Source organism: Triticum aestivum, chromosome 1D, assembly GCF_018294505.1.
Source record: "Triticum aestivum cultivar Chinese Spring chromosome 1D, IWGSC CS RefSeq v2.1, whole genome shotgun sequence".
NCBI classification, from domain to species: Eukaryota; Viridiplantae; Streptophyta; class Magnoliopsida; order Poales; family Poaceae; genus Triticum; species Triticum aestivum.
In genome coordinates, this window is record NC_057796.1 from 84,309,379 (window position 1) to 84,381,467 (window position 72,089).

General features: G+C 47.7%; 2 protein-coding genes across 6 annotated transcripts; one reads left to right on the top strand and one right to left on the bottom strand.

Moving 5' to 3' along the window:
- Positions 1-2,192: 2,192 nt before the first annotated feature.
- LOC123165889 (pectinesterase inhibitor 8-like) lies at positions 2,193-3,150 on the bottom strand. The gene has a single exon (XM_044583634.1). The coding sequence runs from the start codon at positions 3,133-3,135 to the stop codon at positions 2,527-2,529; it is 609 nt and encodes a 202-aa protein (XP_044439569.1). The 5' UTR covers positions 3,136-3,150; the 3' UTR covers positions 2,193-2,526.
- Positions 3,151-19,915: 16,765 nt separating this feature from the next.
- On the top strand, positions 19,916-29,520 carry LOC123180477 (F-box protein At5g07610). 5 transcript variants are annotated; one of them, XM_044592537.1, is made up of 5 exons: positions 19,959-20,164; positions 20,339-22,152; positions 24,127-24,240; positions 25,787-25,988; positions 28,033-29,520. In XM_044592537.1, exons 4-5 carry the CDS (start codon positions 25,965-25,967, stop codon positions 29,140-29,142), a joined length of 1,134 nt encoding a protein of 377 aa, XP_044448472.1. In that variant the 5' UTR covers positions 19,959-20,164; positions 20,339-22,152; positions 24,127-24,240; positions 25,787-25,964; the 3' UTR covers positions 29,143-29,520. The 5 variants fall into 5 exon arrangements, with proteins under 5 accessions (XP_044448469.1, XP_044448472.1, XP_044448473.1 ...); XM_044592538.1 differs by lacking the exons at positions 24,127-24,240; positions 25,787-25,988; XM_044592535.1 differs by lacking the exons at positions 19,959-20,164; positions 20,339-22,152 and having other exon boundaries at positions 22,223-26,489; positions 28,033-28,233; positions 28,360-29,520.
- The last annotated feature ends 42,569 nt before the right edge of the window (positions 29,521-72,089 follow it).

A 72,089-nucleotide genomic window follows, 5' to 3' on the forward strand; every position in this document is an offset into this window, starting at 1 on the left:
ATTGCCGGCTCATCTTCATTACACAGCACCGAATAGACCAAATTAATACAAGTTCATACACCACTTATTCTCATAAAACAAACATATAAATAACTCTCTAGCTAAAGCATTTAAATGCAACAACAAATGCGATCAAGATCGCAACTAAGGTAACAATTGATCCAACAGCATAATGGTACCAAGCCTCACTATCAATGGCATATTTTCTAAACTTTCTACTCTTCAAGCGCATTTTCTCCATCTTGATCTTGTGATCATCGACGACATCGGCAACATGCAACTCCAATTCCATCTTCTCCCCCTCAATTCTTTTCAATTTTTCTTTCAAATACTCGTTTTCTCTTTCAACTAAATTTAACCTCTCGACAATAGGGTCGGTTGGAATTTCCGGTTCACATACCTCCTAGATAAAAATATCTATGTCAACTTGATGGGCATCATTTGTCATAAACACGAAATGCAACAAATAGTTATAAAAGAAAATATATCACATCCGAATCATAACCCGAACGAGGGCCGACGGGGACGGATATCAAAACCATGGCACTATGAATAACAAACAACGTACGGGTAAGATAATTATACAAGTAACTATATATCTAAATCACACAAACATGATTTTTTTTTTATATAAAAAAGATAAGAACAAGAGGCTCACCACAAGGTGGTGCCGGCGACGGGACGATTGACGGTGGTTAGAACGGAGACGGGAAGGCACTAAGTAAACCACACCTACATATGCAAACTAAGAGTTATTTTGAGCTCAAATTGCATATAAATCAAATAAACTACCATGTATAATTCCTCCCAAATTACTAAAACCCACAAATTAATCACTATATAAAGCATTGCAAGAGCTAATCTAGCAATGATAGATGAAAGGACAAAGTTGCTTACCTTTGTGATCACTTGAATGGATGGGGGCATTCAAATCTTGACAAAATTTGGACAAAATGTGTGATGAGCTCGAGGAAGAGGGGAAGAACAGAGAGGAGAGGGAAAAGGGAAAAAACAGAGCGAGCTCGATCGCGGGTGGAGGGAGGGTTTATATAGGACGACCTTTAGTACCGGTTCGTGGCACGAACCGATACTAAAGGTGTTGGAGGGGACCCAGACTGACAATATCCTGCCATCACTCTCTTTAGCACCGGTTCGTGGCACGAACCGGTGCTAAAGGTTCGCAACGAACCGGTACTAATGAGAGCGGCCCGCCTTGCCATTGGAACTGGCACTAATGGTCACATTAGTGCCGGCTCAAATACAAACCGGAACTAATGAGCTGAACATTAGGCCCTTTTTCTACTAGTGATAGACTAGAAACTCTCGTTTTCCTCCTCTAACCCTAGGCGGCTAGGGCAAATTCTTCCCTTCAAACTTGACCAGCGAGCCCATGGATTCGTCTCCCCTCCGCCCGCCGCTCCGGCAGCCGATGGCGGGAAGAGGAATCCCAGTGTCTTCGCTTCGATTAGTAGTTTAGGTTAGCGTTTTTTAGTTCTCGTAGGTGCGACGCTCGAGCAGATGGCGGCGCTTGTTCTTAGAGTTTGTCTTCCAGTTCTAATCCTCATCGAGTTCGTCTGTCTGGACGTAGTTGATGGAGCTCCGGGTAGGTTCTTGCCATCTTGGGGCAGTGAGGTTAGAGTTTCTCATGATGTGGTAAGATTTGGCGTCAGGTACTTCATATCTATGCAAGCGTTCAGCAGCGACGACTGCGGCTCCAGGACGTTGGTCCTTAAGGGCACATACATTAACCCGATCAAGCTGGCTCCGGAAGGGGAACGGCGATATCAGCACGTCGATGGCTCGTTCTAGCGGCACTAGTGATTGTTTAGTAGTCTCGTAATCTCAGTGTAACTTTTATTATATTTGAGATACTTTGTACTTCCGATGATCACAAGAAGTGCAATCTAGGTGTCCATGTCAGACGGTATATATACCATCGATTAAGGGAATGATTGGAAACATTGTCGAAGCATCAGCGAGATTTATCGTCAGTTGTATTATATCCGATTCTTAGTGCACTAGAGGTGCATCTAACCCAAAAGGGTTCCAAAGTTTTTAGAGAAGAGGCGCTTGTCTGGTTTTAGCGAACTGAAACCCTTAAGAGTTTACAACAATAACAAAAGCGGAATGGCTCACACACACTTAGTTCGATACACACCCATCACTGACCGTTCCCAAAGTTGTAGATATCACTAAACTACTGTACATCATCAAAACATGTTTCTTGCCATTTTCTACTTTCTGCTCGGTTTGAACACTAAACTTCCAACAGACTCGTATCTCGGGTGACCCTCAAAGCTGTATAAAGCAGTTTAAGATCTACGATGATTTCGAAAACAATCAGTTTACGAGTGCAAAATTGGCAGTCTAAGGCTCTAACCAAGCACACGAATTGCGCCTTTTTATTAGGTTTTCAGTGGAAAAAAAGACAGTCCGGGAGAGGAGAATAGAGAAAGAGTTCTAGACTATACAGCACTGGAGCCTTCTCACACGCGAAGAACCACAGGTGTTCGACGCATGCATGCATCACTTGACGAGGTTTGTTATGGCGATGCCAATGATGGTCGTCTGCAGGCAGTCGGCGCTGTACCTGGGCAGCGGCGACGGGAGCCCGACCTTGACGAGCCCGCCGTCGCACCGCTGCAGGAGCGGCGCGACGCTCGCCATCTCCTCCTTGGCCGCCGCGTACCGGCGCGCTCTGAGCTCGTCGGAGGCCTCCGCGAAGGCCAGGCCCACCTTGTCGTACGCCTTCACGCACGCGTCCATGGCCGCCTCGGCCTTCTTGTCCTTGGGCTCTGGGAGGATCTTCCCGTGGGTGAGGTCGAAGATGGCGTCGTCGGCGAGGTTGATGCCGATGAGCACGGCCGTCTTTGCCAGGCCCCACGTATCCGCCTCCGCCGCGCCCTCGTACGCCAAGAACTGGCGCACGCAGAACGCGACGTCCACGCGCCGGTCGCCCGCCCCTGCGTCCCTGCACGTGGTCTCGATCGTCGCGTCCGCGCCCCACGCCGACACGACGACGAGCACGGCCGCGGCCGCGGCCAAGGGCGAGGAGGTGAGCGGCTTGATCATCTGTACTCTTCGAAGATCCACTCCGAAATCCTTACCAGTGTGAAAATCGGAAGCGAAGCGCATGTGGGTTTTATATAGGGGAGAACTTTTCAAGAGAGACGTATAGAGTGGAGATGTGTGGGTCAGTTTGCATGGAACAGGGAGAGGCAAACAAGTGTCCGGTTTAGTTACCCCCCGCAGCTGACTGAGATTTGGCCTTGGCATTAGCCGTGTAATAATTCAACTCGACTGCTCCCTATAAAAGAAACTTGGCTGCAAGAACACAACAAAATAGCATTGGTCATTTCCTTGGAATGATTTCACACAACAAGTGAAAACATTTCGGTTTTGCTAAACACCAGGCACCTCAAAATTTCTTACGCGCAATAGATTTCTAGGAAGCACCGAGGCGAAGACATCGACGCTGCGGCGAGCGAAGCAAGGCAATGGAATGCCGGCAAGGCCTCGGACAGTAGAGTCCGAGAGTTGACAAGTTCGGGTGTGTGGGGAAGGGGGCTGCCGGCGCGGCAGAAGAGGTGGGAAGGTTAGAGGGATGCCCTGAGCGATGGCAGCACGCAGCACGACAATGGGTAGCGGTTAGGCATTTAGAACAAATTTCATTGGGGTGGGGGGGAGGGGGCTAGATCTAGACTACATCAGCGTTCATCATCCAAGTCCTTGTTGTTCCCTTCTGGCGATCGCGTCCCCCATCCACCATCTCCATAACAGTGGCAATAAGATCTGTGAAGTGAAGGTGCGGTCACCAGCGAGAAAGAGTGGAACATGGGAGACGGACCGGCCCACATGAGACACAAGGCTCCCTATCGCCCCTCCCATGCCCTACTCATCCTCGGCGGAGTCTGTGACCTGTCCCTCGCCTGTGGAGGTGAGGTCCATGATGAAAATGGAGGGTACGACACGCTCGTTGTCCCACCGACGCAGCCAAACACTGTTTGGAGGCGCGTAGGACGCGCAGCTGGCGGAGTTCTCGTCTGCGATTGCCTGTGCAGCTAGTGCTGCCTCCGCGTCCAGCTATGCATTGTGAGCCGCGGTTTGAGCTCAGGTGGCCCTACGGGCATGGCTAATTTTAAGATTCATGAGCCGGATATCCGAAACTAGGGGCCTCGTGGGTTGCTCTGGCGGCTCATGAGGCGACCACCGCCGCCCCGCCCAACCACCCCATCCTCCGCGCTCCTCCCCTCGCCGCCGCCGCCGCCGGCCTCCGGCCGGCCCGCGACGGCGGCGGGGCACTCCCTCCCCCTCTCGCTCATCTCCCTACCCTCCAGGCTCCGTCTTCCTCAGCCACCGGCGAGATCCGATCTGGCCCCTACGTCTTTCTTCTGTCCCGGCCGGGCGTGGCCTGCCTGGTGGCGGCATGTGTTGGGGATCGTAGCAGAATTTTAAAATTTCCTACGCATCACCAAGATCCATCTATGGAGTATACTAGCAACGAGGGGAAAGGAGTGCATCTACATACCCTTGTAGATCGCGAGCAGAAGCGTTCCAATGAACGGGGTTGATGGAGTCGTACTCGCCGTGATCCAAATCACCGATGACTGAGTGCCGAACGGACGGCACCTCCGCGTTCAACACACGTACGGAGCAGCGACGTCTCCTCCTTCTTGATCCAGCAAGGGGGAAGGAGAGGTTGATGGAGATCCAGTAGCACGACGGCGTGGTGGTGGATGTAGCGGGATCTCGGCAGGGCTTCGCCAAGCTTCTGCGAGAGGGAGAGGTGTTGCAGGGGAGGAGGGAGGCGCCAAAGGCTGTTGTATTGCTGCCCTCCCTCCCCCCCTTTATATAGGCCCCCTGGGAGGGGGGCGCCGGCCTGGAACCCATCTGCATGGGGGGGCGGCGGCCAGGGGGGAGACTTGCCCCCCAAGGCAAGTGGGGCGCCCCCCACCCTAGGGTTTCCAACCCTAGGCGCAGGGGGGAGGCCCATGGGGGGCGCCCCAGCCCACTAAGGGCTGGTTCCCTTCCCACTTCAGCCCATGGGGCCCTCCGGGATAGGTGGCCCCACCCGGTGGACCCCCGGGACCCTTCCGGTGGTCCCGGTACAATACCGGTGACCCCCGAAACTTTCCCGGTGGCCGAAACTTGACTTCCTATATATAATTCTTCACCTCCGGACCATTCTGGAACTCCTCGTGACGTCCGGGATCTCATCCGGGACTCCGAACAACTTTCGGGTTTCCGCATACTCATATCTCTACAACCCTAGCGTCACCGAACCTTAAGTGTGTAGACCCTACGGGTTCGGGAGACATGCAGACATGACCGAGACGCCTCTCCGGTCAATAACCAACAGCGGGATCTGGATACCCATGTTGTCTCCCACATGTTCCACGATGATCTCATCGGATGAACCACGATGTCGAGGATTCAATCAATCCCGTATACAATTCCCTTTGTCAATCGGTATGTTACTTGCCCGAGATTCGATCGTCGGTATCCCAATACCTTGTTCAATCTCGTTACCGGCAAGTCTCTTTACTCGTACCGTAATGCATGATCCCGTGGCTAACTCCTTAGTCACATTGAGCTCATTATGATGATGCATTACCAAGTGGGCCCAGAGATACCTCTCCATCATACGGAGTGACAAATCCCAGTCTCGATCCGTGCCAACCCAACAGACACTTTCGGAGATACCCGTAGTGCACCTTTATAGTCACCCAGTTACGTTGTGACGTTTGGTACACCCAAAGCACTCCTACGGTATCCGGGAGTTGCACGATCTCATGGTCTAAGGAAAAGATACTTGACATTGGAAAAAGCTCTAGCAAACGAACTACACGATCTTTGAGCTATGCTTAGGATTGGGTCTTGTCCATCACATCATTCTCCTAATGATGTGATCCCATTATCAATGACATCCAATGTCCATAGTCAGGAAACCATGATTATCTATTGATCAACGAGCTAGTCAACTAGAGGCTTACTAGGGACACGTTGTGGTCTATATATTCACACATGTATTACGATTTCCGGATAACACAATTATAGCATGAACAATAGACAATTATCATGAACAAAGAAATATAATAATAACCATTTATTATTGCCTCTAGGGCATATTTCCAACAGCATGGTCCTCGGCGCGCGGGCCGCCACCGTTGGGGTCGTGGTGGGGTGGCTCCTCGTTGTTGGCCGGCGGCCACGGATGGCGCTCCCGCCGCAGCCGGTGCTGGATCCACCACTCAGGTGTGCTCCTTCCGATCTGTTGGACTCCGTGGGCAAGGCCCTCTCTTGTTGATGGCCCTCGTGGCTGCAGATTTTGGGGTGCCCGGCGGCCCAGGTCTGGGTTTCGTCTTCGTGCGGTTGAAAGGAGCGAGCTTTGGCGGCATGGGTGCCAGGGTTGCGCTAGTGCGGTAGCAGGGGCGGGCGGCTGCGCGCTTGCGGCCCGCCGGCATGTGTGTGTGGTGGGTGAGGCTGGGTCTCTTCGGTCACCGCAGCGGCAGCTCCGGACAGTGGGCACAACTGCATCGTTCCGACGGGTGTCGCTGTGCGGGTGCTTGTGTGTTATCTCGGCCGTGTGCGCGGCGAGGTGGCTCACTCCGGGAGTGTCCGGCATGCGGGTGTGTTCGTTGCTGCCACTCCGTCTGTTTCGGGCGTCGTTTGCATCTCTCTTTGGTTGGCCATGGCTGAGGACCTGGTTGGTGGGGGTCTAGTCCCGAGCGAAAGCTCTGCCTGACCACGTCGGTGCCGGTGATGGCGATGCTCGTGTGCGCCTTTTTCCTCCTTGCACGTGTCATCGTGGGTGGCCCCATTCACCATCGGCTCTAGGTGAAAACCCTTTGTATGGCAGGTTTCGTATCCTTTTTGGAAGCTCCGTCAAGTGAGCAAGGACCTCTGCTACTAGTCACCAGGGCGAGCTCTGTAGATGGCGGCTTCTTCTCGTCGTGTGTCGAGTCCATGCATCGACAGCGGTGCTCTCGTGAGGAGTGTGGTTTGGCGAGGCGGTTGTGCTCGAAGACCTCCCTTTGGTGCTCCGGCGCCAGTCTTCATTCGCGCTCTAGGGTGGTGAGCATTCCATCGTCCGAAGGTGCTGCCGCCCTTCGAGCTGGGGGCTCCTTCTAACGATGGAACAGGATGGCGCTGGTTTGCTGGGCACCCAGATGATGGCAGTGCCATAGCCCCTCTCTCGGCTGATCCCCTTTCGAGCTGGCTCCATTCGTAGCATTGGTGCTTCGGGCATGTATGAGGGCTCCAGTGTCTCATTTTATTACCTGTTTGAGCTGTGTTGCTGCTCCTAGGCATCCATATACCTTGTCGGAGCTTTTATTTCGTTTCTCTTTGTTGCGTTGGGTTGTATCGTTGTTTGGACTTTTTGTCCTTGGCTGCGTCATTAATTTAACGCCGAGCCGTAGGCCTCTTATCTAAAAAAACTAGGGGAAAGTTTTGGGGCGCTGGTTAACTAGGCCGGCACATTGGCCCCTCTAGCGCAGAAGAAATACTGCTCGAGTGTAGTCAAGCACAATCATAAATCCTATTTGACACATGTAAGCCTTTCTGTACGTGGCTCACACCACCCCTCGAGCGTCTTTAGTAAGGATCTATGATGCATTGTATTTCGTTTTATCATATGGAAAGCTTCTATAAGCTTTTGATTCAGTTCTAGAAAGCTTCTAGAAGCTTTAGCTAGGTTTCTCCCTATGTTTTCTTGGTTTTTCTTTGTTTATTCTATTCTGTTTCGATTTTTCTTGTTTTCATTTTTTCTCAAACATGACCTTTTCCAAAAATTCATGAACATATTTTGAAATTTGCAATTGTTTCCCATAATCCATGAAGATTTTTCAAATTCATCATATTTTTTCCTAATTTATGAAAGTTTTCTAAATTTGTGAACATTTTTCAAATTCATGATTGATTTTACATTTTTCCGATGTATGAAACTTTTGTCGGGGAACGTAGCAGAAATTCAAAATTTTCTACGCATCACCAAGATCAATCTATGGAGTAATCTAGCAACGAGGGGAAGGGGAGTGCATCTACATACCATTGTAGATCGCGATGCGGAAGCGTTGCAAGAACGCGGATGAAGGAGTCATACTCGTAGCGATTCAGATCGCGGTTGATTCCGATCTAAGCACCGAAGAATGGTGCCTCCACGTTCAACACACGTGCAGCCCGGTGACGTCTCCCACGCCTTGATCCAGCAAGGAGAGAGGGAGAGGTTGGGGAAGACTCCATCCAGCAGCAGCACGACAGCGTGGTGGTGGTGGAGGAGCGTGGCAATCCCGCAGGGCTTCGCCAAACACCGCGGGAGAGGAGGAGGAGGGAGAGGGGTAGGGCTGCGCCGAAAGAGAGACGTTCTCCTGTCTTGGGCAGCCCCAAAACCCCAATATATATAGGGGAGGGGGAGGGCTGCGCCCCCATCTAGGGTTCCCCCCCCCAAGGGGTGCGGCCAGCCCTAGATGGGGCTTGGGGGGCGGCCAAAGGGGGGGAGAGAGGGGGCGCCCCACTAGATGGGCCTTAGGCCCATCTGAGCCTAGGGTTTCCCCCTTTCCTGCGCCCTGGGCCTCTTGTGGGGGGGCGCACCAGCCCACCTGGGGCTGGTCCCCTCCCACACTTGGCCCATGCAGCCCTCTGGGGCCGGTGGCCCCACTTGGTGGACCCCCGGGACCCTCCCGGTGGTCCCGGTACATTACCGATATCACCCGAAACTTTTCCGGTGACCAAAACAGGACTTCCCATATATAAATCTTTACCTCCGGACCATTCCGGAACTCCTCGTGACATCCGGGATCTCATCCGGGACTCCGAACAACATTCGGTAACCACGTATATCTATTCCCTATAACCCTAGCGCCATCGAACCTTAAGTGTGTAGACCCTACGGGTTCGGGAACCATGCAGACATGACCGAGACGTTCTCCGGTCAATAACCAACAGCGGGATCTGGATACCCATGTTGGCTCCCACATGTTCCACGATGATCTCATCGGATGAACCACGATGTCGGGGATTCAATCAATCCCGTATACAATTCCCTTTGTCTACCGATATATTACTTGCCCGAGATTCGATCGTCGGTATCCCTATACCTTGTTCAATCTCGTTACCAGCAAGTCTCTTTACTCGTTCCGTAACTCACATCATCCCGTGATCAAATCCTTGGTCACATTGTGCACATTATGATGATGTCCTACCGAGTGGGCCCAGAGATACCTCTCCGTTTACACGGAGTGACAAATCCCAGTCTCGATTCGTGCCATCCCAACAGACACTTTCGGAGATACCTGTAGTGCACCTTTATAGCCACCCAGTTACGTTGTGACGTTTGGTACACCCAAAGCATTCCTACGGTATCCGGGAGTTGCACAATCTCATGGTCTAAGGAAATGATACTTGACATTAGAAAAAGCTCTGAGCAAACGAACTACACGATCTTGTGTCAGGCTTAGGATTGGGTCTTGTCCACCACATCATTCTCCTAATGATGTGATCCCGTTATCAACGACATCCAATGTCCATGGTCAGGAAACCGTAACCATCTATTGATCAACGAGCTAGTCAACTAGAGGCTTACTAGGGACATGGTGTTGTCTATGTATCCACACATGTATCTGAGTTTCCTATCAATACAATTCTAGCATGGATAATAAACGATTATCATGAACAAGGAAATATAATAATAACCTATTTATTATTGCCTCTAGGGCATATTTCCAACAGTCTCCCACTTGCACTAGAGTCAATAATCTAGTCCACATCACTATGTGATTAACACTCATAGGTCACATCACCATGTGACCAACATCCAAAGAGTTCTGGTTTGATCATGTTATGCTTGTGAGAGAGGTTATTAGTCAAGGGGTCTGAACCTTTCAGATCCGTGTGCTTTACGAATATCTATGTCATCTTGTGGATGCTACCACGCGCTATTTGGAGCCATTTCAAATAATTGCTCTACTATACGAATCCGGTTTACTACTTAGAGTCATCCGGATTAGTGTCAAGGTTCGCATCGACGTAACCCTTTACGACGAACTCCCTTTCACCTCCATAATCGAGAAAATCCTTAGTTCACTAGATACTAAGGATAAGTTCGACTGCTGTCATGTGATCCATTCCCGGATCACTATTGTACCCCTTGACCAACTCATGGCAAGGCACACTTCATGTGCGGTACACAGCATAGCATACTGTAGAGCCTACGTCTGAAGCATAGGGGACGACCTTCGTCCTTTCTCTCTCTTCTGCTGTGGTCAGGTCTTGAGTCTTAGTCAATACTCACACCTTGTAACACAGCCAAGAACTCCTTCTTTGCTGATCTATTTTGAACTCTTTCAAAATCATGTCAAGGTGTGCGTTCTTTGAAAGTATCATCAGGCGTCTTGATCTATCTCTATAGATCTTGATGCCCAATATGTAAGCAGCTTTATCCAGGTCTTCCTTTGAAAAACTCCTTTCAAACAACCCTTTATGCTTTCCAGAAATATTACATCATTTCGGATCAACAATATGTCATTCACATATACTTATCAGAAATGTTGTAGCGCTCCCACTCACTTTATTGTAAATACAAGTTTCTAACAAACTTTGTATAAACCCAAAAACTTTGATCACTCCATCAAAGCGTATATTCTGACTCCGAGATGCTTGCTCTAGTCCATGGAAGGATCGCTGGAGCTAGCATACCTTTTAGCATCCTTAGGATCGACAAAACCTTTCTGATTGTATCACATACAACCTTTCCTTACGAAAACTGGTAAGGAAACTTGTTTTGACATCCATCTGCCAGATTTCATAAATGCAGCTAATGCTAACATGATTCCGACGGACTTAAGCATCGCTACGGATGAGAAAAATCTCATCGTAGTCAACTCCTTGAACTTGTGGAAATACTCTTAGCCACAAGTCGAGCTTCCTAGACGGTAACATTACCGTCCACGTCCGTCTTCTTCTTAAAGATCCATTTATCTCGGATTTCATGGCTTCTAACCATTTGTCGGAATATGGGCCCACCATCGCTTCTCCATAGCTCGTAGGTTCAGTATTGTCCAACAACATGATATCTCAGACAGGATTACGTACCACTCTGAAGTAGCACGCATCCTCGTCGTCCTACGAGGTTTGGTGGTGACTTGATCCGAAGTTTCATGATCACTATCATAAGCTTCCACTTCAATTGGTGTAGGTGCCACAGGAACAACTTCCTGTGCCCTGCTACACGCTAGTTGAAGTGACGGTTCAATAACCTTATCAAGTCTCCACCATCCTCCCACTCAATTCTTTCGAGAGAAACTTTTCCTCGAGAAAGGACCCGTTTCTAGAAGCAATTACTTTTGCTTCCAGATCTGAAATAGGAGGTATACCCAACTGTTTTGGGTTTTCTATGAAGATGCATTTATCCGCTTTGGGTTCGAGCTTATCAGCCTGAAACTTTTTCACATAAGCATCGCAGCCCCAAACTTTTAAGAAACGACAACTCAGGTTTCTCTAAACGGTGTCGTCTCAACGGAATTGCGTGGTGCCCTATTTAAAGTGAATGCGGTTGTCCCTAATGCCTAACCCATAGACGATAGTGGTAATTCGATAAGAGACATCATGGCATGCACCATATCCAATAGGGTGCAGTTATGATGTTCGGACACACCATCACACTATGGTGTTCCAGGCGGTATTAATTGTGAAACACTTTCCACAATGTCTTAATTGTGTGCCAAACTCGTAACTCAGATACTCATCTCTATGATCATATCACAGACATTTTATCCTCTTGTCACGACGATCTTCAACTTCACTCTGAAATTACTTGAACCTTTCAATAATTCAGACTTGTGTTTCATCAAGTAAATACACTTAGCATCTACTCAAATCATCTGTGAAGTAAGAACATAACGATATCCACTGCATGCCTCAGCACTCATTGGACTACACACATCAAAATGTATTACACCAATAAGTTGCTCTCTTGTTCCATCTCACTGAAAACGAGGCCTTTCAGTCATCTTGCCCATGTGGTATGATTTGCATGTCTCAAGTGATTCAAAATCAAGTGAGTCCAAACGATCCATCTGCATGGAGTTTCTTCATGCATATATACCAATAGACATGGTTCGCATGTCTCGATCTTTTCAAAAACGACTGAGTCCAAAAATCCATCTACATGGAGCTTCTTCATGCGTTCTATACCAATATGACTCAAATGACAGTGCCACAAGTATGTGGTACTATCATTACTATTTTATATCTTTTGGCGCGAACATGTGTATCACTGCGATCGAGATTCATTTTAGGTGCAAGACCATTGAAGGTATTATTCAAATAAACAGAGTAACCATTATTCTCCTTAAATGAATACCCGTACTGCGATAAACATAATCCAATCATGTTTATGCTCAACGTAAACACCAAATAACAATTATTTAGGTTTAACACCAATCTCGATGGTAGAGGGAGCATGCGATGCTTGATCACATCAACCTTGGAAACACTTCCAACACATATCGTCATCTCACCTTTAGCTAGTCTCCGTTTATTCCACAGCTTTTATTTCGAGTTACCAACACTTAGCAACCGAACCGGTATCTAATACCCTGGTGCTGCTAGGAGTACTAGTAAAGTACACATTCATATAATGTATATCCAATATACTTTTGTCGACCTTGCCCGCCTTCTCATCTACCAAGTATCTAGGGTAGTTCCGCTTTAGTGACCGTTCCCCTCATTACAGAAGCACTTAGTCTCGGGTTTGGGTTCAACCTTGGGATTCTTCACTAGAGCAGCAAACGACTTACTGTTTCATGAAGTATCCCTTTTGCCCTTGCCCTTCTAGAAACTAGTGGTTTTACTAACCATCAACAATTGATGCTCCTTCTTGATTTCTACTTTCGCGGTGTCAAACATCACGAATAGCTCAAGGATCATCATAACTATCCCTGATATGTTATAGTTCATCACGAAGCTCTACTAGCTTGGTGGCAGTGACTATGGAGAGCTATCACTATCTCATCTGGGAGATTAACTCCCACTCGATTCAAGCGATTGTGGTACTCAGACAATCTGAGCACATGCTCAACGATTGAGCTTTTCTCCCTTTAGTTTGCAGGCTTAAGAAACTTGTCAGAGGTCTCATACCTCTTGACGTGGGCACTAGTCTGAAATCCCAATTTCAGTTTTCTGAACATCTCATATGTTCTGCGACGTTTCAAAAACGTCTTTGGTGCCACAATTCTAAACCGTTAGCATTACGCACTGAACTATCACGTAGTCATCAAAACGTGTATGTCAGATGTTCCGCAACATCTACAGACGACGCTGAGGTTCAGCACACCGAGCGGTGCATTAAGGACATAAGCCTTCTGTGCAGCAATGAGGACAATCCTCAGTTTACGGACCCAGTCCGCATAATTGCTACTACCAGCTTTCAACTAAATTTTCTCTAGGAACGTATTTTAAATAGTAGAACTAAAGCGTATGACATAATTCGCAAAGACCTTTTGACTATGTTCATGATAATTGAGTTCATCTGATTAATGAACTTCCACTCAGATAGACATCCCTCTAGTCATCTAAGTGATACATGATCCGAGTCAAACTAGGCCGTGTCCGATCATCACGTGAGACGGACTAGTCATCATCGGTGAACATCTCCATGTTGATCGTATCTACTATACGACTCATGTTCGACCTTTCAGTCTCTTGTGTTCCGAGGCCATGTCTGTACATGCTAGGCTCGTCAAGTCAACCTAAGTGTTTTGCATGTGTTCCGAGGCCATGTCTGTACATGCTAGGCTCGTCAACACCCGTTGTATTCGAACGTTAGAATCTATCACACCCGATCATCACGTGGTGCTTCGAAACAACGAACCTTCGCAACGGTGCACAGTTAGGGGGAACACGTCTCTTGAAATTTTAGTGAGGGATCATCTTACTTACTACCGTCGTTCTAAGCAAATAAGATGCATAACATGATAAACATCTCATGCAATCAAATAGTGACATGATATGGCCAATATCATTTTGCTCCTTTGATCTCCATCTTCGGGGCACCATGATCATCTTCGTCATCGGCATGACACCATGATCTTCATCATTGTGTCTTCATGAAGTTGTCACGCCAACGATTACTTCTACTTCTATGGCTAACGCGCTTAGCAATAAAGTAAAGTAATTTACATGGCGTTATTCAATGACACGCAGGTCATACAAAAAATAAAGACAACTCCTATGGCTCCTGCCGGTTGTCATACTCATCGACATGCAAGTCGTGATTCCTATTACAAGAATATGATCAATCTCATACATCACATATATCATTCATCACATCTTCTGGCCATATCACATCACATAGCACATGCTGCAAAAACAAGTTAGACGTCCTCTAATTGTTGTTGCAAGTTTTTACGTGGCTTGTATAGGTTTCTAGCAAGAACGTTTCTTACCTACGTAAAACCACAACGTGATATGCCAATTTCTATTTACCCTTCATAAGGACCCTTTTCAACGAATCCGTTCCGACTAAAGTGGGAGAGACAGACACCCGCTAGCCACCTTATGCAACTAGTGCATGTCAGTCGGTGGAACCTGTCTCACGTAAGCGTACGTGTAAGGTCGGTCCGGGCCGCTTCATCCCACAATGCCACCGAAACAAGATAAGACTAGTAACGGCAAGAAGAATTGGCAACATCGACGCCCACAACTACTTTGTGTTCTACTCGTCCATAGAAACTACGCATAGACCTAGCTCATGATGCCACTGTCGGGGAACGTAGCAGAAATTCAAAATTTTCTACGCATCACCAAGATCAATCTATGGAGTAATCTAGCAACGAGGGGAAGGGGAGTGCATCTACATACCATTGTAGATCGCGATGCGGAAGCGTTGCAAGAACGCGGATGAAGGAGTCATACTCGTAGCGATTCAGATCGCGGTTGATTCCGATCTAAGCACCGAAGAACGGTGCCTCCGCGTTCAACACACGTGCAGCCCGGTGACGTCTCCCACGCCTTGATCCAGCAAGGAGAGAGGGAGAGGTTGGGGAAGACTCCATCCAGCAGCAGCACGACGGCGTGGTGGTGGTGGAGGAGCGTGGCAATCCCGCAGGGCTTCGCCAAACACCGCGGGAGAGGAGGAGGAGGGAGAGGGGTAGGGCTGCGCCGAAAGAGAGACGTTCTCCTGTCTTGGGCAGCCCCAAAACCCCAATATATATAGGGGAGGGGGAGGGCTGCGCCCCCATCTAGGGTTTCCCCCCCCCCCAAGGGGTGCGGCCAGCCCTAGATGGGGCTTGGGGGGCGGCCAAAGGGGGGGAGAGAGGGGGCGCCCCACTAGATGGGCCTTAGGCCCATCTGAGCCTAGGGTTCCCCCTTTCCTGCGCCCTGGGCCTCTTGTGGGGGGGCGCACCAGCCCACCTGGGGCTGGTCCCCTCCCACACTTGGCCCATGCAGCCCTCTGGGGCCGGTGGCCCCACTTGGTGGACCCCCGGGACCCTCCCGGTGGTCCCGGTACATTACCGATATCACCCGAAACTTTTCCGGTGACCAAAACAGGACTTCCCATATATAAATCTTTACCTCCGGACCATTCCGGAACTCCTCGTGACATCCGGGATCTCATCCGGGACTCCGAACAACATTCGGTAACCACGTATATCTATTCCCTATAACCCTAGCGTCATCGAACCTTAAGTGTGTAGACCCTACGGGTTCGGGAACCATGCAGACATGACCGAGACGTTCTCCGGTCAATAACCAACAGCGGGATCTGGATACCCATGTTGGCTCCCACATGTTCCACGATGATCTCATCGGATGAACCACGATGTCGGGGATTCAATCAATCCCGTATACAATTCCCTTTGTCTACCGGTATATTACTTGCCCGAGATTCGATCGTCGGTATCCCTATACCTTGTTCAATCTCGTTACCGGCAAGTCTCTTTACTCGTTCCGTAACTCACATCATCCCGTGATCAACTCCTTGGTCACATTGTGCACATTATGATGATGTCCTACCGAGTGGGACCAGAGATACCTCTCCGTTTACACGGAGTGACAAATCCCAGTCTCGATTCGTGCCAACCCAACAGACACTTTCGGAGATACCTGTAGTGCACCTTTATAGCCACCCAGTTACGTTGTGACGTTTGGTACACCCAAAGCATTCCTACGGTATCCGGGAATTGCACAATCTCATGGTCTAAGGAAATGATACTTGACATTAGAAAAAGCTCTGAGCAAACGAACTACACGATCTTGTGTCAGGCTTAGGATTGGGTCTTGTCCACCACATCATTCTCCTAATGATGTGATCCCGTTATCAACGACATCCAATGTCCATGGTCAGGAAACCGTAACCATCTATTGATCAACGAGCTAGTCAACTAGAGGCTTACTAGGGACATGGTGTTGTCTATGTATCCACACATGTATCTGAGTTTCCTATCAATACAATTCTAGCATGGATAATAAACGATTATCATGAACAAGGAAATATAATAATAACCTATTTATTATTGCCTCTAGGGCATATTTCCAACAACTTTTATTATCTACTCCCTTCTTTCACAAGTATAAGATGTTCTAAATTTTGAATCATATGCATATATACATGTTTTAGTGTTTTTTTAAGTCATTTAAGTCTGTATATAGTCCATATTGAGATAACCAAGACATATTATATTTGTGGGAGTAGATAAATAGGTGGCTCTTTTATGGCGGGTAGGTCGCTGGCTTGAGACGTAGCGCGTACCCCCCCCCCCCCTCACGCGGGGGTGTACGTATGGGCGGGCCCATTTCTCAACTTTTTCTTTTGGTTTTTTCTTCCTTTTCTTTTCTTTTCCACTTTTTTCCTTTTTTCTTTTTTCTTCTTTACTTTTTCATTTTTTTGTTCATCGATTTAAAAAAATATTCAACAATGTACAAAAATGTTCATTGAATTCTAATTTTGTTCATTGGATTTTAAAACTTTTCATCGAATTCAAAATTTTGTTTTCTTTTTATTTTTGTTTTCAATTCTGAAAACAACGTTCAAATTTGTGAACATTTTTTCAAATTGTGAACAGTTTTTGAAATCATGTACATGTTTTTGAAATTTTATTCATCTAATTTAAAAAATGTTCATCAAATTCCAAATTTGTTCATTAATTTTAAGAAAATATTCATCAAATTCATATTTTTTTCTTGAATTCAAAATTTGTTCATCCATTATTTTAAAAATATTCTTGAATACAAATTTTGTTCATCAAGTTCAAAATATGTTCAATGATTTAAAAATTTGTTCATCAAATACAAAAAATGTTCATCGTTATTAGAAAATTTTCATAAAAAAATGTTCATCAACATAAAAAATGTTCACTAAAATTTAGAAATGCTTTTCAAATCGTAATCATTTTTTGAATTCGGTGGACATTTTCTGAAACCATGAGCATTTATCATTTCATGATTTTTTTAAATCATGAACAATTTTTGAATTCACAAACATTTCACAATTTACAACTTTTTTTAAATCGTGAATTATTTTTAAAAATAAAAAAGTTAAAATAGAAATAAGCAAAATAAAAAATAAGGTGCTTCTTGCTTTTCCTGCCGCGCACATAAGCCGGCCCATGAGGGTGTGGGAGGAGGGGGTGTGTGCACTCGCTGTTCCTGACGTGCTGTACGCGTCAAATAGGAGCTCATGAAAAATAACCCTTTTGTGGTTTTGCTTATTCGTGTGAACCGCAAGTGCTAACAACGTCTAACGAAATCACTAGTTAAGGAGCACTCTTTGAAAAGTTCACTTTCACCATCGCATGTTGCGACAAGTATTACATTGTATGAAAGTTAACCAAACGAAAACAACCAGAAGAGAATGCATTGGATGATGCGGTGGAAGATGTGTGTACCAAAAGATCATGGAGGAAGGGGTTTTCGAGATATTCACTGTTTCAACTTGGCTCTGTTAGCCAAACAAGCATGGCGTCTGCTCGATAGCCCTGAATCCCTATGTGCCACCATATTAAGAGCTAAGTATTTCCTGGATGGTGACTTAATGAATGCGAGTCAAAAAAAAGGGTCTTCCTTTACTTGGCAAAGCATTATGGCGGGAGTGGATTCTCTAAGATATGGATATATTCGGAGAGTTGAAAATGAACAAAATATTGATATTTGAAAATATGCTTGGATCCCACACGGGGCAAATAGGAAAATTATTACCCCTAGAAGAGGGCAACTTATATCAAAAGTCGTTGATCTTATCGATCCAATCACCAATTTATGGGATGAAGACTTAGTGAGACAAACTTTGTGGCCAATCGATGCTCAAAGGGTGCTTGCCATCCCCCTCCCTATGCATAACATGTCGGACTTCATTGCTTGGAGTTTTACAAAGAACGGATGTTTCACAGTTCGCTCGGTTTATTTGGACGAATGGAACAAACAATATGGGAGAAAATTGCAACACAGAAATGGCATGGGTAGAACAAATGTCAATACTATCTGAAGTAAGATTTGGAAGTTATCTTGTCCAGCAAAGATGAAGACTTTTTTTGGCATACTTTACACGGAACCCTTCCATGTCGTGTCGTGTTACACTTACAAATAGACATACGAAAGTTTCGCCCATATATATGCCCATCATGTTCTAACAGGCTTGAAGATACAAAACATAAGTTATTTTTATGTCAAAAGGCCAACGAGGTTTGGGAAAGATTGGGTTTGCACGAGGCCATTAAGAAAGCTTGTGCAATCGACCATGCGGGAGAGGCAGTCTTTGAGTTCCTTCTTCTTATGCTAGACCATGAGCTATCTATATTGGGCACCCAGAATGTATGTGAATTGATGTAACCGTTATTGTTCCTTCTCCTTACTGGCGATGTAACCGTTATTTGCGCCACTTGTCGCAACCTACGAGTTTTTTTAGATTCCTTTATTTAAAATGTTTTATCTCTCAAAACTCGTGTTCAAATCTTGAACCGTTTCATCTTTGGATTCATCATATCGAGATCTTTAAAACTACATCCATGTTTATAGATTTTGACAAACTTTTTTATGAAAAAATCCAGCCAAAAGCACATTTTTTTCCTTTCCGAGAGGCATGACCGTGCCCCTCGCGAAAGCAAATCTGTGCCTCTACAAAAAGCAAATTCGTGCCTCTAGTAGAAAAAAAACACAATTTTTTTCCTTTTCGGAGAGGCACGGTCGTACGTCTTGCGAAGCAAACTCCGTGCCTCCATGTGAAGCAAATCCATACCTCTCGCGGAAGAGAAGAAACACACTTTCCCCCTTTCTGAGGAGCACCACCGTGCCTCTCACGAAAGCAAATCCGTACCTCTTGTGAAAGAAAAAAAGAAAACACGTTTTTTCCCTTTTTGAAGAGGCACACACAAAAGCAAGTCCGTGCATTCAAGAGGTGAATCCGCGCCTCTCACGGAAGGAAAAAAAACGTGTTTTCCTTTTGCGAGAGGCACGACCGTGTCTCTCACGTAAGAAAAAAAACACGTTTTTAGCTTAGTTTTTATTCATTTTTTGTTTTTCAAATCTTAGGAAAAACATGGGGGAAACCGGAAAACCCCGGAAAGAATCATCTAAAAGCCAAAACACGTACATTTTTTTTCAAAGGGAGCATTTAAAGCGTGACGTGTGGCGGATGCTGAGAGCGAGCCACGGCCCATCCAAAGTGATCTTCCCAACTTTTTTGCGGGTTGCCGCTGGAGATGCCCTAAGGGCATCGAGAAAGAGAGTGAAGGCATTCGCGGCGGCTCGCAATTTTCACGAACGGAAAAAAGCACCGGTGTGTTGCTATTTTTGCCGCTTTAAGATTCGTGCAAAAAATCAAGTGGTTCGGAAGACGTTCGGGCTGAAATCCAATAAATCTCCCCGCAAAAAATAAAATAAATCCAATAAATCTGAAGTTCGGACTTTAGTATTTCCGAAAATATAAGAGCGAGACGGCGGGCGACTCCAATGCGGTCGCACGGTGGCGGGCGAGGCGACGTGACGCGGTCGCACGGTGGGGGGACGAGGCGAGGCCATGTGCAGCGAGGCGAAGGGCGGGCGACGCGGCCGTAGGGTCCCATCGAGCGCGCGACGGCGCGAGAGGCTCCGCGACGCGGCGCTGCGCCTGCGGCTGTCCCATGAAGCTGATCCGCCGAAATGCGCCACTCGCCGCCGGCGATCAGTGGAGGTATACGTTTCGGTTTCCCCACACTTTAGCTGCTTCGTCCCATGATGCCTTCCCGTCGTCCTCTTTACTCCGGGAGCAGCACCTCCAGCAGCAATTGCTCTTGGCTAGGTTAATTAATTCTGCCTGTTCATCCTGGCTGGGGTCTATTAATTCGGGCATTTGTGTTTGTTTCAGTTGATTAGGAATAACGCAGCTTCCGAATCAATTGTAGCCTCCGTCAGTGGCCACGTCGAGGGATAGATCCCATTCTGTTCTCATTCTCAGCAGAAGATAAATTATATCTGTTTCTGGTGAGAAAATTTTCCAGTATGATGCAAGTTCACCTCTTCTGCACCTTGACGGCTGGGTGCTTTTGTGACTCATTGCTCCAGATTATCTTTCCATGTAGAATTTGTGGACTCATTGACCCTCATCAACACATATGAACCGACCTACCGACCTGTTGCTAACTCTACTTGATCATGTATGCCCCTGTATCACAGGATTTATTCATCTCTATCCACATGTGCCCATGTTCTTATTTGTGAGCAGTTCCACTTCTACATACAGTCCCATATGAGAACACAACACATGGTCATGTCTTTTCTTAAATAGTCAAGTTACTTGGAACTTTTACATGCGAAAACCATATGAAATTAACCTGTCAAAACTGTCCAGGAGTGCTCCGAAAGAAAAATCTTCCATCCTGAGCTACCGGAATTTCGGTATGTCTTGGCTTGCTTCTTCTGTATGACTCCTCTAGATGAACTATAGTCCAAATCAATTTATAGATACATTACAGCTATCATTATGTCACTCTGTTTCTTCTACCTTATTGATACTTTTCTTACGTGCCAACTTTCTATTTGTATCTCTATATTCAGGGCTGTGATGTGTTACCATAAAAGGCTTTAGCCCCCGCTTTATATATAAAGCAACGATCATCAACACCTGGTACAAACACATGCCATCACAACACATGCACACACCCAAGGCAGGATACATAGGCGCTGTGCGCAACAACACCACCCCGAGCACTACAAGAGCAGCCGGGGCTCTCGACCGTGAACACGCCACCACAAAGAGATGAAGCCACATACGACGAACCGTGGGCTTCAAGGCGGCGCCTTCAGGAAGGATACGACACTGGAGCGTCGGCACCGCCCGACCCGAGGGTCGGAGTTTCCCCTGGAGTGACACGATGGGCAATGTGAGCCACGACGACGCCTTCAAGAAGGGAACGAGCTTCGCCGCCGCCGGTCCGTCCGAAGATAGAACAGGTTTTCACCCCGCCAACAGTCACCGCCATCGAACGCCACACCCCCGCAACCACGCCACCCACACGGCCATGGTCACCGGGCAGCACCGAGCCATGGGCTCTACCCCTGAGCACCGCGCTACCATCCCCAGGGCCACCGCCCCGGCATCCAAGACCTTGACACCACCTCATCCGAGGCATGCCGCTACCCCAACCAACTTGAGCGGCTCCCAACTCCGAGACCTAATAGGCCGGCCAAAATGGCCTCCATCGACCCGTCCTGCGGCACCGGGTGCAAGACGAGCTCAGTCCTGCTGCCGGGTGCGAGATGAGCTCAGTCCTGCAGCACCGGGCGCGAGACGAACGATGGACTGCAGCTTGGAAAGAGCCAACCCTTCGACGAAGGTAGCGCCCGGACGATGAGGACAGAGATCGAAGGCCAACCCAGGCCGCTTACCGACGGGCCGCCGCCGGAGATGACCAGCCGCCGCCGTGAAATGATCCAGACCACCGCCATGAGCCACCACCATGCCGTGGCAGCCCACATCCATGCCGGGACCATGATCTGGCTGGCAACCACCGCCGCCCCCACCCGGAGCCCCGACCATGATGAGCCCCTTCCCTCGTCCCGCGCCACCGGCCGGGCCCCCAGCGACAGATCCGGCCGGATCTGGCCGGAATCCAGCTCGCCCGCAACCACCTGCACCTCCGCCACGTCAGATCCACCGCCACCATGAGTGCGTCGACCACGGTAAGGCCCTCCACGACACCACCACAAACCAGCAGCCCCGTCGCCGGACCGTGTAGCCATGCCACCCCCCCCCCCCCCCCCGCCCGAGCAAGGAGAGATGAATCCCCGCCACCGCCAGCACCAAACGGGCTACGCCCGACGGTGCGAACGGGCAGCGGCGAGGGAGGAGATGGAGGGAGGGGTCCCCGGCCGGCGGCGCCCTAGGGTTTCCCCTCGGTCGCCCGCGGGGACGACACGGGAGGAGGAGGGGAGTCTGTGTTGTGTTCTCTCTCTTTCTCTCTCTCTCTCTCTCTCTCTCTCTTGCAATACTACACTAGGGTACCATACTTGAGTTCAGATATGCTACATGGCAGAAACGGTTGTTTTTCAATTTTCTGTAGTATTTATCGTGATGAAACATGCCATGTTTGTTCTCTTATATTTGGCACAAAATCAACTGTGGACAGCCTAAGCTCATAATTATCACGTACCATGCTAGGAAGGATCCAATCCAGTTGGCATATAAAACTCCAGTAAAATGCAAGATAAAGGAAATTTCGTTAGTTTTGATCACCTGGGAGGTTGTTTTATTCTAGGGTGAAAAAAGATTCATGATTTTTTTTTCTGAACCAAGTAGCATATCAGGTAGGAAGGTGAATGCTCTATTGAATATTGATAACAATACGGGAAAACATTACTATGGATTGGTTTCGGGAAAAAGAATCTGTCTCTATGGATTGTTAGGCTTGGATCAATATGCCATGCACGACTTGATTTGTCTTAACATCTCTTTAGAAGAAACATTATCAGATAAAGAGAGTCCATTGGTTGTCATTTCATAATCATAAGAGTCCATTAAATTTGTGGCCAACACCTTTTTTTTTGGAATTTTCTATTTAGATGAATGTGGAGATTTTGTAATACTATACGAGTGTAGCAAGTCTTGAGTACATATATGCTAAATGGCATAACATACATTTTCAGTTTTCTGTAGTAATTTGGCTCAGTGTGGAACGGAATCAACGGATTATACTCATAATTATCATCTACCATTGTCATATCCTTACTGAGGATTTCTCGCTCAGATTTCGGATCGAGAAGGGGATACTTGGGGAAGAAGAAGAAACCAGAGAGATAGGAGGTAGGAGGTGATGTGAGCTATTTCATTTAGTCGCTGCCAAATCCAGCCAACGGTCTAGCTTATATATAGCTCGTACATTTTCACACACTCAGCCCACCAGGCCCTCACACTTACATGGCTGAAAGCCCAAATGAACAAGACACTCTCAGATGGCCCACTTGTTATTCAAACATTTCCCTTGGTGCCGCTCTCGGCCTCCTTTAGCTTCCTATTCCCTGGTTCTGCAGCTGTCAGGGTGTAATCAAATTGTTATATGTGCTCCCATAAAAAGCAAGAGACGTGGAAAATTGGTAGTTTTGATCACCTTGCAGGTTGTTTTGTTAAGGTGGAAAAATTGTATCGGGTTCCTACCTGCACGGCATGTTGAATGCTAAATAGAATCATGTGCATGCATTAGTTTCCGCAAAATAACTCAACTTATATGCATTGGTAGTTTGGACTTTGGACCAATATGGAACTGTGGCCATGATATTGTCTTGAGAATTAGGCAAATAGTAAATCCATTATGTGTCGAATGTAGTGCAGCTGTAGCTCTTTTATTCTCATATAGAAGTTCACCCTGACGATCGTCAAAATTACTATGAATTCAATTTTTCTGTGAAGAGACTTATCATTTTCACTATCTATTCCTGATCTGTTTCTATGTATTTCCGTAAAATGGTTCACAAGGTATCAGAATGAAAGTGAAGGGACTAATTAGTGAAGTTGTAACTAACCACTAGATTTTACTCCCTCCGTCCCAAAATAAGCATCTCAATTTTGTACTAACTTTAGTACAAAGTTGCACTGAAGTTAAGACACTTATTTTGGGATGGAGGGAGTACTTATTTCACATTCTCTCTCTTTGCATACAGATGGCCATGGGGCTCAAATTTTCTAAATTTGTTGGTTCCTGCGGTTATGCCTCAAGGATATTAATTTCAGATGGCTGAAGTGTTTTGTTTGACAGAGAATGTGCTTCAGTATTAGTGAGTGTCTACCTCTTTCCCAGTTAACCCTCTTCTTTTCATAGGATTTCATGAAAGTTAATACCTTGCTGTAAAAATTGTAGAATGATCATATTTTTTATTTGTATCCAGGGACTAATTTAGGATCTCTCATGTCTTATGTTAGTTGATTAATACGGTGATTTTTATGAAAAAACTAGCATCTTAGGCACCTTAATTTGTGTTCTTCCTCAGCTTTCGAGAAGTTTCTGGGCCCGTCACTGTTTGCATCCCTATGATTTATTTTTTTAGAGACTCCCTAGAAAATTTAATGGTTATCGAATAAAAAGAAAAAGATCTAACCATCTATCTGGTGGACGCAAGTTTTAACGGCTTGAATTTAATCTGGACTACTAATCTACAACAAAATAAGAGGCGTATGTAAAATAAGGAGATTGATATAATTTGGTGTGTGATGCCAGAATAAAGTTACTAAATTTATATAATTTGGTACGTTCTGACATTTTTTTACTAAATTATAGTATTTGTTCTCAGAAGTGCACTGTTGTTCTTTAGGCTCAGACACTATTGACAGAATAAAGTTCATTTTGTTTGATTTATATTGCAATTAAGAAGGATGTTGGGTTTGCCAACCAATGTTGCTGGTATGTAGATTTATGTTTTACCACCATATGGTCCATTTTATGGTATATAAAGATTTTTAGTTGTCTAGATTTCTTAAGTGTATTTTATGTTGGCTTAATAAGGTTTGTTACAGCAAATGTGATTCTTTTGTATTATCAGTATGCAATTTTTTCTATTTAAATTTTCCATTGTATAAGCATACCTACTCATTTAGTTTACATCAGACATTTCTACCCTGACTATGGGCTGCTTAAACTAACATGAGTTTCCTTTCTACAAATATTTATATATTTAAGTGTGTTTAGCACATTGTTTGTTTATAATAACTGTGGGCATGTACTAGGGAGAATTTGCATAGGATAACAACATATATTGATACTGATATTGTTATGACCGGCATATTAGGGGCTTAGCCCAGTTAGTTGTGGCCCAGTTTATCTTATTGTTATTAGGGGCTTAGCCCAATTATCTTATTAGCAGGATTATATAAACTCGTGTAAGGACCCGTTTTGGGAGCCGGGAGACCTAACCCCTGCGCTCTCTCTCTCTCGCGCGCGCGCACGCAATGACGGCGCCCCAGCGCCGGCGGCCACGCCTTTCTCAACGCCATCCCTCCTTCCACCCTACAACCTGAGACCATGCCCTGGTAGGGATCCGGTTCCTACCAGATATACTCCCTCCGTTCATAATTATAAGACCTTTTAGAGATTTCAACATGAACTACATACGGAGCAAAACGAGTGAATCTATACTCTAAAATATGTCTGTATACGTCCGTATTGAAATCTCTAAAAGGTCTTATATTTAGAAACGGAGGGAGTAGAATTTACTTAGCTTCTATCCATTTCCCTTTATTCAGCCACCCGTATCACATTCTTATGAGTAAGCATGGTTTGTAAATACAAGTGTTCACAAAAATATTAATGATCGTGTCGTTTTTCAGGAATTGCAATGGACCAAATTGTTGTCCAAGGCCTGGATTCAAAACATGTAGCTGTAATGCTAATCAATCATCATCATTGCTTATCAGTCGTAATCAATTCCTACTTTTTTTAACTTTCTCCTTTTTGGAAAAAGCGGAAGCATTATCAGTCAACTGAAAAGAGTATGTTATAAGTACAATGAAATCTGGGAAAAGAACTATGGTAATTCTTTCTCTTCTATTTGACCGTCATACAATCTAACTCGCAACAAATTGGAGGAAAGTAATTTATTTTTCCCTACATTTATTTCTATAAGCAAGAATTTCACGCACTTTTCCCCTTCCCAAACCCTCAGTGGCGGAGCCAGGAATATAGTATGAGGAGGGCCAAGTGTAGTAAATCCCTGCAAGGGAGGGCCAGCTCATAAGAATACATCATTTTTGCAACCATTGTACATCTATTAGCATGCATATTAGGCTTAATACAACAATCTTAGGGGGGGGGGGGGCCAGGGCCCCTGCTGGTCCCCCTGTCTCCGCCACTGCAAACCCTAGAGTTCGGGACACTGATCCCCAAGCCAAGGAGTCGATGCCGCCAGGAGGAGGAGGAGGTGAGCATGGCTGCACGGAGCAGGACCATCCATTGGCGACCGGTCGCCGTGACGAGGGCGCTCCGTCCTATCCTATGCCGCCGCCTCCCCTCATTGTTCTGGTAGCTTCTGAGGTTTGCTCTACCGCCTATTTCTTGTTCCAATCTTTGATTCATGAAAGGGAACCCGCTCAGGCGACTCGGACGGAGCCCCAAATCCGGCAGGATCGCCATACCTCCTATCCTCCCCTTTTGTCGCCGCTCGAGGAAGCCGCCGGGTGAAGCCCTGTCGGCTGATTGGGTGGTGCGGGCACCCAAGGGCGCGGGGGCACATCCCTCGGATGTAGGTCACGGCGGAGTGAGGCGGTGGTGTGGTGGTGGGTGGATGCGGCGGAGCTGCAGGGGCGCTGTGGGAGGGTTGGTGGTGCGGCTGTGCTGGTGTCGCGCAGGGCCCAGCGGGGGCCGGGTGGTTCCAGATCGGGGGGTGGGCGCCTTCGTGGTCTCCGGTCAGATCCTCTCGGATCTGGCCCCTAGGCGTCGGTGTGCGGCGCGGGGTGTTGGCAGCAGCCATGTTGGCAACTGCGTGGGTGTAGGCTGCAATGACGTGGTGGCAGTCCATGGTGGTGGTGCGGGTCGGTTCGCGGCGGCTGCAGGACATGCTCCGGCATCTGGCCGTTGGCGAGCTACTCTTGTGGAGGTCCCTGGGTCCTCTTGCGGCAACAGGGTGTGGCGGTTCGGGCACCTCACGTCGCTGGGCGTGTGGCCGGTCCCTGCCAGATGCAGATCTAGGCCGGGAGTCGAGGTTGGGTGTCGTAGGAGGGTGACGTCTGGGAGAGGTGGTGGGAGTGGTGGGTGGCGCCGATGCGGTCGGGCCACCCGTCACCGACAGGGGTGCCGGTCATCGACATGGTCCGCTCCCGCTTCACCTCTTCTTCGATCTGGTGGCTCCCTGATAGATCTGGTTGTTCTAGTCGCTGGCGGCTTTGTCGGCGGTCGGAGATTGCCAATCGGCACATTGTCATTGTTCACAGCCATGGAGGGCCTATGGGGTGTCTTGTTCCCCGGGCGGCGGCCCGGGTGGTGGGAGCTGCGGTGCTGGTGGGCTGAGCTCGCGGCTTAGGTGCAGGCGACTAGCGTCCATGGCCGCGTGGGCGGCGTGGTGGTTGGTGTTTTGACGTTCTGTGGCGGTGTAGGTGGAGTATGCTTGCCAGGGTGAAAACCATGTCTGGCTTTGGCTAGGCCGATGGAGGCGGCACACATGGACGTCGTCATCTTCCTGAAGTCTCCCTTGTGGTTACTCCTTTCCCTTCGTCGTGCTCCGGATGAAAATCTGGATCACTGGATTGGGTGGTGGCGGCGCTTCGGTGGGCACCGTCTTGGAGCTCACGGTTCGTCGACATTCAACTTCACCTCTTTAAGGTTTCTCCGGGAAGGACTCCGGCGGCTCCTTAGTGATGCGCACTGTCGATCTGTAGTCTACTTCGAGTTGTGTGGGGTGTTGTTGTTGAAGGTCTTTGGCACCTATGTATCTGGCCTTGGGTGAGTGTGGGTGTGGGTATGTTGTGTTGTGGTTTGTATCGATTGGTATGTTGGTTGTTGCTATATATATAAAGCAGGGCGAAAGCCTTTTTCTGTAAAGGGAATCAGGAATGTAAACGTCCTTCTCTATTATTTGTAGAAGAAGAAGAAGAAGAAGAAGAAGCACGAGCAGGAGCAGGAGCACGAGAAACACCCTGCTGGGAGCCTTCCTGAGGGCCCCCTTGTCGAGATCCTGTCCCGGGTGCCCTACAAGTCACTGTGCTGCTTCAAGTGTGTGTCCAAGCCGTGGCTTGCCCTCTGCTCTGACCCCGACATCCGCAAGAGGTCACCCAAGACCATGGTAGATTTCTTCCTCCGCAACTATGGCATCGGCCCCTGTTTCATTAACTTGTCTGGAAGAGGCCAGCCCCTGGTCGACCCTTCTCTCTCTTTCTTGCGTGAGAGCTTTACACTTCTCATCCCCCAGCAGTGCTGCGGTGGCCTTGTTCTCTGCAAATACTGGGAATCACGTTATGTTGAGGAATTTGAGTACAATCTTGTCGTGTGCAATCCTGCGACCAAGAAGTGGGCCGAGCTGCCTCCTAATCCTATACAATTGCAAGACGAAGACGAAGAAGAAGTCGAAGAATATTTGTGTTTCGATCCAGCTGTCCCCTCCCGTTTCGTGGTACTCACACACACTTGGGATTTCACAGAAGTGGCAATCTACTCATCAGACACTGGACGATGGACTACGGTGGAGACTGGTTGGACTGATGAGGCTCCTGTTGGTCTTCCTGTCTTCCTGAATGGTACTTTGCATTTGATGACCACTGAATATTCAATAGTCACAGTAGACACAGAGGGGAAGGTTTGGGGGCAAATTGATATTCCAGGCAACATGCGAGACAGCTCTGATTATCCGTTCATTGGACAGTCTCAGGGACGATTGTATGCTTGGTCTATAAATGATAATATTGATGTTTGCCAACTTTCAGTTTGGGCTCTTGAGGATTATGGTGGTGCAAAGTGGGCCTTGAAGTATACTGTTAACATTTCAGAACTGTTTGGAAGGAATTGTTGCAAATATGTGGAGCCCTTAGCAATTCATCCAGATTGTGATTTGATTTTCCTTGCTGACCGGAGGGGGAAGGCTATCTCATATGATATGGACAGCAAGAAAGTGCATGTTATTGGCACTTACCAAACATTCAATGGTGCTGTACCTTATGTTCCATGTTTTGCGGAATGGCCGTCAGATGGTCACTGACCTTGCTGGAACTATATTGTCTTCATAAATTTAGCCATGGAGAATATGCAACACCTAGCAACAGCTTCCAGTGGCTAATGCTTACTTGTATGAATGAGTCTAGGTATTTGATGTATCGGCTGCATCTAGTGCTAATCATTATGGTCACCTGTTAGCTCTGGGTGTGGGGTAACTGTGAGGGTATATTATCTATGTTTGAAATTGGTTGGACTTTCACCTCTTTATTTTTCGTTTAAGACTGGAGATGCTTATCTCTTGTTGCAAGTACATTTATCTTTTATGGACAACTTGTTATCCATCAGTTCGGAATATTGATATCGCCTTGTTCTTATATATGCACATGTTAAAGACTGGAGATGCCTATCTCTTGTACGTTTATTATTCTTCCATTTTATTTCACTTCATTAGGGGAAGAGGATTTTTTGAGGGGAGGAGAATAACATGACCCTCCAGTGTATTTTTAGTTCTTGTTTCGACTGAGCTCTGTGTGACCATTCTCCTACTTGAATTCTGACTATGCTGTCAGAGTAAATCTATTTTTGAGCATCTTGCGATTTTGTTTACTGTGATGTTAGTTTACAGATTTTTCTCATCTTGTTCCAAAATTGTGCAGTGAGTTCCTAAATATGCAAATTGAATTGTTTACATATTGTCCGAGATTATAACTGTTTGTCCAAGATGACATTTTTCCTCGGTGAAATATAATTACCAAAGGTTTTAATCAGTGCATTTTCCCCTCATAAACCTAAACACTCCTTCCATGTGTCACTGCCATTTGGCAGCATCCACTAGAACGTAAAACACAAACTGTATGACGACCAGTTCCTGGGCATCTAGCATTGCGATTGTCAGTGTTGGTTCCAGCGACAGTTTTCTTTACCTGTATATAAGCGTGAGCCTGAGAGACTATCTAGAGGATGGTCACTGACAGAGAAAATAAGCCAAGAACTATAGTCACCAAGGTGTCTCTTTCTTGTTTTCAAGCCCAAAACGCCGTTGCATCCCGAACTCCCAGTTCCTTCCAATCAGAAACCAATGAGGGTTACAACATGGAAACCCTCTAATATTGTCCATAATTAAGAGGAAACTTATATCTTAGGCAGAGAAATAACAGAGTAGTATTGATCCAGTTAACAAACATCAAAACAGAGATGAAACTATTTTGACATCTCCTAATAAGGAATTAAAGAGCATGGGCGTTTTGCTTTACTAAGCCAAAGCATTCTAGGAAAACAAAATAACCAGAGCCATTTGCCTTGTAAGCCTTGAGAAATGCAATGGACAACCTAGGCAAAATAAATAAATAAAGTGATGGTTTTGTTATTTTTCTAACTATTTTTTGAATTTAAGATTTTTTTAACACTTCGTGAACTTTTTTGTAAAAGTTAATAGCCAACAACCTGGTCAGTTGTGCATGATTACGGTGAACAGTCAACTACCACTCTCTTGTGTCAAAGCATCTTACACAATGAAACAGAGGGAGTAGCTACCTTTTCTTTTTGAAACGGCAAACTAGCGACCTCTTTTTGAGGACTATACCCGTCCCCACTCATGGGGTGGTTGGGGGGGGGGGGGGGGGGGGGGGGGGGGAAGGCCTTAGAGAACACGAACATTCGCTTGTGGACAAAACGTAACATGATTTTTGGGACTAACCTATTAACCTAGAGCCTAGTGTCAGTTTTTATTTTTTCCTTATTTTTGAGTATCGCAGAAAAGGAATACCAAACGGAGTCCAATTGACCTGAAAATTCACGGATATTGTTTTTGGACCAGAAGAAGCCCACGGAGCATCGGAGATGGGCCAGAAGAGTCCCGAGGCCACCACGATGATGGAGGGCGCGCCCCCTACCTCGTGGCTGCCTCGTGGACCCCCCTGACTTGTTCCCGACGCCAACACCTCTTATTTATCCCCAAACTTCCAGAATATAACGTAGATCAAGAGTTCCGCCGCCGCAAGCCTTTGTAGCCACCAAAAACCAATCGGGACCCTGTTTCGGCACCCTGCCGGAGGGGGGATCCATCACCGGTGGCCATCTTCATCATCCCGGCGCTCTCCATGACGAGGAGGGAGTAGTTCACCCTCGGGGCTAAGGGTATGTACCAGTAGCTATGTGTTTGATCTCTCTCTCGTGTTATTGATTTGGCACAATCTTGATGTATCGCGAGCTTTGCTATTATTGTTGGATCTTATGATGTTTCTCCCCCTCTATCTCTTGTAATGGATTGAGTTTTCCCTTTGAAGTTATCTTATCGGATTGAGTCTTTAAGGATTTAAGAACACTTTATGTATGTCTTGCATGTGCTTATCTATGGTGACAATGGGATATTCACATGATCTACTTGATGTATGTTTTGGTGATCAACTTGCGGGTTCAGTGACCTTGTGAACTTATGCATAGGGGTTGGCACACGTTTTCGTCTTGACTCTCCGGTAGAAACTTTGGGGAACTCTTTGAAGTTCTTTATGTTGGTTGAATAGATGAATCTGAGATTGTGTGATGCATATCGTATAATCATACCCACGGATTCTTGAGGTGACATTGGAGTATCTAGGTGACATTAGGGTTTTGGTTGATTTGTGTTTTAAGGTGTTATTCTAGTACGAACTCTAGGATAGATCGTACGGAAAGAATAGCTTCGTGTTGTTTTACTACGGACTCTTGAATAGATTGATCGGAAAGAATAACTTTGAGGTGGTTTCGTACCCTACAATAATCTCTTCGTTTGTTCTCCGCTATTAGTGACTTTGGAGTGACTCTTTGCTGCATGTTGAGGGATTGTTATATAATCTAATTATGTTATCCTTGTTGAGAGAACTTGCACTAGTGAAAGTATGAATCCTAGGCTTTATTTCGAAGCATTGCAATACCGTTTGTGCTAACTTTTATCATTAGTTACCTTACTGTTTTTATATTTTCAGATTACAAAAACCTATATCTACCATCCATATTGCACTTGTATCACCATCTCTTCGCCGAACTAGTGCACCTATAGAATTTACCATTGTATTGGGTGTGTTGGAGACACAAGAGACTCTTTGCTATTTGGTTGCAGGGTTGTTTGAGAGAGACCATCTTCATCCTACGCCTCCCATGGATTGATAAATCTTAGGTCATCCACTTGAGGGAAATTTGCTACTGTCCTATAAACCTCTCCACTTGAAGGCCCAACAACATCTACAAGGAAAAAGTTATGTAGTAGACATCAGCACTGCTTCCAAAGATCACTTACACCTCGCCAGGTTACGTAATATGAGGTTTTCCTTTTTTTCATGGATTTGTTTCTTAATCGTACGTCCAAATCTCGAACCGTTTTCACTGTTAGATTTCTTACATCGAGACCTTCAAAACTAGATCCCATGTTACTGGGTTTTGATGAACATTTTTTTCACGAAAGAATCGGACAAAAAATCAGATTAAAAAACCGAACAAAGGCATGTTATCGGCACTTACGAAACATTCGATGGTGCTGTACCTTATGTTCCATGTTTTGCGGAATGGCCGTCAGATGGTCACTGACCTTGCTGGGACTATATTGTCTTCATAAATTTAGCCATGGAGAATATGCAACACCTTCCAGTAGCTAATGCTTACTTGTATGAATGAGTCTAGTCATTTGATATATCGGCTGCATCTAGTGCTAATCATTATGGTCCACCTGTTAGCTCTTGGTGTGGGGTAACTGTGAGGGTATATTATCTATGTTTGAAATTTGGTTGGATTTTCACCTCTTTATTTTTCGTTTAAGATTGGAGATGCTTATCTCTTGTTGCAAGTACATTTATCTTTTATGGACAACTTGTTATCCATCGATTCTGAATATTGATATCGCCTTGTTCTTCTGCACATGTTAAAGATTGGAGATGCCTATCTCTTGTACGTTTATTATTCTTCCATTTTATTTCACTTCAGTAAGGGAAGAGGATTTCTCTAGGGGAGGAGAATAACATGACCCTCCAGTGTATTTTTAGTTCTTGTTTCGATTGAGCTCTGTGTGACCATTCTCCTACTTGAATTATGACTAGACTGAAATATCTAGGCTGCCCTTGCGATTTTGTTTACTGTTATGTTAGTTTACAGTTTTTTCTCATCTTAATCCAAAATTGTGCAGTGAGTTCCTACATATGCAAATTTTTGCATATTGTCCAAAATTATAACTGTATGCGCAAGAAGATGACAGTTTTCCTCAGTGAAATATACTCCTAATTACCAAAGGTTTTGATCAGTCAAGGCATGCATTTTCCCCTCATAAACCTAAGCACTCCTTCCATGTGTCACTGCCATTTGGCAGCATCCACTAGAACGTAAAACACAAACTGTATAACGACCAGTTCCTGGGCATCTAGCATTGCGATTGTCAGTGTTGGTTCCAGCGACAGTTTTCTTTACCTGTATATAAGTGTGAGCCTGAGAGACTATCTAGATTCTAGAGGATGGTCACTGACAGAGAAAATAAGCCAAGAACTATAGTCACCAAGGTGTCTCTTTCTTGTTTTCAAGCCCAAAACACCATTGCATCCCGAACTCCCAGTTCCTTCCAATCAGAAACCAATGAGGGTTACAACATGGAAACCCTCTAATATTGTCCATAATTAAGAGGAAACTTATATCTTAGGCAGAGAAATAACAGAGTAGTATTGATCCAGTTAACAAACATCAAAACAGAGATGAAACTATTTTGACATCTCCTAATAAGGAATTAAAGAGCATGGGCGTCTTGCTTTACTAAGCCAAAGCATTCTAGGAAGACAAAATAACAAGAGCCATTTGCCTTGTAAGCCTTGAGAAATGCAATGGACAACCTAGGCAAAATAAATAAATAAAGTGATGGGTTTTTTATTTTTCTAAATATTTTTTGAATTTAAGATTTTTTTTAACATTTCGTGAAATTTTTTGTAAAAGTTAATAGCCAACAACCTGGTCAGTTGTGCATGATTACGGTGAACAGTCAACTACTACTCTGTTGTGTCAAAGCATCTTACACTATGAAACAGAGGGAGTAGCTACCTTTTCTTTATGAAACAGCAACTAGCGATCTCTTTTTGAGGACTATACCCGTCACCACCCATTGGTTGGGGGAGGGGGGGGGGGGGGGGGGGAGGCCTTAGAGAACACGAACCTTCGCTTGTGGACAAACCGTAACATGATAACTTAAAAATGGGTAATATATGTCAGTAGGATCCTCTCCTACTGTCTTTGATTGCTCAAAAAAAAAACTAGCGACCTTTTTTTTTGGTGTGGCAATTGGTGACATGGGATCGAGCAACGAGCGACCCGAGCGAGCGAGGAGGAGCAACGATCGAGCGCTCGTGCTTAATGGGCCGGATCAATCAACTTTCTATGTGGGCGCCGGAACCATGAATCGACGCTAAAGGCATCCATTAGACGAAATCATTAATTGAGGAGCATTGCTTCCAAAGATCACTTACACCTCGCCAGGTTACGTAATATGAGATTTTTCCTTTTTTCGTGGATTTGTTTATTCAAAACATTTTATCTCTTAATCGTGCGTCCAAATCTCGAACCGTTTTCACTGTCGGATTTCTTACATCGAGACCTTCAAAACTAGATCTCATGTTACTGGGTTTTGATGAACATTTTCTTCATGAAAGAACCGGACAAAAAATCAGATGAAAACACCTAACCAAGGCATGTTATCGGCACTTACGAAACATTCGATGGTTCTGTACCTTATGTTCCATGTTGTGCGGAATGGCCGTCAGATGGTCACTGACCTTGCTGGAACTATATTGTCTTCATAAATTTAGCCATGGTGAATATGCAACACCTAGCAACACCTTCCAGTAGCTAATGCTTAATTACTTGTATGAATGAGTCTAGTCATTTGATATATCGGCTGCATCTAGTGCTAATCATTATGGTCCACCTGTTAGCTCTTGGTGTGGGGTAACTGTGAGGGTATATTATCTATGTTTGAAATTGGTTGGACTTTCACCTCTTTATTTTTCGTTTAAGATTGGAGATGCTTATCTCTTGTTGCAAGTACATTTATATTTTATGGACAACTTGTTATCCATCGATTCTGAATATTGATATCGCCTTGTTCTTCTGCACATGTTAAAGATTGGAGATGCCTATCTCTTGTACGTTTATTATTCTTCCATTTTATTTCACTTCAGTAAGGGAAGAGGATTTTTCTAGGGGAGGAGAATAACATGACCCTGCAGTGTATATTTAGTTCTTGTTTCGATTGAGATCTGTGTGACCACCCCTCCTGGGCGCGCCCCTCTGCCTCGTGGGCCCCTGGTGGCCCCCTCCACTTATTCCAGCCACCACACACTCCTTCTTCCTTCCAAAAAAATCACCAACCAGCTCAAGCACGAGTTCTTGCTCATTTTGCTGCGATTTTTGATCTCCTTGCTCAAAGCTCCACTCACAAAACTGCTTTGGGAGATTGTTCTTCGGTTTGTGACTCCTCTAAGGGTCCAATTAGTTTTTGTTCTAGTGCTTTATTCATTGCAAATTTTTGCTGCCTAGGTGACCCTATTCTTGAGCTTGCATGTCAAATTTGTATGATCCCAAGTAGTTCTAATGCATGATATAGTCTCTATCCACTTGTGGGAGTAGTTGCTATCAGTTTTGTTGAGTTTGGTTCACTTTTATTTTAAGTTACTAAAAATTTCAGAAATTTTCAGAAAATGATGAAGAGATTATTGAGGGGCTCTCTGAGCCGAAGCTCGAGGAATAAGCAAAGTGAAGAGGATAAGAGGCCCAAATATAATCTCCCTCGCACCGCGGAAGTTCGGCCGTGTGAATGGCCTTGTGATGAGTTCTTAACAGCAGCCGGGATTCATGATGATTTTTATTCTTTGGCTAAGAATGCGGGCCTCACCGACTTCCTCCGCGACCAGCGCGAACAGTATCTCTTACTCACTAATATTTTCGTGCAAAATTTTCATTTCCATGCTAGAAGATCACCACCTTCAGTGGAATTTTATTTATATGATGAGCATAAGGAGATGTCCCTTTTTGATTTCTGCCGGGTTTGTAAGATACCCTTTAGGGGCAGCATAGAGGAACCACATCGTAATGATGTGGAAGGGTTTATTGATATAATTGCTGTAGGGGAAACGAGGAAAGTTTCTGATGCAAGAATTACTAGCATACATTTTCCGGTTTTGCGTTACTTTGCGATATTTGCTAGTAGATGTTTAATTGGTTGCGGAAACTGTGGAAACCTTAGTGCCCCTGATATTGTTATTCTGTGCCATGCCTTGTTGCGTGACAACACTTTTAGTCTAGGCGCTATTATTGCCAAGCGGTTAAGTCTGAACCGCACGAAGGGTCCCATCTTGGGAGGTATCTTCGCCTCGCGCCTCGCTGCACACTTTAACATACCTATTAGGCATTATGAGAAAAAAGAAAAGTTGTTGTCTCCTGTTTTTCTAGACTATAAGAGTATGGTAGCACATGATTTTATTGTTAAGAATAAGAAAAAGATGCTTAACTACAAACTGATATTTGATAAAAATCACCTTGAGACTATTACTTTGCCTGCTCCTTCTTTGTTTGACTTATCTTCAGGCAAGTATCTTGTTCTGCCGGAGGCATTTCATGCCTACTAGAACCCCACACCAGCTACAGAGCCAGAGCCAGAGCCACAACCTGATTCTCCACGTCAGTCGGTTTACCAGTGGGATCTCCGAGGGGATCACCAATCAGTGGTACCCCGAGGCTCCATCTCAGTACGACCCCAACTATAACTTTGGATATCCGCCAGGCCAACCGTGGCCACAGACCAACTTAGGCCAAAAGTCTAAGCTTGGGGGAGTACGTATTTCTCACCGACATTACATTCATATTTACACACTCATTCTAGTTGTCGGTGCTCATACTTTTTCATTGTAATATCCATGTTAGTTTATTTTCCATTTTATGCTTTCTTCTTGTGTGTTTGAAAAACCTTAAGAAAAACCAAAAAAAATTAGTTGTAGCTTTTAGCTAGTTTACTTTCCATGCTTGTAGTAGTAATAATTAAATGAAAACCCCAAAAAAATTCTCGTTCTTCTTTTGCTTGTTGGGAGCTTTCCCGTGTAAATAGTTTTATTTATTTTCTTTTCTTTGGGGGTCAAGAAGAGAAGACCTTAATGAAAATGTTGAAGTTGCTCTTGTATGCATTATTGTTGATTTAACCAAGATCCCATATTATCTTGTCTTCTCATGTGTGTCAGATGCTTGCAGATTCCAGCTTAGTCCAATGCACGTGCACTATTATTATTATTCACATCGTTCGGTCGTGCAAGTGAAAGACAATAATGACGATATATGATGGACTGATTGAGATGAGAGAAGCTGGTATGAACTCGACCTCTCTTGTTTTTGTAAATATGATTAGTTCATCGTTCCTGATTCAGCCTATTATGAATGAAACATGTTTGCAATGACAATTAGAGATTATAGTTGCTTATGCCATCTTAATTAGCTAGGAGTTTATAATGGTTTACCCTGCGTGCCAACATGCTATTAAAATGGTTGTGATGTGGTATGATGGGGTGGTATCCTCCTTTGAACGATTCAAGTGACTTGACTTGGCACATGTTCACGCATGTAGTTGAAACAAAATTAACATAGCCTTCATGATATTTATGTTCATGGTGGATTATATCCTACTCATGCTTGCACTCAATGTTAATTAATTTTAATGCATGTTCATGACTGTTGTCGCTCTCTAGTTGGTCGCTTCCCAGTCTTTTTCTAGCCTTCACTTGTACTAAGCGGGAATACTGCTTGTGCATCCACTTCCATAAACCTCAAAGTTATTCCATATGAGTCCATTATACCTTCCTATATGCGGTATCTACCTGCCGTTCCAAGTAAATTTGTATGTGCCAAACTCTAAATCTTCAAATGAAATTCTATTTTGTATGCTCGAATAGCTCATGTATCAACTAGGGCTGTCTGTATCTTCCATGCTAGGCGGGTTATTCTCAAGAGTAGTGGACTTCGCTCCTCACTCACGAGAAAATGGCTGGTCACCGGGATGCCCAGTCCCATGCTTTAAGCAAATCAAATCGGAATAATTGCAAACAAAACTCCCCCAGGGCTATTGCTAGTTGGAGGCACTCGTTGTTTCGAGCCAGCCAGGGATTGATGCTTGTTGGTGGTGGGGGAGTATAAACTTTACCATTCTGCTTGGGAACCGCCTATAATGTGTGTAGCATGGAAGATATTGAGATCTCTCAGTTGTTATGTTGACAATGAAAGTATGCCGCTCAAAATATTATTCATCTCTGCTTTAAAATCGAGCTCTGGCACCTCTACAAATCCCTGCTTCCCTCTGCGAAGGGCCTATCTATTTACTTTTATGTTGAGTCATCACCCTCTTATTAAAAAGCACCAGCTGGAGAGCACCGCTGTCATTTGCATCCATTACTATTAATTTATATTGGTATGACTATGACTGGATCTCTTTTACCATGAATTACAATGTTTAGTCAGTCCTTGATCTTCAGAGGTGCTCTGCATTTATGTTTTGCGGTCTCAGAAAGGGCTAGCGAGATACCATCTTGTTATATCATATTATGATTGTTTTGAGAAAGTGTCGTCATCCAAGATTTATTATTATTTCTTGCTAGTTGATTATGCCATTGATATGAGTAAACATGAGACCTAAATGTTATTGTGAATATGGTTAGTTCATAATCTTTGCTGAAAACTTGAATGCTGGCTTTACATATTTACAACAACAAGAGCAAACCGAGTTTGTAGAAGTTTTTCTTTATCACTTTTAGTTTGTCAACTGAATTGCTTGAGGACAAGCAAAGGTTTAAGCTTGGGGGAGTTGATACGTCTCCGTCGTATCTACTTTTCCAAACACTTTTGCCCTTGTTTTGGACTCTAACTTGCATGATTTGAATGGAACTAACCCAGACTGACGCGGTTTTCAGCAGAACTGCCATGGTGTTGTTTTTGTGCAGAAATAAAAGTTCTCGGAATGACCTAAAACTTCACGGAGAATATTTTTGGAATTAAAAAAATACTGGCGAAAGAATCAAGGCCAGAGGGCCCACACCCTGTCCACGAGGGTGGGGGGCGCGCCCCCTGCCTCGTGGGCCCCCTGGTGCTCCACCGACCTCAACTCCAACTCTATATATTCACGTTCGGGGAGAAAAAATCAGAGAGAAGGATTCATCGCGTTTTACGATACGGAGGCGCCGCCAAGCCCTAATCTCTCTCGGGAGGGCTGGTCTGGAGTCCGTTCAGGGCTCCGGAGAGGGGAATCCGTCGCCATCGTCATCATGAACCTTCCTCCATCACCAATTTCATGATGCTCACCGCCGTGCGTGAGTAATTCCATCATAGGCTTGCTGGACGGTGATGGGTTGGATGAGATTTACCATGTAATCGAGTTAGTTTTGTTAGGGTTTGATCCCTAGTATCCACTATGTTCTGAGATGATGTTGCTATGACTTTGCTATGCTTAATGCTTGTCACTAGGGCCCGAGTGCCATGATTTCAGATCTGAACCTATTATGTTTCCATGAATATATGTGAGTTATTGATCCTATCTTGCAAGTCTATAGTCACCTATTATGTGTTATGATCCGTCGGTGTACAAAAAGAGGGGCACGCTTTTGTACCCCTTTACCTGTGCACGGGCAGTCAGAGCCGCGCCCACGGTCACACCAAGCAGAACAGGGGAGGTGAGCCAAGGTAAGACCGAAGCCCAAGATAATCAGAGCAACGCCAAGGCCGAGACCACAAAGAGCAGAGGGACGAAGCAGGTTCCCCCAGGAAGACCCTTGCCGGGGCAGCCTCAGCGGCCCCGGCAAGACCCTTGCCAGGGCAGCTCGCCCCACACCAATAGAGCGAGCCACCCTTGAGCCCACGGTCCCCAACGACATCATCCACGTGGGGCCAGGGCTCGGGAAGGCACCTCTGTGGTGGCATGCAGATCTTTGTGAAGACATATTCAAGATAGATGAGGATTAGAAGACGACGATCCTCGGCAAGATCCTTGCCGAGGAAGGCCACCAGACCCCCGGCAAGGTCCTTGCTGGGGATGACAACGCGCCGCGGCAAGACCCTTCCCGGGCCACACGGCAAGACCCTTGCCGGGCCACCCGGCAAGGCCCTCGCCAAAGACGCCAGCAGGGTCACCGCCAGGCCCACGCCAACCAAGCTTCCACCGCCGTTCACATGCAGCTGCCAGACCCAACCAGCTGGGCGGGCACCTGCGTGGCAACATGCAGCTCCCAGGCCAACTCATCGAGCGCTTGCATGGCGGCATGCAGATCTTCGTGAAGGCTCCGCCACTGCGCCACGTCAGCTGCCTGCCTGCCTCCATGGCACCACGCGCCTCACTGGCCAGGGCGCGTGTCAAAGCGAGGAGGAGCGGCGACGGACGGGATGGGCTCGTCCCCGTCCCCAATGAAGCAAGGGGATACCTAAGCTACGCATTAAATGCGTCTTGTCCTGTAATACGAGCGATAAGCTCAGGGCACTGTACGCCTTTCCACCTCCTGTGTGCCACTGTGGCAGCCCCTTCTGACTATAAAAGGAGGCCCATGGCATACTGGAGAAGGATTCGGCTCTTTCGAACCACGAACTGACCACAGCTAGTTCGAGAGCTCAAGAACTCTCTGAAATACACCCACCAAAGCAGGACTAGGGTTTTACGCATCCTCGCGGCCCGAACCTGGGTAAATGATCCTTGTGCTGTCTTCTAGCCCTGCTCTTCTCGCAACCCTGCGCCCCGGCAACCGTAGTAGGGATTCTTGTGATCCCATAGATGTCGTTCCACACCGACATCTTTGGCGCGCCAGGTAGGGAGCGCAATTGTGAGAATCTGGTCTAGTAGTTAGCCTAGCAGTTCTTCGTCGCCATGGATCCTAAGAAGAAGACGGCCACGGCGATCAGCTCGTTGGGAGCCGAACGGCCCGTGCCGGTGCGGACGAGCAGTGGACCGGTCGCGGAGAGGACCCGGGCCGCGGTCCGCGTGTTGGGGAACGTAGTAATTTAAATAAAAAATCCTACGCACACGCAAGATCATGGTGATGCATAGCAATGAGAGGGGAGAGTGTTGTCCACGTACCCTCGTAGACCGAAAGCGGAAGCGTTAGCACAACGCGGTTGATGTAGTTGTACGTCTTCACGATCCGACCGATCAAGTTTTGAACGCACGACACCTCCGAGTTCAGCACACGTTCAGCCCGATGACGTCCCTCGAACTCCGATCCAGCCGAGTGTTGAGGGAGAGTTTCGTCAGCACGACGGCGTGGTGACGATGATGATGTTCTACCGACGCAGAGCTTCGCCTAAGCACCACTACAGTATTATCGAGGTGGACTATGGTGGAGGGGGCACCGCACACGGCTAAAAGATCAAAACGATCAATTATTGTCTCTAGGGTGCCCCCTGCCCCCGTATATAAAGGAGCAAGGGGGGAGGTGCGGCCGGCCAGGAGGGGGCATGCCAGGAGGAGTCCTACTCCCACCGGGAGTAGGACTCCCTCCCTTTTCCTAGTTGGATTAGGAGTGGAGGGGGAAAGAGGAGGGAGAGAGGAAGGAAAGGGGGGGCGCCGCCCCCCTCTCCTTGTCCTATTCGGACTAGGGGGGAGGGGCGCGCGGCCCTGCCCTGGCCGCCTCTCCTCTTCTCCACAAAGGCCCCCTATGGCCCATTAAGCCCCCGGGGGGTTCCGGTAACCCCTCGGTACTCCGGTAAAATCCCGATTTCACCCGGAACACATCCGATATCCAAATATAGGCTTCCAATATATCAATCTTCATGTCTCGACCATTTCGAGACTCCTCGTCATGTCCGTGATCACATTCGGGACTCCGAACAACCTTCGGTACATCAAAACATATAACTCATAATATAACTATCATCGAAACGTTAAGCGTGCGGACCCTACGGGTTCGAGAACTATGTAGACATGACCGAGACACGTCTCCGGTGAATAACCAATAGCGGAACCTGGATGCTCATATTGGCTCCCACATATTCTACGAAGATCTTTATCGGTCAGACCGCATAACAACATACGTTGTTCCCTTTGTCATTGGTATGTTACTTGCCCGAGATTCGATCGTCGGTATCTCAATACCTAGTTCAATCTCGTTACCGGCATGTCTCTTTACTCATTCCATAATACATCATCCCGCAGCTAACTCATTAGTTGCAATGCTTGCAAGGCTTAAGTGATGTGCATTACCGAGTGGGCCCAGAGATACCTCTCCGACAATCGGAGTGACAAATCCTAATCTCGAAATACGCCAACCCAACAAGTACCTTCGGAGACACCTGTAGAGCACCTTTATTATCACCCAGTTACGTTGTGACGTTTGGTAGCACACAAAGTGTTCCTCCGGTAAACGGGAGTTGCATAATCTCATAGTCATAGGAACATGTATAAGTCATGAAGAAAGCAATAGCAGAATACTAAACGATCAAGTGCTAAGCTAACGGAATGGGTCAAGTCAATCACATCATTCTCCTAATGATGCGATCCCGTTAATCAAATGACAACTCATGTCTATGGCTAGGAAACATAACCATCTTTGATCAACGAGCTAGTCAAGTAGAGGCATACTAGTGACACTCTGTTTGTCTATGTACTCACACATGTATTATGTTTCCGGTTAATACAATTCTAGCATGAATAATAAACATTTATCATGAAATAAGGAAATAAATAATAACTTTATTATTGCCTCTAGGGCATATTTCCTTCAGTCTCCCACTTGCACTAGAGTCAATAATCTAGATCACATCGCCATGTGATTTAACATCAATAGTTCACATCACCATGTGATTAACACCCATAGTTCACATCGTCATGTGACCAACACCCAAAGGGTTTACTAGACTCAATAATCTAGTTCACATCGCTATGTGATTAACACCCAAAGAGTACTAAGGTGTGATCATGTTTTTCTTGTGAGAGAAGTTTAGTCAACGAGTCTGCCATATTCAGATCCGTATGTATTTTGCAAATTTCTATGTCTAGAATGCTCTGCTCGGAGCTACTTTAGCTAATTGCTCCCACTTTCAATATGTATCCAGATTAAGACTTAGAGTCATCTGGGTCAGTGCCAAAACTTGTATTGACGTAACCCTTTACGACGAACCTTTTTGTCACCTCCATAATCGAGAAACATATCCTTATTCCACTAAGGATAATTTTGACCGCTGTCCAGTGATCTACTCCTAGATCACTATTGTACTCCCTTGCCAAAATCAGTGTAGGGTATACAATAGATCTGGTACATAGCATGGCATACTTTATAGAACCTATGGTTGAGGCATAGGGAATGACTTTCATTCTCTTTCTATCTTCTGCCGTGGTCGGGTTTTGAGTCTTACTCAATTTCACACTTTGTAACACAGGCAAGAACTCTTTCTTTGACTGTTCCATTTTGAACTACTTCAAAATCTTGTCAAGGTATCTACTCATTGAAAAAACTTATCAAGCGTTTTGATATATCTCTATAGATCTTGATGCTCAATATGTAAGCAGCTTCATCGAGGTCTTTCTTTGAAAAACTCCTTTCAAACACTCCTTTATGCTTTGCAGAATAATTCTACATTATTTTCGATCAACAATATGTCATTCACATATACTTATCAAAAATGTTGTAGTGCTCCCACTCACTTTCTTGTAAATACAGGCTTCACCGCAAGTCTGTATAAAACTATATGCTTTGATCAACTCATCAAAGCGTATATTCCAACTCCGAGATGCTTGCACCAGTCCATAGATGGATCGCTAGAGCTTGCACATTTTGTCAACACTTTTAGGATCGACAAAACCTTCTGGTTGCATCATATACAACTCTTCTTTAATAAATCCATTAAGGAATGCAGTTTTGTTTATCCATTTGCCAGATTTCATAAAATGCGGCAATTGCTAACATGATTCGAACAGGCTTAAGCATAGATACGAGTGAGAAACTCTCATCGTAGTCAACACCTTGAACTTGTCGAAAACCTTTTGCGACAATTCTAGCTTTGTAGATAGTAACACTACTATCAGCGTCCGTCTTCCTCTTGAAGATCCATTTAATCTCAATGGCTCGCCGATCATTGAGCAATCAATCAACGTCCATACTTTGTTCTCATACATGGACCCCATCTCAGATTTCATGGCCTCAAACCATTTCGCATAATCTGGGCTCATCATCGCTTCCTCATAGTTCGTAGGTTCGTCATGGTCAAGTAACATGACCTCCAGAATAGGATTACCGTACCAGTCTGGTGTGGATCTCACTCTGGTTGACCTACGAGGTTCAGTAGTAACTTGATCTGAAGTTACATGATCATCATCATTAGCTTCCTCACTAATTGGTGTAGGAGTCACAGGAACAGATTTCTGTGATGAACTACTTTCCAATAAGGGAGCAGGTACAATTACCTCATCAAGTTCTACTTTCCTCCCGCTCACTTCTTTCGAGAGAAACTCCTTCTCTAGAAAGGATCCATTCTTAGCAACGAATGTCTTGCCTTCGGATCTGTGATAGAAGGTGTACCCAACAGTCTCCTTTGGGTATCCTATGAAGACACATTTTCCGATTTGGGTTTGAGCTTATCAGGATGAAACTTTTTCACATAAGCATCGCAACCCCAAACTTTAAGAAACGACAACTTTGGCTTGCCAAACCACAGTTCATAAGGCGTCGTCTCAACGATTTAGATGGTGCCCTATTTAATGTGAATGCAGCTGTCTCTAATGCATAAGCCCAGAACGATAGTGGTAAATCGGTAAGAGACATCATAGATTGCACTATATCCAATAAAGTACGGTTATGACGTTCGGGCACACCATTATGCTGTGGTGTTCCAGGTGGCACGAATTTGTGAAACTATTCCACATTGTTTTAATTGAAGACCAAACTCGTAACTCAAATATTTGTCTCCGCGATCAGATCGTAGAAACTTTATTTTCTTGTCACGATGATTTTCCACTTCACTCTGAAATTCTTTGAACTTTTCAAATGTTTCAGACTTATGTTTCATCAAGTAGATATACCCATATCTGCTCAAATTATTTGTGAAGGTCAGAAAATAATGATACCCGCCGCGAGCCTCAACACTCATCGGGTCGCATACATCAGTATGTATTATTTCCAATAAGCCAGTTGCTTGCTCCATTGTTCCGGAGAACGGAGTTTTAGTCATCTTGCCCATAAGGCATGGTTCGCAAGCATCAAGTGATTCATAATCAAGTGATTCCAAAATCCCATCAGCATGGAGTTTCTTCATGCGCTTTAAACCAATATGACCTAAACGGCAGTGCCACAAATAAGTTGCACTATCATTATTAACTTTGCATCTTTTGGCTTCAATATTATGAATATGTGTATCACCACGATCGAGATCCAACAAACCATTTTCATTGGGTGTGTAACCATATAAGGTTTTATTCATGTAAACAGAACAACAATTATTCTCTAACTTAAATGAATAACCGTATTGCAATAAACATGACCAAATCATATTCATGCTCAACGCAAACACCAAATAACATTTATTTAGGTTCAACACTAATCCCGAAAGTATAGGGAGTGTGCGATGATGATCATATCAATCTTGGAACTACTTCCAACACACATCGTCACTTCACCCTTAACTAGTCTCTGTTCATTCTGCAACTCCCGTTTCGAGTTACTACTCTTAGCAACTGAACCAGTATCAAATACCGAGGGGTTGCTATAAACACTAGTAAAGTACACATCAATAACATGTATATCAAATATAGCTTTGTTCACTTTGCCATCCTTCTTATCCACCAAATACTTGGGGCAGTTCCGCTTCGAGTGACCAGTCCCTTTACATTAGAAGCACTTAGTCTCAGGCTTAGATCCAGACTTGTGCTTCTTCACTTGAGCAGCAACTTGCTTGCCGTTCTTCTTGAAGTTCCCCTTCTTTCCTTTGCCCTTTTTCTTGAAACTAGTGATCTTGTCAACCATCAACACTTGATGCTTTTCTTGATTTCTACCTTCGTCGATTTCAGCATCATGAAGAACTCGGGAATCGTTTTCGTCATCCCTTGCATACTATAGTTCATCACGAAGTTCTACTAACTTGGTGATGGTGACTAGAGAATTCTGTCAATCACTATTTTATCTGGAAGATTAACTCCCACTTGATTCAAGCAATTGTAGTACCCAGACAATCTGAGCACATGCTCACTGGTTGAGCTATTCTCCTCCATCTTGTAGCTATAGAACTTGTTGGAGACTTCATATCTCTCAACTCGGGTATTTTTTTGAAATATTAACTTCAACTCCTGGAACATCTCATATGGTCCATGATGTTCAAAACGTCTTTGAAGTCCCGATTCTAAGCCGTTTAAGCATGGTGCACTAAACTATCAAGTAGTCATCATATTGAGCTAGCCAAACGTTCATAACATCTGCATCTGCTCCTGCAATAGGTTTGTCACCTAGCGGTGCATCAAGGACATAATTCTTCTGTGCAACAATGAGGATAATCCTCAGATCACGGATCCAATCCGCATCATTGCTACTAACATCTTTCAACTTAGTTTTCTCTAGGAACATATCAAAAATAAAACAGGGGAGCTAAACGCGAGCTATTGATCTACAACATAGATATGCTAATACTACTAGGGCTAAGTTCATGATAATTAAAGTTCAATTAATCATATTACTTAAGAACTCCTACTTAGATAGACATCCCTCTAATCCTCTAAGTGATCACGTGATCCATATCAACTAAACCATGTCCGATCATCACGTGAGATGGAGTAGTTTCAATGGTGAACATCACTATGTTGATCATATCTACTATATGATTCACGCTCGACCTTTCGGTCTCAGTGTTCCGAGGCCATATCTGTTATATGCTAGGATCGTCAAGCTTAACCTGAGTATTCCGCGTGTGCAACTGTTTTGCACCCGTTGTATTTGAACATAGAGCCTATCACACCCGATCATCACGTGGTGTCTCAGCACGAAGAACTTTCGCAACGGTGCATACTCAGGGAGAACACTTATACCTTGATAATTTAGTGAGAGATCATCTTATAATGCTACCGTCAATCAAAGCAAGATAAGATGCATAAAAGATAAACATCACATGCAATCAATATGAGTGATATGATATGGCCATCATCATCTTGTGCTTGTGATCTCCATTTCCGAAGCACCGTCATGATCTCCATCGTTACCGACGCGACACCTTGATCTCCATCGTAGCATCGTTGTCGTCTCGCCAACTTATGCTTCTACGACTATCGGTACCGCTTAGTGATAAAGTAAAGCATTACAGGGCGTTTGCATTGCATACAATAAAGCGACAACCATATGGCTCCTGCCAGTTGCCGATAACTCGGTTACAAAACATGATCATCTCATACAATAAAATATAGCATCATGCCTTGACCATATCACATCACAACATGCCCTGCAAAAACAAGTTAGACGTCCTCTACTTTGTTGTTGCAAGTTTTACATGGCTGCTACGGGCTGAGCAAGAACCGTTCTTACCTACACATCAAAACGACAACGATAGTTTGTCAAGTTAGTGTTGTTTTAACCTTCGCAAGGACCGGGCGTAGCCACACTCGGTTCAACTAAAGTTGGAGGAACTGACACCCGCCAGCCACCTGTGTGCAAAGCACGTCGGTAGAACCAGTCTCGCGTAAGCGTACGCGTAATGTCAGTCCGGGCTGCTTCATCCAACAATACAGTTGAACCAAAGTATGACATGCTGGTAAGCAGTATGACTTATATCGCCCACAACTCACTTGTGTTCTACTCGTGCATATGACATCTACGCATAAAACCAGGCTCTGATACCATTGTTGGGGAACGTAGTAATTTCAAACAAAATTCCTACGCACACGCAAGATCATGGTGATGCATAGCAACGAGAGGGGAGAGTGTTGTCCACATACCCTCGTAGACCGAAAGCGGAAGCGTTAGCACAACGCGGTTGATGTAGTCGTACGTATTCACGATCCGACCGATCAAGTAGCGAACGCACGACACCTCTGAGTTCAGCACACGTTCAGCCCGATGACGTCCCTCGAACTCCGATCCAGCCGAGTGTTGAGGGAGAGTTTCGTCAGCACGACGGCGTGGTGACGATGATGATGTTCTACCCACGCAGGGCTTCGCCTAAGCACCGCTACACTATTATCGAGGTGGACTATGGTGGAGGGGGGCACCGCACACGGCTAAAAGATCAAAACGATCAATTATTGTCTCAAGGGTGCCCCTGCCCCCGTATATAAAGGATGGAGGAGGTGCGTCCGGCCAGGAGGGGGCGCGCCAGGAGGAGTCCTACTCCCACCGGGAGTAGGACTCCCTCCCTTTTCCTAGTTGGATTAGGAGTGGAGGGGGAAAGAGGAGGGAGAGAGGAAGGAAAGGGGGGCGCCGCCCCCCTCTCCTTGTCCTATTCGGACTAGGGGGGAGGGGGGCGCGACCCTGCCCTAGCCGCCTCTCCTCTTCTCCACAAAGGCCCACTATGGCCCATTAAGCCCCCGGGGGGTTCCGGTAACCCCTCGGTACTCCGGTAAAATGCCGATTTCATCCGAAACACTTCCGATATCCAAATATAGGCTTCCAATATATCAATCTTCATGTCTCAACCATTTTGAGACTCCTTGTCATGTCCGTGATCACATCCGGGACTCCGAACAACCTTCGGTACATCAAAACATATAAACTCATAATATAACTGTCATCGAAACGTTAAGCGTGCGGACCCTACGGGTTCGAGAACTATGTAGACATGACCGAGACACGTCTCCGGTCAATAACCAATAGCGGAACCTGGATGCTCATATTGGCTCCCACATATTCTACGAAGATCTTTATCAGTCAAACCGCATAACAACATACGTTGTTCCCTTTGTCATCGGTATGTTACTTGCCCGAGATTCGATCGTCAGTATCTCAATACCTAGTTCAATCTCATTACCGGCAAGTCTCTTTACTCGTTCCGTAATACATCATCCCGCAACTAACTCATTAGTTGCAATGCTTGCAAGGCTTAAGTGATGTGCATTACCGAGTGGGCCCAGAGATACCTCTCCGACAATCGGAGTGACAAATCCTAATCTCAAAATACGCCAACCCAACAAGTACCTTCGGAGACACCTGTAGAGCACCTTTATAATCACCCAGTTACTTGTGATGTTTGGTAGCACACAAAGTGTTCCTCCGGTAAACGGGAGTTGCATAATCTCATAGTCATAGGAACATGTATAAGTCATGAAGAAAGCAATAGCAGAAAATTAAACGATCAAGTGCTAAGCTAACGGAATGGGTCAAGTCAATCACATCATTCTCCTAATGATGTGATCCCGTTAATCAAATGACAACTCATGTCTATGGCTAGGAAACATAACCATCTTTGATCAACGAGCTAGTCAAGTAGAGGCATACTAGTGACACTTTATTTGTCTATGTACTCACACATGTATTATGTTTCCAGTTAATACAATTCTAGCATGAATAATAAACATTTATCATGAAATAAGGAAATAAATAATAACTTTGTTATTGCCTCTAGGGCATATTTCCTTCACCGCGAGCACCAGCATCGCCCAGGCAGTCGGAGCCTGGCGAGCGGCGTCGTTCGCGCGCCAGACGACCGGCACACATCGCCGGATCCAAAGATGGAGCTGCCCCCCCCCCCCCCCCGCAGGCGGCGCGGGGCCCTCCAGGGGTGTCGTTGTGCCACCTCCGGGCGGCGCAGCGACCTCAAGGACGCCCACACCGGCGACCACCGCGCGTTCTTCCCATGGTGTGCGCGCCGAGAAGCGTCACCACGTTGGTGACCCTGGGCACCGCCGTGGGAAGAGCCCTGTGCGATATCCGCAAGATGAAGGGGTTCAGCACGCTCGCCGAAGCGCTGGCGAAAATGGCACGCAGCCGCTAGGTCATAACGGGGCTCGTTCTAACGTAGTTAGAAGTCGAAGCGCATCGCGATCCACGCAGATGTCGCCGCCGCCCACGCCAGCGGAAGCTTTGGCGCGCGCGCAGCTGCTCCTCGACTTCCCTCCTGCTGCGAAGAAGATCGACGAGTGGAGGGCCCCCATCCGAAGCCTCGTCGCCGTCGCCAACAAAGATGATCCGCGACCGGCGAGGCCCTCGAGTCGGCGCTCCACCGAGCCACCACATGCTGGCGCCGTGAGGACCGGGGGAGCTGTGGCCACGGTGCACTCTCCTCCTCCTCGCCAGCCGCCACGGGCGTCGGCCCGTCGTGATGACATTTGTGATAACATCTCCATAGCGTCTTCCGACCCGCGGACCCTCCGCGACCAGCGCCAGGTCCTTCGGGAACGAGCTCACGAAGATGCTCGAACCACCGCCGAGCGTCGGCACGAAACGCGCCGCCAGTCGGACAAGCGGGCGGGACCCACTATGGACCACCCGGCACCGGGGGGCCCTGGCAGCCTACCTTACGAGGTGGGCTGCCCGGCCTTTACCCGTGAGCTGCGGCAGTTCCAGTGGCTGTCCCACCGCACGTTCAAGCCCGACGTCGGCGAGAAGTACACTGGCAAGACCCATCCATCCGAGTTCCTCAGCATGTACACCATCGCGATGCAGGCTGCCGGGGCTCGCGGCGACAAGGTGCTTGCCAACTATTTCCCACTGGCGCTCAAGCCCAATGTGATGTCTTGGTTGATGCACTTGCCGGTGGATTCCATTTCTTCTTGGTCGGATCTGTGCCATGAGTTCGTTGGCGCCTTTACAGGAGGCCACCAAGCTCATCGCCAGGCCAGTGATCTGCATATCATTCCCCAGAAGGAAGGGGAGACCCTGCGCAAGTACATCCAGAGATTCAGCCGGGTGCAGTACAACATCCCCGAAGTTCATCCCGCCGCTGTGATTAGCGCATTCCACCAGAACGTGCACAATCACAAGATGCGCGAGGAGCTGGCGATGACCAAGGTTAAGGATGTGGCCGAGCTCCACGTTCTGGTCGATAGATGCGCCCGGGCTGAAGAGGGAAGGAGGTACCCCGGCGAAGACGCCGGCGCGGAAACCGACTCTACCGATGAGGACGCCGCTACCCCGACGAAGAAGGGCCGGCGTCGCAACAGGAAACGCAAGGGCAAGGCCGTGCTTGCCGTTGAGGGATCTGACGACACCGGTGCCGGCAAGAAGGTTAAGGCAGGCGCTCCCGACAAGGAGATTGCTGGGTGCGCCGCCTGCCGGGCCTTGGCGGCTACCGACAAGCCAGGGAGCTCCGGCAAGCAATACTGCAAGATCCACCGCACCAAGGGCCACGACCTCCAGAACTGCCGACAAGTCGAGCTGCTTGCTGAGAAACAAAAGGCTGAGTACAAGAGGCGGGACAAGGAGAAGGACCAGGACGGTGCTGAGGGATCCGGCAAGAAGCGTGGCGGCCAAGGAGGCCGCCCCGGCAAGGACAACCAGCAAGAGAGGCCCGCCCGGGGCCACGACAAGAAACAAGATGACGATGATCACGACGAGGATGACGAGTCTGGTGAGCAAGGGTTCCAGAAGGCTACGGAGGCCATGTGCGTCGATGGCGGCGCCTCGCTGCATACCTCTCATCGCCAGCTCAAGCAGTGGGCGCGTGAGATTACAGCAGCAGAGCCGTCGTTCGACCCTCAGAAGCCGCTGAAGTGGTCCAGCACGCCCCTCATCTTTGACGCCGAGGACCACCCTGAACGCATTACCGCGGTCGGGTGTTTGCCATTGTTGGTCTCACCAACGATACGCAAGCTCAGGGTGAACAAGATGTTGGTTGACGGCGGGGCCGGCCTGAACCTGATCTCGCCTGTCGTGATCAAAAAGTTGCAAATCCCTGATGGAGACCTCGAGGAAACGGGCACGTTTCAAGGGGTCAATCTGGGGAGGAGCCAGCCGAAGGGAAAGGTCACACTGCCCGTGACATTTGGAGGAGAGTTGAACTACAGGATGGAGAGGATCATCTTCGACGTGGCCGAGATCCCCTTGCCCTACAACGGGATCCTCGGCCGCCCGACACTAGCCAAGTTCATGGCGGCGTCACACTACGCCTACAACATGCTAAAGATGCCCGGGCCGTTGACCATCATCTCCGTCCCCTCCGACAAGAAGGACGCGCTAATTTGCGCCGACCAACTCTACCGGGATGCAGTTGTAGCAGCTGTCGCCACGGCACCTGCTCCTGCCGCTGAAACCCCAGGAGGGAGGAAGAAGCCCGGCAAGACCTCTCGCACCCACTCCGGCAAGCGCACCTCTTCGGAGTGTTGTGCTGCCGTCGAGGACGTGCCAGAGAGCTCTACCGACAAGAGCAAGAGATCCAGAGCCGAGCCACCGCAAACCAAGAAGGTGTGCGCCAGGGAGGATGGCACGGGAGGGGCCTTCACCATAGGCTCCACCCTCGACAACAAATAGGAAGGCGCGCTCGTCACCTTCCTGCGGGCGAATGTCGACGTGTTTGCATGGCAAGCATCCGACATCCCCGGTGTTCCCAGGGAGGTGATTGAGCACCACCTAGATGTCTGCCCCCACGCACGGCCCGTCAAGCAGAAGGTCAGAAAGCAGGCTCTGGGGAGGCAGGAGTTCATCACAGAGGAGATCAGGAAGTTGGAAGAGGCAGGTTTGGTGAGAGGAGTGCTCCACCCGACGTGGTTGGCCAATACGGTAGTGGTGCGCAAGGCGAATGGGAAGTGGAGACTGTGTATTGATTACACAGATATCAATAAGGCTTGTCCTAAGGACCCCTTCCCATTGCCGCGCATTGACCAGATTGTTGACTCCACGACCGGGTGTGATCTGTTGTCATTCCTCGACGCCTACTCGGGCTACCACCAGATCTTCATGACAAGAGAGGATAAAGAAAAGACAGCATTCATCACCCCATGTGGTACGTATTGCTTTTTACGGATGCCTTTCGGGTTGAAGAGCCCTGACTCAACATTTGCAAGAGTAGTCCAAATTGGCTTTGAACCTCAGCTCCATAGAAATATGGAGGCCTACATGGATGACATAGTGGTCAAAACCAAGGACGAGCCAACTCTTGTGCAAGATCTGGAAGAGACATTTGCTAACCTGCACAAGATCAACCTCAAGCTGAACCCTGAGAAGTGTGTCTTCGGCGTTCCATCCGGCAAGCTTCTCGGGTTCTTTGTGTCGCAGCGCGGGATCGAGGCAAACCCAGACAAGATCAAGGCTATTGAGCAGATTGAGGCGCCCAAGCGGATCAAGGATGTGCGCCGGCTCACCGGCTGCGTTGCCGCCATGAGCCGATTCATCTCCAAGTCCGCCGAGCGCGCCCTTCCCTTCTTCAAAATCTTGAAGAAGGCAGGCCCAATAGAGTGGACCCCAGAAGCCGAGACATCATTTTTTTTAAAGAAAGAATGACAGTGGGAGAGGCTCCCACTGACTTTGTATTACTCACAAAGGGACAATTACATATGTGTTACAAAGGGTTTTTGTGGCCCCCCGGCCATGCAAGCTATCCACGGTCCTAGTGACCCAAATTTACAATGTAATTAGACAGGAAGGGATGAAGTTCCTCTCGGCAGTTATGTGTTAGCAGCTCCAAGAGATGCTTGAATCTAGCCAGCCATGCTCCATAGGAATGCTGAATCCCTCTAAAGTGTTGATTGTTTCTCTCCATCCAAAGACTCCAAGCAGCCAAGAGAAAGATATCCATGAAAAGAGGTTGTCTCCAATTATCCCTACCTCCATGCAGAAGAGCCAGTCTGTTGTCATCTATCGGCCATGTCATTCCAACTACATCCCAGCAGCGCTGACTAAAGGGGCAATTGAAGAACAGATGCTCCACCGTTTCCTCTGGAGGGTTTTGACAGAACATGCATGTATAGTTGCCCCCCACGACAACAAAATGTCTGCGTTTGAGCATATTCCTGGTATTCAGATGATCAACTAGGAGTAGCCACCCAAACATCTTGAATTTGATCGGGCTTTTAGCTTTCCAGAGCCATCCAAACGCCTCATCTGCCACAACCTGTTTGTAGCAGTGGTTATAGAACTTCTTGGACGAGAAACGCCCGAGCATGCATTCCCAGACATCACAGCGGTCGGCGGCCAACCGATTTTGCGGCAACCCCTCCTAGATCTCTTTGATTTCCTCTCTCGCCTGGGTCGAGAGAGGTAGACTAAAAATCGTGGCTGGGTCAGTTGCCGTAAGAACCTTAGCAATGGAGTCGTCCTCATTCAAGCAAAATGAAAAGGCTCGTGGATATATATCCATTATTGGGGAATCCTGAGTATTATCAAACCAAACATCTTTCCAGAACAGAGCACTAGAGCCATCCCCGGGGGTGACTTTAGTGATCCCTCGGAAGATCCCACTGAGTTGCATCACATCCTTCCACTAGAAAGAGCCCACCGCCTCAGATGCATGCGGTATCTTGTTTCTGTAGTAGGTATCCCAAACAAGCTCCACCCAGGGAACATCTTCATGATTATAGAATTTGAATAGATGTTTTAGGAGGAGGGCTGCATTCTGTGTTTTAATATCAATAACACCAAGGCCTCCGCAGCGTTTTGGGCGGCAGACAAGTTCCCAGGCCGCGAGAGAGTTATTTTTGACCCCATCGTCAGAGTTTTTAGCCCAGAGGCAATATCTACGCAGCTTGTCCAGATGTTCAATCACCTTTGGGTGCATTTTGATTGTGCACATTGCATATATCAGCATCGAAGTCACAACTGAATTGACCAAGGTCAGTTTAGCCCCGGATGACATCAGTGACAGCGCAGTGGATGTCTTCCGCTCAACTGCATGAACCAGCGGCATAAGATCAAGGACACTGGGCCTCGTCGTGCCCATTGGCAGGCCGAGGTATGTGAAGGGCATGGAACCAACAGAGCAACCAAAAACCCCAGCCAGTTCACAAGCACGTCGGTGATCAATGTTAATGGGTATAAGAGTTGATTTCTGAAAATTGATCTTCAGCCCAATGGAAGTAGCATAATCTTCTAGGATAGCTTTCATACGAGCAGCCTGCACTGGACATGCCTGCATAACTAAAATCGTGTCGTCAGCGTATTGGACAACTGGGAAGTCACCCGCCCTATCACGAGGGAGAGGAAGATCAAACAGTCCTCGAGTAAAAGCATCATTAACTGCTACTTGGAGGAGATCAGCCCCAAGGACAAAGATCAACGGTGAGAGAGGGTCCCCCTGGCACACTCCACACTTACAGTTGAATTTTCGACCAGGGACTCCATTAAGGAGTACAGAAGAAACCCCCGAGCCAAAGATCGTATTCATCCATCCAAGCCATTTGTCATCAAAACCCATGTGTTTCATAATTGCCATCATGGGGGCGTGCTCAATAGTGTCAAACGCCTTGGCAAAGTCTAGTTTGAGGAGGATGTTTTCCCTTGCTGAGGTATGGCATTGATGGATGTATTCAAACGACCACGCTAGGCAATCTTGGATTGTCCTCCCTTTGAGGAAACCGTACTGATTTCTGTGTATGATCTTGAGGATGACTTTCTGTAGCTGATTTGCCAAGATCTTAGTGATGATTTTCAGACAACAATTCAGTAAAGTAATTGGTCTATATTCATTTGCAGTTTCTGGAGAAGAGTTCTTTGGGATCAAGGTGATATACCCCTCACTAATACTGGTTATTTCTAGCCCTCCGGCATGAAATGCATGGCACAACTCATAGAAGTCCGACTTGATGATCTGCCAGCAGCTCTTAAGGAAACAACCATTAAAACCATCAGGACCCGGAGCCCGATCACTCGGCATTTCCTTAATAACAGTGTCAATCTCTTCATTGGAAAAAGGTGCCGACAAGTGCTCCAGACCCTCAATCCGACGGATGATTCTGGAAAGATCAAAACGCATGTGAGTGGGTTTAGAAGAACCCAAACGTTCCTTATAGGTTTTGAACAACACCCCTTCCTTGCCAACATGGTCATGTATTTCCACATCGCCATCACAAAGCATGGCGATAGAGTTGTGTCTGTATCTCTCCGTGGCCAGGGATTGAAAGAGTTTGGTATTTTCATCCGCAAATCTGAAGTATCTGATCGTGCATCTTTTCCTCCAGTATTCATTCTGAAACTGTAACAATGTCTGCAAGTGAGATTTCAAGATTTTTCGGAAGTTTGATTCCTGAATAAATAGAGGTCTTTTGTCCTCGAGATTATCCATCGTAGCTAAAGATTCATTACTGTTCTGAATTATGATTTTCAGCTTTGAGATATCCCTGCTCCATCTCTTGAGATCATACCTCAGAGTTTTCAGTTTTTTACAAATGCGGGCGGCAGCGTTCGGGGCATGGCATGCCTTGGACCAGGAGGCAGCAACCACCTCCATAAACCCAGAATGGTTAATCCAAAAATTCTCAAAACGGAAGAGTTTGGACTTGGGGATAGAGGACTCAATTGTAACCACACAGGGAATATGATCAGACACCGGTTTTCCTAATGGCAAGACCATTGTGTTTGGGAACGAGGTGGTCCAGCAAGAGGACGAAAAGAACCAGTCAAGCTGTTCAAGTAAGGGGTCGTCTTGCATATTACTCTAGGTATATGTTCGGCCCTTCACAGGTAACTCCATCAGAGACTGCGCTCTAATGATTTCATTAAAAAACAACATGTCCGCAGCGTCACCCCCAGGTTTGTTTCTGTTATTCGTGGAACGAATAAAGTTGAAATCACCGAGGATCAACCAGTTCTCATCATCAGGTATATGTAGGTCAAATAACCAATTAGTAAAATCCACCCGACGCTGCCCAGAACATGGACCATAGACATTGATCAATTTCCACGAGTCACTGGACTGTGTAGCAACAAAAGAGACACCCACAGCAAACGAATCAACATACCAAGGTGTGCCCACAAACACAGAGCTATTCCAGATAATAATAAGACCACCAGAGGCACCCACAGATGGGGCAAACACAAATTTATCAAACCGCTTAGGGCCGAGACATCATTGCAGGATCTGAAGAAATACCTTTCCTCCACGCCAATACTGGTTGCGCCTAAACCACAAGAGCCGTTGCTGCTGTATCTGGCGGCGACGAATCAAGTGGTCAGCGCCGCGCTGGTGGCACAGAGGGAGGTCAACGAGGAGGCAGTGACGGCGGCAGAACCAGCGGATGGCAAGCCCAAAATTCCCCCGGCAGGGCCTGGTGCCGGCAAGGCGAGGCCCCCGGCAGAGTCTGATGCCGCCAAGGCAGTGCCCGCGCAGTCAAGTGAGGTGGTGCAGAAGAAGAAGATGATGCAGCACCCGGTTTACTTTTTCAGCTCCCTCTTGCAGGGAGCTAGATCAAGGTACTCCGGTGTGCAGAAATTGCTCTTTGGGCTCCTTATGGCCTCGAGGAAGCTGCGTCATTACTTCCAAGCCCACGAGATCACTGTCGTCACCCGCCTCCCACTACAACGGATATTGCATAACCCAGATGCGACTGGAAGGATTGTGGAATGGGCCTTGGAGTTGTCAAGCTTTGGTTTAAAGTTTGAAAGTACCTCGACGATTCAGAGCAGAGTCTTGGTGGAGTTCATTGCAGAATGGACCTCGACGCCTGACGAAGAAATCCAGGAGACCACCCTCCCCAGCAAGGAAGCAAACCGCGACTAGATCATGTACTTTGATGGGGCTTTCTCGCTGCAAGGCGCCGGTGCCGGTGCGCTGCTCATCGCACCCACCGGAGAGCACCTCAAGTACGTGATCCAGATGCACTTCCCCAGGGAGATGTCCACCAACAACACTGCTGAGTACGAGGGATTGCTTTCCGGTCTCAGGATCGCGGCAGACCTCGGGGTTAAGAAGCTCATCATCAGGGGTGACTCGCAGCTCGTTGTCAGACAGGTCAACAAGGATTATCAGAGCCCATTGATGGAAGCTTACGTAGATGAGGTGAGGAAGCTGGAGGAACGCTTTGACGGTATCCAGGCGGAGCACGTCCCCCGAGCAGAGAACGACATCGCCGATTACCTATCAAAGTGTGCCGCATTCAAGCTACCTGTGGAACCAGGTACCTTTTTGCTCCGGTTAACTCAACCATCCGTCGAACCATCAGCGGGGCAGAACAAGCGGAGGAAATCAGGTCCCAGCAAGTACTTTCCTACCGAGCCCCCTGGGGCTGCCGGCAAGGGTGCTGCCGCGGACGCTGAGCCTGCCCAAGAGCAACTGGCTCCGGCAGGGCGTCAAGCCCTGGCCGTAGAGACAGCCGCTCCCATGGCGGAAGAAATGCCTTTGGTCCTTGCCGTCGAGCCCTAGGCTCCGGCATGGGCGCAGCATACCGTCCAATTCCTCCAAACAGGGGAGCTTCCTGAGGAGCAGGAAGAAGCGGAAAAAGTAGCCTGTCAGTCCGCCCTGTACCAGTTCGTCGATGACATCCTGTATAGGAGAAGGCCAAACAGTGTGAAATTGAAGTGCATCCCCCGAGAGGAAGGACTGGAGCTGTTGGCAGAGATACATGGAGGCATATGTGGCTCCCACATAGGGTCGAGGGCCCTTGCCGGGAAGGCGTTCCGGCAAGGTTTCTTCTGGCCCACCGCCCTCCAGGATGCGACGGCACTAGTAACCAAGTGTGAAGCGTGTCAGTTCCATTCAAAGAAGCTTCATCAACCAGCTCAAGCCCTTCAAACAATCCCTCTCTCCTGGCCATTCTCGGTCTGGGGGCTCAATATACTGGGCCCTTTCCCCCGCGCTGTCGGGGGCTTTGAGTACTTGTACGTTGTGATCGACAAGTTCACAAAGTGGCTGGAGGTGGAAGCAGTGAGGAAGGTGACTGCTCAATCAGCTGTCAAGTTTTTCAAGGGACTGGTCTGCCATTTTGGTGTGCCAAACAGAGTCATCACCGACAGCGGTACGCAGTTCACGAGCCACACCTTCATGCAATACATTCAAGACCTCGGCAGCAAGGTCTGTTTTGCTTCCGTGGCACACCCACGGAGCAACGGCCAAGCGGAGAGGGCGAATGCTGAAGTGTTGCGAGGCCTAAGGACAAAGACTTTTGACAAGCTGCGCAAGAGCGGAAGGCGCTGGATTGATGAATTGCTGGCAGTTCTTTGGTCGACCAGGACGACGCCAAATCAAGCCACCAGCCAGACACCTTTTGCCCTGGTCTATGGGGCAGAAGCAGTTCTCCCCACGGAACTCATATACGGGTCACCTCGAGTGCTCGCTTATGATGAGCTTGAGCAAGAGCAGTTGCGCCAAGATGACGCGACGCTCCTTGAGGAAGATCGTCTTCGGGTGGTTGTGAGAGCAGCGCGCTACCAGCAAGCCTTGCGCTGCTACCATAGCCGCAAGGTTCATTCCCAAAGCTTTGAGGAAGGCGACCTTGTTCTTCGGCGCGTTCAGTCGGCCAAGAATGCCAACAAGTTAACGCCAAAGTGGGAAGGCCCTTATCGAGTAATACGAGTCACCAGGCCCGGCGCAGTCTGCCTGGAGACCGAAGATGCCATCCCAGTGAGCAACTCCTGGAACATCGAGCATCTTCGCAAGTTTTACCCATAAGGCGCGGCTTGCCGGGCCTCCCGGCAAGCCACCTTTTGTACAAGCTTTGCCGGCAAGGCATGTAACCCCTCGTACAAAGCCAGGCGCAGACCCTGAGCATAAATAAATGAAGCGCTGGCACCCTAAGTTATAGCATGCATGCTAGGTCAAGTCTCTTCCTTGGTTAGGGTTGATAGTGCTTAGCGGCGACTAACCCCTAGCCTAGAGGTCGAGTGCGCATCAATCTGTTTCTTTTCTGTCCTCCTTTGGTTCGCAGGGCACATGAGCACTTTTGCTGAGCTACTTGGAAGAAGGGAAACGGACCGGCATCCCAACCCCGACAAACCAGAGTTGCCGGGGGCTGCAAGCACAGGGATCCAACCGCGGCAAGACAAGGTTGCCGGGGGCTGCAGATCCAGATAAGTCTTTTATCCTCTGTCATGCATTTCGGAACAGGACTGGGGCATGTGAAACCTCGTTTTTATCTCTAGGCTGCCGTGCTCCCCTTTTTCCTATACCTAAGGATTATTTCCTGGGTCTGGATTTGGTTGTAGCCACGGCGGCAAGGAGGTAGAACGAGGAGCCTAAAGCCCACTTCATCCCTGCCTCCGCCAAGAGCGCGAGAACGGTCGAGTGGAGTGGGGGGACGGCAAGGCCTGTTGCCGGGCGAAAAACGTTTATCTTAAACAATAACAAGGATTCGCTCCTTGTCGTGGGACTTACCCACGAACGAAAAACCCGGCAAGCATCCCTTTTTCATTAAAAACATCCCATACAGGTACAGTTCGTACGAAATGGAAAACATGAACAAAGGGGATTACAAGCTTTAAATTTAACAAGGCCCGAAGGCTTACAAATTAAAAAAGAGATATGGTGCCCGTGATTCCTTTCTTGTCCCTCTCCTCAGGAGGCAGGTCAAGGAGGCGAGAGGACAAAAGGGGCGCCTAGGCGAGCTACGAGCAACAGAAAGCACCAAGAGAACACCTCGGTGGCCGCCCACGGGTAGGCCGGTGATGACGGTGCCGGGAAAGGAGCTGGAAAACGAGGCGGCAGGACCGGCGGTACGCGGCGAAGGCGTCGGTGCCCGCGTACTCCGAGTTGACGGCCTTGCCGCCCGCCTTCTTCCTCTTCCGCAGCCTCCCGACGCCAGCCGCCCAAGGAGATGGCCCCGAGAAGTTCAAGGAGCTGGCCCCACCCTCGGCAAAACCCTGCCGAAGGAGCGGCCAGGTGCAGATGCTGCTGCTGCCGCACCCACCCAGGCACGGGGCGTCCGACGCCTAGTCGGACTCATCCCTGTCATCTCCCCCGCTGTCCTCCTCATCACTTTCCCTCGAGGAAGAGCTTCCATCATCGGAATATCCATCGGAGGAGCTCTCCACACAGCACTTCAGGCGAGTCCCGAAGTCTCCGAAGACCTTGACGGAGAGCAGGCCGTCCTCCATCAATTTGAAGTAGAGGACGAGCCCCGCCGTCAGGCCATGGATGCGAGCGAACGTCTTCCACCCACGATGGAGGTACATGACCCGAGGAGCCGGGAAGTCGGCGTCGACCCGCGTGCCCCCATTCCCACAACCCCTCATGTGCAATCTAAGGGATTGGGGCCGGTCATGCTCCATCTCCCGAGCAAACAGGGTGGGAAGACGGAGACGGCGACGTGGAGGCCGGCGCAGCCTAATGAAGAACTCGCGGGGCTGATCTCCGACATGGCCTTCCATCGGGAAAGGCACCATTGGCGGGGGCGAAGCCGGCGCGCCGCCCCGTCCTCCTCTTCCCCGAGCACTACGACGTCTGCCCTGGCCTCGCCCATGGCCTCGCCCCCTCCCCCTTCCCCTCACGGCTGGTTCCACCACCACGGCCTCAGGAGGAGGAGGGACGCGCTGTCAAGCGGCGACCCTCACCGCCACCGTCGAGGGACCCGGATTCCCTTTCTCCATGGCGAGTGAAAGGAAGAAGCAGAAGCAAGAGGAGGCAGATGACAGAAGAATGCGGGACGCCATCCCCCTTCCCCCTCTTTATAAAGGGGCGGGGTCGGGGCTCGGCCGCCCCGCTCAGCCAATTCAGCCACCGGAGGCGCAGGGAATCAGGACTGACCCGCTGCCCCAACCAGCGACGGCCCGGTTTCCCGCCTCCACCGCTTGCCACCCCAGGCGCATGGAGGACGCGTGGCGGACGTGCAGAACTGAGGGGACGGGTGAAGCGACCTCTCCCCACCCGTGATCGTGGGAGTGGACGCCTTGAAGACCGCGACCCGGCCCCGTTCAGTAAATGAGCCGCGCCTCCACGCCTCCCTCTTTTTACGGGGAAGGCGCGAGCCGCCTCTTTACTGCGATATGACACATGCGTGTGGAAACCGCCCCACGCATGCCGCCCACGTCACGCACACCCCTCCACGCTGCACCGTGCGCGCGGGTCGTGGGAACCGCAGCGTGCGAAAAGTCTTTCCACGGTAAAAAACCGCCCCGCCTGCCCGCGCACCGTTTTGGGCCTGGCCCAACAACGTGTCATGCTTATGTGTGGCCCAGGCCCGGGGGCTCCTGTCGGTGTACAAAAAGAGGGGCACGCTTTTGTATCCCTTCACCTGTGCACGGGCAGTCGGAGCCGCGCCCACGGTCACACCAAGCAGGGGAGGTGAGCCAAGGTAAGACCGAAGCCCAAGATAATCAGAGCAACGCCAAGGCCGAGACCACAAAGAGCAGAGGGACGAAGCAGGTTCCCCCGGCAAGACCCTTGCCGGGGCAGCTCGCCCCACACCAACAGAGCAAGCCACCCTTGAGCCCACGGTCCCCAACGACATCATCCACGTGGGGCCAGGGCTCAGGAAGGCACCTCTGTGGTGGCATGCAGATCTTTGTGAAGACATATTCAAGATCAGATGAGGATTAGAAGACGACGATCCTCGGCAAGATCCTTGCCGAGGAAGGCCACCAGACCCCCGGCAAGGTCCTTGCCGGGGACGACAACGCGCCACAGCAAGACCCTTGCCGGGCCACACGGCAAGACCCTTGCCGGGCCACCCGGCAAGGCCCTCGCCAAAGGCGCCAGCAAGGTCACCGCCAGGCCCACGCCAACCAAGCTTCCACCACCGTTCACATGCAGCTGCCAGACCCAACCAGCTGGGCGGGCACCTGCGTGGCAACATGCAGCTCCCAGGCCAACTCATCGAGCGCCTGCGTGGCGGCATGCAGATCTTCGTGAAGGCTCCGCCACTGCGCCACCTCAGCTGCCTGCCTGCCTCCATGGCACCATGCGCCTCACTGGCCAGGGCGCTTGTCAAAGCGAGGAGGAGCGGTGACGGACGGGACGGGCCTCGCCCCCGTCCCCAATAAAGCAAGGGGACACCTACGCTACGCATTAAATGCGTATTGTCCTGTAATACGAGCGATAAGCTCAGGGCACTATACGCCTTTCCACCTCCTGTGTGCCACTGTGGCAGCCCCTTCCGACTATAAAAGGAGGCCCATGGCATACTGGAGAAGGATTCGGCTCTTTCGAACCACGCACTGACCACAACTAGTTCGAGAGCTCAAGAACACTCTGAAATACACCCACCAAAGCAGGACTAGGGTTTTACGCATCCTCGCGGCCCGAACCTGGGTAAACGATCCTTGTGCTGTCTTCTAGCCCTGCTCTTCTCGCAACCCTGCGCCCCGGCAACCATAGTAGGGATTCTTGTGATCCCATAGGTGTCGTTCCACACCGACATGATCCGTTAACCCCGAAGTGACAATAATCGGGACCGTTACCGGTGATGACCGTAGTTTGAGGAGTTCATGTATTCACTAAGTGTTAAAGCTTTGTTCCGGTACTCTATTAAAAGGAGGCCTTAATATCCCTTAGTTTCCAATAGGACCCCGCTGCCACGGGAGGGTAGGACAAAAGATGTCATGCAAGTTCTTTTCCATAAGCACGTACGACTATATTCGGAATACATGCCTACATTACATTGATGAATTGGAGCTAGTTCTGTGTCACCCTATGTTATAACTATTGCATGAGGAATCGCATCCGGCATAATTCTCCATCACCGATCCAATGCCTACGAGCTTTTCACATATTGTTCTTTGCTTGGTTACTTTACCGTTGCCACTGTTACAATTACTACAAAACTACTACTGTTACTTTTGCCACCGTTACCGTTACTTCCATACTACTTTGCTACTAAATAATTTGTTGTAGATATTAAGTTATCCAGGTGTGGTTGAATTGACAACTCAACTGCTAATACTTGAGAATATTCTTTGGCTCCCCTTGTGTCGAATCAATAAATTTGGGTTGAATACTCTACCCTCGAAAACTGTTGCGATCCCCTATACTTGTGGGTTATCAGGCGCTGGTGGTGGGGGGCACCAAGAATAGCGAGGGGCACCGCCTGTGGTGGGGCGCCCCTGGCCGCATGCTCCACGAGGTTCTCCGGCACCTCGAGGGCGGCAACGACCCACCGCTGACATACCCTGCCGCCGCCGCCGCCCCGGCGCCCCGTCGGAGCGCCGGGCAATGGATGCCCAGGAGGTTCGGCTCCTCCTCGTCTTCCTCCTCCCGCTCCTCTTCCCATTCCTCTAGCTCGCCGGCAGTGTTCAGCGTCAAGGCCGAGCCCGCAGCGGAGACGCCGCTCGGCCGGCGCACCCGCAGCGCCGGCATCGTCATCAACGAGGGCGGCGGGCGCGCCTGCTCCTCGGCTCCTCCCCGCTACGTCAAGCCGAAGAGGCTCGCCGCCATGAAGATGGAGCCAGGGCTCGCCGGTGGCGTGAAGGAGGAGGAGCTCGATGAAGCGGCGGCCTTGAAGTGGGCGCACGAAGACTGGACGCGGACGGAGCTGGAGCGCCAGTGCTGCGCCTACGAGCAGTTCGCCGCTCGGCGCCGTGGCCGCGACGAGGGAGGCGTTGTCGTCCTCGATGACGATGATACGTCTCCAACGTATCTATAATTTATGAAGTATTCATGCTATTATATTATCCATCTTGGATGTTTAATGGGCTTTACTATGCACTTTTATATTATTTTTGGGACTAACCTATTAACCCAGAGCCCAGTGCCAGTGCCAGTTTCTGTTTTTTTCCCTTATTTCAGTGTTTCGCAGAAAAGGAATATCAAACGGAGTCCAAACGGAATCAAACGTTCGGGAGCGTGATTTTTGGAACGAACGTGATCCAGGAGACTTGGAGTTGAAGTCAAGGAAGCTTCGAGGTGGCCACGAGGCAGGGAGGCGCGCCTGCCCCCCTGGGCGTGCCTCCCACCCTCGTGGGCCCCCGTGGCTCCCGTGACCGACTTCTTTCGCCTATATATATCCATATACCCTAAAAACATCGGGGAACAGAATAGATCGGGACTTCCGCCGCCGCAAGCCTCTGTAGCCACCGAAAACCAATCTAGACCCGTTCCGGCACCCTGCCGGAGGGGGGAATCCCTCTCCGGTGGCCATCTTCATCATCCCGGCGCTCTCTGATGACCCACAAGTATAGGGGATCTATCGTAGTCCTTTCGATAAGTAAGAGTGTCGAACCCAACGAGGAGCAGAAGGAAATGATAAGCGGTTTTCAGCAAGGTATTCTCTGCAAGCACTGAAATAATAGGTAACAGATAGTTTTGTGATAAGATAATTTGTAACGAGCAACAAGTAACAAAAGTAAATAAAGCGCAGCAAGGTGGCCCAATCCTTTTTGTAGCAAAGGACAAGCCTGGACAAACTCTTATATAGAGAAAAGCGCAGCAAGGTGGCCCAATCCTTTTTGTAGCAAAGGACAAGCCTGGACAAACTCTTATATAGAGAAAAGCGCTCCCGAGGACACATGGGAATTATCGTCAAGCTAGTTTTCATCACGTTCATATGATTCGCGTTCAGTACTTTGATAATTTGATATGTGGGTGGACCGGTGCTTGGGTGCTGTCCTTACTTGGACAAGCATCCCACTTATGATTAACCTCTATTGCAAGCATCCGCAACTACAACAAAAGTATTAAGGTAAACCTAACCATAGCATGAAACATATGGATCCAAATCAGCCCCTTACGAAGCAACGCATAAACTAGGGTTTAAGCTTCTGTCACTCTAGCAACCCATCATCTACTTATTACTTCCCAATGCCTTCCTCTAGGCCCAAATAATGGTGAAGTGTCATGTAGTCGACGTTCACATAACACCACTAGAGGATAGACAACATACATCTCATCAAAATATCGAACGAATACCAAATTCACATGACTACTAATAGCAAGACTTCTCCCATGTCCTCAGGAACAAACGTAACTACTCACAAAGCATATTCATGTTCATAATCAGAGGAGTATTAATATGCATAAAGGATCTGAACATATGATCTTCCACCAAATAAACCAACTAGCATCAACTACAAGGAGTAATCAACACTACTAGCAACCTACAGGTACCAATCCCAGACTTGGAGACAAGAATTGGATACAAGAGATGAACTAGGGTTTGAGAGGAGATGGTGCTGGTGAAGATGTTGATGGAGATTGCCCTCTCCCGGTGAGAGGAGCGTTGGTGATGACGATGGCGATGATTTCCCCCTCCCGGAGGGAAGTGTCCCCGGCAGAACAGCTCCGCCGGAGCCCTAGATTGGTTCCGCCACGGTTCTGCCTCGTGGCGGCGGAGTCTCGTCCCGAAAGCTTGCTTATGATTTTTCTTCAGACGAAAGACCTCATATAGCAGAAGATGGGCACCGGAGGGCCAACAGGGGGCCCACGAGGCAGGGGGCGCGCCCAGGGGGGTAGGGCGCACCCCCACCCTCGTGGACAGGTGGAGGCCCCCCTGACGTATTTCTTCCGCTCAGTATTTTTTATTATTTCCAAAAATAACTTTCGTGGAGTTTCAGGACTTTTGGAGTTGTGCAGAATAGGTCTCTAATACTTGCTCCTTTTCCAGCCCAGAATTCCAGCCGCCGGCATTCTCCCTCCTTATGTAAACCTTGTGAAATAAGAGAGAATAGGCATAAGTATTGTGACATAATGTGTAATAACAGCCCATTGCAATAAATATCGATATAAAAGCATGATGCAAAATGGACGTATCAACTCCCCCAAGCTTAGACCTCGCTTGTCCTTAAGCGGAAGCCGATAACGATAAATATGTCCACATGTTTAGAGGTAGAGGTGTCGATAAAATAAAATACGGACATGAGGGCATCATGATTATTCTCATAACAGCAACATATATGGATATTGTCATATGATTTCTTATGCTCAAGTAATAATCTACTCACAATGCAAAGTATGAATCAGAAACTTTATTGAGAACTAACAAACTATAATCTCAGTCATTGAAGCAGTTGCAATTTATCATAACATCAGAAAGAGTCTATGTCAGAGCTTTCTAGCAAGTCCACATACTCAACTATCATTTAGTCTTTCATAATTGCTAACACTCATGCAATACTTGTTGTTACGGAGTTTTAACCGGACACAGAGAAAGATAGGGGCTTATAATTTCGCCTCCCAACCTTTTACCTCAAGGGTAATGTCAACAATAATAGTTCATGCTAACCCATATCCAATTAGATATATCTATCAGGATCTTTCCAACACACTGTGCTTGCCAAAGGATAAAATATAAAAAGGAAAGGCGAAGATCACCATGACTCTTGCATAAGGTAGAAGGTAATAATAAAAGATAGGCCCTTCGCGGAGGGAAGCAGAGGTTGCCTTGCGCTTTCAGGGTTGGATGCACAAAATCTTAATGCGAAAGAACGTCACTTTATATTTCCACTTGTGATATGAACCTTTATTATGCTGTCACACTCTGATTTTCATGCCACAACACTGAAGTCAATAAATCATGCTAAAATGTGGTTTGACAAAAACTTTTGAGTGTTTTGTCTTTGCTTGGATTGAATGTTTGACTGCTGTTTGCTAGTGCTCTAAAAATCAAATAAATCCTCCAACTCTTATACTCCTTCTCCTTGCTCCAAACTCTTGAACCAATGATCATTCCATGTGTATAGTACCTTATAGAATTTTCTTACAAAAATAATTTGGCCAAAATGTATTTTCAAAAATTACTTTTCCAAAAACCCCTGAACTGAGATTTGCACTGCAAGTACTTAATTAAGGGCAGTAAAAATCTTTCCAAAAATATATTTGACTCCTATTAGATATAGGATACCCAGAAACCACAAAAATATAATTTTAAAAGTTATTTTCCTATTTAATTTAAAGGCTTTTTCTTAAGTCCGGAAATGGCCTTTAATAGGTTAAAATTATTTTAATGCTTTAAAAATATTTTGGAAAAACCTAGGGAAACTAAGTGGACATATATTTTCCATATATAAGAGTTTCAACACATGGTCATGTTCAAATTATTGGTCAAACCCCTCAAAAACCCTTTCTGGATATTTCAAGCTTTTGAAATATTTACAAAGGAAATATTCCCCAAAAATTCCAAGAAAATTCTATCATGTCACATATGACATGTTTGATGATCTTGCCAAGTCTCATGTTATGGAGAATAGTATAACCCCATGAAATCCTCTCAAAACCACTTCTGTCCTTTTTTCAAGTTTGAACAACTTTGCACTGTCAAACATGTCCAAATGCTCTCAAACTTGGTGCACATACTCAAATGGTGTAATAATGCATCTAGACCAAATGGCACAAGTTGGAGAGAATGTTATCTTGATCAAAGTGCCCCAAAACCCTCTCTGTCCAGAACCAAATTTGAACAACTTTACATTGGCAACTTTCTCCTTTTGATCTCAACTTTTGTGGACATGTTAAGAACCTCAAATGATGACACTAAACCAAGTGGTGCATCAAGGAGAACATATTTGCATGACTAAATCTTGGGAAGTCCATTTCTGTTGATTTCTAGAGTTTACAAAAGTTGCATTGGCAACTTTGCCCAAATGGACTCAATCTTGGTGGAACCACTTGTTTTCTCATGCCATTTGGCCCTGTCAAGCCTTATGACAAGAGGAGTTCATCTTCTTGCCCAAAGCAACAACAAACACCTTCTGCCATTTTTCTAAAAACACCAAATTGACCACTTCCACTAATCTCCATGAGTTCTCCTCTTTACCACAACCCCTCCTAGTCCCCCTCTACCTCTGGTGTGCTTCCCTGCCCGAGAGGCAATGATGAAGGGGGGCAGGGATCCACTTTTCTTCTTTGGACAGCAGCAATTTTCACTCTCTCTCCGCCCCTCCTCTACTCTACTGGCGCCCCTGGGCATCCCATGCCACTTTCCCATTGTTTACTTCCCCCTGCAGCCCCTAGACACAAGTGGACGCGCGAGTGCGCGCGGAAAAGCCGCGGATGCCGGCCATTTGCGCACTCTGGAGCGCCTGGCAGAGCACCCGACCGTTGACGCTGCGCTCCCCCACCACCTCGAGCCTCACCCTCACGCCAGTCGAGGTGCCTCGACGTCCGCAACACGCCACCATGCTGGCCCCCTCCTCTCTCCCTCTCGCTCACCTCCAGCAGCACGCGCGCCAGAGCCGCCCGAGAGCCCCAATGGGCAAGCCCACACGCGCGGCGCTCTGCCACTCCCCCGCTCTCTCTCCTTCTCCCTCGACTTGGGCCACGCCCACGAGCGCCGCAGACAGCCCCGAGCCTCCTCCAGTGGCCACTGCGGCCATTTCTGCGGGTGCCCGTAGGCCACGTCCACGGTGAGCCACGACCTCGCTATATAAGGCCGCCCGAGGCCTCTCTCTTGAGCCCTTTCGCCCTCTCTCCCTCCCGTACGTCACCCAGACCCGGCCATCCCTCTCCCCGTGTCCTCCATCCACCACAATGGCCGGAGCATCGCCGTCGGGCACCGCCTAAATTCGGGCTATCCCAAGCCTCTTTTCTCTCCTAACCACTCCAGAGCCCCCTCACCACCACCGCCGACTCGCCCCACACTCCATTTCCTCCTCCCCGTGCTTGCAGCGCCATGCCCCAACCTCGCCGACAGCCTCCTCCGCGGCCATCTAGGCCATCACCGCTACAGCCCTCCCAGGCATGCGTGAAGCACATGGACGGGTGCGGCGTGGCCTCCTGAGCACACCGGTGGGCAGAGCATCGCCGGAGATGCTCTGTAGTGCCGGCAATCGCCAGCGGGATCCGGTCCTCCCCGCGGCCGGAGCGCGCGCGGGAGGTTGAAAACGGCCTGCTGCTGGGCCCCGCGCGTCAGCGACCCAGCAGGCGGGCCCGACCGTTTAAGTGGAAACGGCTTCGGCCGGATCTGCCTCCCCTGCGCGCAGGCGCACCCCCGCGAAGCCGCCTTCGACATCACCACCTCTGCCCGCGCAGCCGAGCCACTGGGCCGGCCCACGGTCTATCTGTCGCCCCGTGCACAGGATAAGGTTAAAGCCTTATTTCCTTTTTCTTTTTCCAGTCAACTTCAAAAATCTATAAATAATTCAACAGAGCTCCAAATTTGATGATTCAAATTTTTAGTAGTTCATAAATTCATGATCTATCACATGGTGCTGTTTGCACATTTTTCCAGGAAACTTTTCTTCACACATATTTATCAAAACCCCATTTTCCATTTCTGTGATGAACTTTAGAAAATCACAGAGAGCTCAAATTTGATCCAAATGCTATGATTCAAATTCCTAGATGCTTCTAAGTTCATAACTTAGTTTATGAACATATTTATTAATACTTTCTGTGCCACACAAAATAATGAGCCATTTCTTCATACTTGTCAACTTTGCAAATTCATAGGAAAATCATTTGAACTCCAAATCTAGTGAAACCAACTCCTAAATGCTTCTAAAATCATGCCTTGTTAAATGGGTATCTTTTCTCATTTTTCAAAAATATGTTTCTGTACACTTCTTGCAAATCCATAAACCCCTTGATTCCATCATATCAAAATGTTTAGAAATATTCACTAATCCAATTTCAATGAAACCACCCTGGTTATTTTTCATATGACCAGGGAAGTCCTAGAAAAGTCAAATCCATATTTTTAGAGCACTTCTATTTTCTGCCTTGTTGTGTTGCTTATTATGATTGTTTCGACGTTAGTTGACGAAGTAGATGGAGTACTTGGAGAAGGACCAGAAGATCTCAAGACTCTGATGAACTAGGCAAGCAGCCCTTTGACCATGTCCATGAAACCCTTTTTATGCATGTCATATAGCACTTTACTATTGTTGCATCGGAATCATGATGAGATGGTAACCACTTTGGTGGGTTGCCTTTGTTGCTTCCTTGTTGATACTTGCATTGTGCATGACCCTACCTTCCTATGAGGGTTATGCGGGTGGGAGTAGATAGGATGCTAAAGTAGTTGCTACGCAAAAATGGGACGGGAATATGCATGGTGATGGGAGCAAGATTGTTTTCAAGAGACTTTTCGAAAACCCTGTCGGGTGCCCCTTATGCCCGAAGGAGATAATGAGTTGGGTAACCACTTGATGACGAAGTGGTGTACCGAGGCAAGTGTGTGTGGTGTTTTGAAAACGAATTGGTTTAAGTTGCGACCGTTACTCCAACCTTACATGCGCAACCACTCTACCCTTATATGGGAAAGGGCATTATTGATTACCTAGGCCGATACTAGCTTGGAGCCCGCATTACTAGTGACGGGGGAGAGTTGGTGCTCTCTCTCGGGACGGGGTCGTGCCAGGTAGGGCGGCCAAGAACATTTTTATGGGGCACCGGACACACCGTTGGTACCCCGTGCCAGTGGTATGTGATGAATATGGGAGCGAGGCTCCACAATTTTAAGATGTGAAATGTTGGGTACGGGGTTACTACCAATCGAGTGGACTCTATGTTAGTGTCGTCTAGGGAAAGATAGTGATCGGGTGCTTACCCCGGGTACTTGAGGTACCGCGGGTTGTGGATGACACGGAAGTTCCCCGGATCTTGTGGGTAAAGTGTGCAACCTCTGCAGAGTGTAAAACTATTCGAATAGCCATGTCCACGGTCAAGGACAGTTGGGTAACCGCTCTTGGGCTACGTCCACTTGTTTACAAACCAGTGTGTGTGGGAAGAACTACTTGGGTCAAGTCAAAGGACTTGACATGATTGAGTTGGGTTGATGCCCATCTATTCATGTTGGTATCTGTAACCTGTCCTCATGGTTACTTGAATTCTCCTGATGCATGTCTTACAAGTTGTTGAACATGTCATTGCACTCAAAACTAGCTTTCTGCAAAAATTTACCTATATCATGCATTGTTGTATCTTGAACCAAAACATGGGTTGCTTGCGAGTACATTCAAAGTACTCATTGGCTTGCCACTGGTTATTTTATTGGCCAGGCATGAAAGAACAGGATATGATGAAGAATACTTCGGTGATGAACGTGCGAGCTAGGACGCTTCCCATTCAGAATGCCTGTAGGGTTAAGGCAGATGGCATGGGTCCAAGTTATCGACGAAGATTTCCGCTGCGATGTTATACTCAAGACTTGACCATAATGGTCCTACTTGTGTAATATGGTATGTATGGATGTAAGACTCTTGTTATTCAGCTTCTGTGTGTTCAGTGAGCATTGATCTCTGGGATCACTGTACACGTGCATTCGGTGATCACGACTTATGAGTTGGGGTCCCCACATATGCAGTCCGTCGCTTTTATTTCTTCGACATCACAAGATCGTAT

Excerpts from the sequence above, each read along its gene's own strand:
- LOC123165889 (XM_044583634.1), bottom strand. The coding sequence starts at position 3,135 with ATGCGCTTCGCTTCCGATTTTCACACTGGTAAGGATTTCGGAGTGGAT.
- LOC123180477 (XM_044592533.1), top strand. The coding sequence starts at position 26,232 with ATGCATATTAGGCTTAATACAACAATCTTAGGGGGGGGGGGGGCCAGG. Across the intron at positions 26,478-28,032 it reads CGCCTCCCCTCATTGTTCTG|AAGAAGAAGAAGAAGAAGAA; the intron begins GTAGCTTCTGAG and ends TATTATTTGTAG.